General features: G+C 40.6%; 3 protein-coding genes across 3 annotated transcripts; all 3 read right to left on the bottom strand.

Moving 5' to 3' along the window:
• Nucleotides 1-1,394: 1,394 nt before the first annotated feature.
• srm (spermidine synthase) lies at nt 1,395-4,511 on the bottom strand. Its single transcript, XM_083974949.1, has 8 exons — nt 4,287-4,511; nt 3,539-3,659; nt 3,330-3,422; nt 3,056-3,209; nt 2,880-2,963; nt 2,619-2,764; nt 2,391-2,513; nt 1,395-2,267 (listed from the first exon to the last, which is right to left on the bottom strand). Exons 1-8 carry the CDS (start codon nt 4,415-4,417, stop codon nt 2,250-2,252), a joined length of 870 nt encoding a protein of 289 aa, XP_083831075.1. The 5' UTR covers nt 4,418-4,511; the 3' UTR covers nt 1,395-2,249.
• Nucleotides 4,512-14,446: 9,935 nt separating this feature from the next.
• On the bottom strand, nt 14,447-24,640 carry exosc10 (exosome component 10). The gene is made up of 25 exons (XM_083974948.1): nt 24,463-24,640; nt 23,582-23,718; nt 22,771-22,894; nt 22,576-22,680; nt 21,933-22,092; nt 21,722-21,830; nt 21,570-21,645; nt 21,376-21,486; nt 21,101-21,244; nt 19,911-20,101; nt 19,588-19,744; nt 19,266-19,414; nt 19,033-19,083; nt 18,814-18,925; nt 18,658-18,705; nt 18,471-18,546; nt 18,274-18,386; nt 18,094-18,186; nt 17,935-18,003; nt 17,747-17,852; nt 17,593-17,666; nt 15,082-15,262; nt 14,907-14,971; nt 14,745-14,821; nt 14,447-14,660 (listed from the first exon to the last, which is right to left on the bottom strand). Exons 1-25 carry the CDS (start codon nt 24,607-24,609, stop codon nt 14,630-14,632), a joined length of 2,706 nt encoding a protein of 901 aa, XP_083831074.1. The 5' UTR covers nt 24,610-24,640; the 3' UTR covers nt 14,447-14,629.
• Nucleotides 24,641-30,631: 5,991 nt separating this feature from the next.
• On the bottom strand, nt 30,632-57,985 carry cntn3a.2 (contactin 3a, tandem duplicate 2; the record flags this gene model as incomplete). The annotated part of the gene is made up of 22 exons (XM_083975238.1): nt 30,632-30,729; nt 31,984-32,152; nt 32,322-32,434; nt 32,764-32,950; nt 34,321-34,430; nt 34,942-35,176; nt 35,840-35,910; nt 36,089-36,238; nt 38,790-38,948; nt 43,099-43,216; nt 44,614-44,783; nt 46,084-46,211; nt 46,555-46,705; nt 47,207-47,336; nt 48,496-48,632; nt 49,487-49,671; nt 50,019-50,121; nt 50,971-51,174; nt 51,347-51,442; nt 53,072-53,247; nt 57,021-57,156; nt 57,931-57,985. The coding sequence occupies 22 exons, from the start codon at nt 57,983-57,985 to the stop codon at nt 30,632-30,634; spliced, it is 3,081 nt and encodes a 1,026-aa protein (XP_083831364.1).
• Nucleotides 57,986-60,948: the final 2,963 nt, after the last annotated feature.

Raw genomic sequence — 60,948 nt, 5'->3', positions numbered from 1 at the left:
TGGAATGAAGGTGCTCCCATATGTTATTAACGTGCGTGGAAGTTTCACTACACGTCCTTCAAGTACGGCCTCTGGCACTCGGAAAGAGATCACAAAGGAAAACTAACTCAAAAATTGTCTGAGGACTTTGTGCTGAGTGTTACATATCAAACCAGTGAATCTGGACAAGTGGGTAAATCTGTCTTTGTGACTGCAAGGGATATTTTTTAATTTGACTCGCATGGTAATGTAAAAGACAAATGACACACTGTCTTTAAAGTTGCAGCATCTTTTTTAGTGTGAATCCTCAAAGCAGATGAAAGTCAAAGATTCACTTTCAGAGCTCTGCATGTAAGACAGTGGATGTTTTATTCCCCGTATTGAAGAATATGAACACTGTGACACCTGCCTAGCTGCTGTAACGCACTACAAGGCAGTATGACAATAATGTACTGCATAGTTGCAGGCTAGTTGCATTCATTAGAAAACCCAGTGAGGACTCTGGTCTTGCAGAACAAGAACTAGAATTGATGCAACTGAAGGCAACAGTGACACTTCACATTGCAAAAACACCAATCTAATTAAGCCGAAGGGTATTAAGCGCAATTCAAAGGAAATCAAAATTAAAAAGTTTTGCCCTCTCAATATGCGTTAGGTGAATTTGGAAGAGGGCCAATTTGAATACCTTCCTTTGTACCTTGTCGGTTTGAAACTGGCTCATACATTAACAGATCAAAGGACGCCATCTTGTGCCTTGATGCTGAAACTGCACTTTAAACCTGACAAGAGCCTCAGGACAGTTCACAGTACCGTTACCTATAAGACTAGGTCCAGGGTTACGCAATTGAAATGAGGAGCAGCTGAAACAATATGCTGTGTATTTGCCTGCATGTGGTTGAAAGGTGAGGCTGCAATTTGTAAAGTTTAACTACTTCCTGTAAGATACAGTGAGAATTTAAACTATTGGGTAGAAGCCTTTGGCAAATCATGGCTTTCAGTGTTTCCACTGTCCTGCAGCCAAAGTGACAGGGACAGGAAATTCCTATGGTCCAAAGTACAACACCTTTAAAAGGTATCATACTTTCAGGCCAACACAAAGAGACCTAATATGCAGTCCTGTACCTTGTTGTCATTTTGGCAAGTAAAGGCACATATCGCTTAATACCAGATGAATGAATGAATGAACATAGACATCATATTACCATTTTAACAATTTATTACAGTTCATAATCCTTATAAAAACACAAATTCATTGCTTGGGCATGACATTATTTCTCAACAAGTATTCAATGTGGGTTTAAAAGTAATTGTTAGTAACTTGACGATTGACATTAGCTACACAAAACAAATAAACCACACTGAGACATGAGATTTCCATTGAGAGAGAAATTAACAGCATCCTGGTTGTAAGACTCAGCGTTCAGGCTTACTACAGTACAAGTTTACTACCAGTGGTCAATACCCAATACTGCAAGTTACAATTGCGTTATGAATTCACATCTTAAAAAGACATTTCATGGATTGCAAAGCTTTAACACCATACTTTCATCTTCCAGTCTTGGCAACAATCTGATGGTAAAAGCTGAGCATTGATTACATTTACCGGATTAGTCATGATATTTTAAAAAAGGGACAATTTTCTGAATTCTTAACATGAGAGTTTTCATCTAGGACACTATATGCCTGGCACACTACAATAATAACAGAAAAAAAATCTTTTTCAACAACCAATTTCAGGCACTATAGGGATCATGTGTATACGACACATTAGTAATCTGAATATACAGTAATGACAGATGGCAACTGTGCATTTTCCTATGAGAACAAACTGATATCAAACATTACATGTACATACCCGCAGCAGTATGTAACATATTGCATAAATGTATAGGTGCAGTGAATCCAATAAACAATACTATGTTTCAGAGTGAGGTCAGGTTTGACGGCTTCCCTTTTCCAGCCCATCAAATTATTCTTCACAAAATGCTGATAATTACAGAGTAAAAATGAAAAACCGAATACAACAGAAAAATAAATAAACACCAAGAGAATGTAAGACTGGTAGGAAGGGGACAAACTAACACTTTCTCTGTGTAAATCAGCTTGTTTCCACCCGTTGATTATTAGTTACCACCACACATAAAATCTTTATGCGGCTATTACAGTGGTGTTGAAATATGTTGAGGGGGTGGAGAAGCAGTAGAAGAAGGTTGCTTATCTGTGGTCTGAGGGCCAGATAGAGGATGCACATGGTGATCTGCTGTTGCTGGTCATGCGTCACTCAGCACCTGTTAGTGGTCAAAAACACACAGATGTCAGACACAGCAAATACCTGAAGAGTTCTGAGTTGTACCTGTGTAATTATTGCATACTTGTCAAATACAAAAAAAAAAGATATTTCAACAACATACCTTTCTTGCAAACTCGGGCAGGACGAATGATGCTTTGTGAATTTCAGGGTTGTAATATTTAAGGTTCATTTTTTCAATATCTTCTTTTGCCAGAGCTTTCACTGGTTCCTTGAAGTTTGTTTCCTGGTTAAAAAGGGAAGGGGAAACGTCAGTCATTTTATGCGGTTGAGTTATTGAGCAACAGATTTTGGTTTTACATGTCAAATTGAGAATGACAAGCACACTTACAGGATTTTTTCCACAGAGCATGAATCCAATTTGGCCACTGGGATAGGTTGGGATGGTGCTGTAGGCATAGTCCACCACAGGGAATAGGGTCCTGCAGAAGGTCCACATCTCCTTTATCAGCTCCAAATGGAGCCACTGACACTCTCCTGTGAAATTGACAGAACATGTTTATTTAAACGTCTGAAGTTTTTTTCCCATATGGCTCTCGGTGTAGCTGAAAGGCAGACTATATAAATGTGAAGAATAATATAATATAATTACCCTGGGAGCAGAGAATTCCTCCGTTTCGCAACGCTGCCTTCATCAGTTGGTAGTAAGACTCCTTGAACAAACTCTCAGCAGGTCCTGCAACAAAAACAGAAGTCATGATAAGGCTGTCTTCTATAACAGTTGATACTGAATGAGACTACAACATGTGTGAAGCGGACAGTACTCACCGACAGGGTCTGAGGAGTCAGTTATAATGACATCGAAAGCATCCTGGTTCTGCTTCATGAATTCAAAGCCATCTCCAACATGGAGGGTGAGCTTGGGACTGAAAAACCCTTTGGCCATCCCTGGGAGGAACTTCTTTGACACATTGATGACATCCTGCAGAGGACAACAACATTAACACAAATATAAGCAGGTGTTACATAAGAAAAAAACTTAGCAAACAGTGCAAGTCTGTATAGGAGAGCTAAAATCCTCGTCAAAGTTGTTGCTACCCACCTCATCAATCTCACACAGGACCACCGATTCCACCAGGGGATTCTTCACCACTTCTCTCAGCACACCGCCGTCTCCACCGCCAATAATCAGCACCTACAGGAAGAGGAAATGTGCTGCTTAACTGACATGACAGGAGGAAACCCATCCAGAATGCTCCTGGATTAAAAGCTTGGCTTTATGAATGTCCAAGCAATACATCCGAGTCATACCTTCTTGGGGCAGGGATGGCTGCAGAGGGGGAGGTTGGCGATCATCTCTTGATAGGCAAACTCGTCTCTCTCTGTGCACTGGATCACTCCATCCAGCACCAGGACATTTCCGTAGGTTTTACTGAGAAGACGCATCAGAGGAAAACATGATCATCACATTCAAAAGCTCACCTCACACATCCTGAAGCTATAATGACTAACCCTGAATGTTTACATAACTTGTGCAAAAGGCAGGGGAGCAGTTTTCTGGCACATGATCAGATTAGGGGCTAACTTTTGAGTCATTTACAAGAATGTGGTGTGAGGAGGCTTGAGACAACATGTGCAGAGGTGATGACAGAATGAATGAGACACACTTGTCTAATTTGAATAGCAGGTTCACCAGATGGGATAAAAAATATTAGGAATTATGTTGAGCGTGACAACTATTGAGTTATCTGTGGTAGCTATAAGAACAGGGAACAGCACTGATTACTACAATTCTCAAATCAGAAATCAATCATTTCATTCAAGTGTTTAACTGCTACTGTAAGTTGTTGTTGACCTGCACGTGACAGCTCATTTGCTAAAACGCTGGACTGTCCGTTCACTAAAACTTGAGGGAGAGTGTGGAAAGAAAACTCCCAGGCATCTATCTACCACCTGAAGAAACTACAGCACAACACCATGAGCCTCAGCCTGCTGCTCATCCCAGTAGAAGCTAACAGCTAGCGACGTTAGCCAAGTTATGAAGCTGCAAGTAACTCACCTCTTGAAGACCATAACATCTTGAAATTTGGACTTCTTGTTGTAGAGGACCTCTTCCACCTGGAGGCTCATTGCCTGCCCGGGCCACAGAGTGCCGACTTCAGTGAACCAACCATCCTTAATGAGCTCCATGACAGCTGCCGACAGCCACAAGTAGAAACTAACGTGTTGGTTGGAGTTGCAATGTGAGTACGCTGCTGCTGCTGCTGCTGAGGCGAGGATGACGCTTTGCACTTGCTCTGACTGCTAAACGTGCTGCCTCGTCCATTTAACGAATGGGACGCCGCCTACGTAAGCAGCATGCCGCCACGTCAGCCAATGGCGTGGCGGCAAGAACCGGTTTCGCGTATAGTTTGTTTGACTTCTCACCAGCAGCGGCTCCGCCCGTGGCCCCGCCCTGCAGCGAGGCGCCCGGGGCGCCTCATGAGATCCACACAGAGAGAGAGAGAGAGCCCACGTGAAGACGAACAGCGTCGGCATGCCACTGCGCATGCGCGGACCTGAAAGGGTTGAGGTGGTGGGGGGTTCAGGGTGGGGTTGGTAACCATTATGTTGGTTTGTTACCAAATAGTGCAATACAAAGACAGTATTCAAATCTTTATTTTTATTTATTTTAAAGCAAGGTCTAATCTCGAAACTGGGGGGAAGGCAATTGTATTTTCTTTATCAAATATATTCATTTTAAAGCAAGACTTTTTCATAGTAAGGCAAGGCAGACAAGGCATCTTTATTTATACATCTTTACATTTAACAGTAAGAACTGGAAACAAAAAAAAAGCATAAAAACATAACATTTTTAAAAATTAAAATAAAACCCAGAATAGTCAAAATTGTAAACATAAGCAAGAAAATAAATAAAGAAAGTATATTAAAAACTAAACAGAGCATAAAATGAGTTTGCAGCATTAAATATTGATTTGAATTAAAACAATTAAGAGGACTTAGAGTGCAAATCCAAGATTATGATTTAAAGTTCTTTAAAAGAGCTCAGCCATAAGCACATGAAACGAGAAATATTTTTAATCTGGATTTAATTTAGTGCTTACAGTCAGGGCTGATTTCAGTTCTGCTGGTGATTGTTCCACTGTGCAGCGTAGCAGCTAAATGCTGCTTCACTATGTCTGGTTTGAACTCTGTGCTCAACTATCTGACCTGAGTCAGTAGATTAGCCTGGGTTTATACTCTACTAAAATGTCATTCATTTATTCTGGACCTAAAGCATTCAGTGATTTGTAAACCAGTAGCAGAACTTTAAAATCTATTCTGTAGCTGACTGGGAGTAAAGACTTGTTCTGGTTAAAACTCAAGCTGCAGCTGTTTGATTCGGGGAGTCCAGTCAGAAGACCGTCACAGTAGACTTGACTGTGATACTGTCCATGGTGTCAAATGCAGTCAGTGTTCAGCCTTATGTCATTGAACACTCTATAAGAGCTGTTTCTGTATTGTGAAGTCGAAAGGCTGACATTACGTTATAATAATAACATTATCCAGCGCTCTCTTTTTAAAGAGTGGCTTGATGGCAGCTAGGGGTTTAGGAAATGTGGCTGTTTGAAGTGAGCAATTTATTATTTTCTGCATATCTGTTTGGACAGTTTACCATAGTTTTAAAAGATGGCATTGTGTCAAGACAGTATGGTTTAAGTTGCTGAACTGTTTCTTCTACATATTTTTGGTAAACTATATTCAATTCTGACGTCACAGTTGATTTATTCCTAGCGGTTTAAGGGATTGCATCATTTTATTATTTTGTTGATTTGTGTTTAGATTAGATGTTTTCATTGAAAAAGCAAGCAAATGTATTGCATTGCATGGAAGATAGTTCTGAAACTATCTTGTTTGAGAGGTTGTAAGCTTATCAAGCATAGCAAACAGAATGCGAGTGCGGTTGAAGTTCTTATTAATTAGTAATAGCCTACCAGTAGGCTTGTATATTCTCCGAAAATACGTTTTTTTTGTTTGTTTGTTTTTTTACTGTACTCTACTCATGCACCCACGGCTCCTTATTTTCAGTTGGAGATGAGACAAAAATCTTCTGAAACCTTTAAATTCAAGGCTGGTAGTTAGACTTATAGCTCACATTTTTGGACTGTGAAATAAACATAAACCACACCATCACAAGGCATTGCATATCTTTTTTTCTGCAGAAGTAGTGCACTTTATATTAAGTTTGAGGGAGTTTATAGTTGGTATTGCAAAATGTGTTTTGTAAAGGTCTATTGTTGGCCACTCTTCCCAAACTCCAAGCACTTGCCTGGTTTGCCAGAACCATAAGTAACGTCCCTATACTGGCTGCAGGTAAAGTCAAGTGATATTTATCAGGGTGAAAATGTAAAGATGATCAAATCAAAGAGTAAAAAAACATCAGAAATGATTTCTGACACCTAATGTCAGGCTATTTTCTAGTGGTTCTCAAATTTTATCACATCAAGGACCCTTAGGTAAAAACAAACTATACAAAAGACTCCACATTTAACAAGATTAGACACACACAAACCCATAAACAAAATCATAGTGAAAATTAATCTATATGCTTTTTCTTATTATTTTTTGATAGGAACTGGAAACCATGTGATGTTTGTTCTGGACACAGGCAATGCCTTGAGTTGTAAAACAATTAAACTAATATAGAAAAATGTTTGCTGTAGGCAAATGTATCTGTCTCTGCTATCATCACTTATTATGTCAAATCTTTTGTTCCCACTGGGATTCTGTAAGAATTATGATTAAGTTTCCCCAGCTTTTGTTCAGTTGTGTAGCTGTTTACAGGTTTTAATCTTTTAATCTCTAACCCTTGCTGAGTTAAACCTGAATTTACTTTAAGAATCTCACATGGTATTGCAGACTGCAGGCTTTCTCTTCAAAAACAACACCTTCATACACATTTTAAACCCAAGACTAAGGGAGCTGGGCTTGGCTCGCTATTCTAACAGTAAAATAATCATGTACTGCACTGGTGTTACATATCAGTAACTTTTTTTTGCCTGGTTTGCCTCTCCTGATATGCTGCTTCTAAGTTCAGCTTTTTTCTGGTTAATAAACTCTAATGTGAAATATAATTGATGAAACTTTGTGGAAGCAATTAAAAGTGAGTTTTTAATCTTTTCAGTTGGGGGTGGGGGGTTGGAGGGAGGGATAAACACACATCCAATAAACAAATACAACAATAAAAAGAAATTCATTAAAACCAAGTCTTTTATTTTTGAGTCACATTTCAAAGTCTGCCCAGATTTGTTTTTATTCAATACTTGTGATACTTGATATCACAAAAAATCGAGTAGAGGCACAAAAGATACATCAGTGTACTCCATTATCAACATTATTGCAACAACAGTCTGAAAGCAACAGTTTATATCCACATTTTCACAGTATTTCACTGGCTGCTTGTACTCCAGCACCAATCTTGAACATCAGTGTTTCATCATTTAATAGTATGTTCAGACGATGTTTATTCTGCAACTGTGCTCGACTTACACCTGTAGTGACCTGACTAAATTGTGCAAATATCACCACGCCTCTACAAAATAACCACATAGGCCTATTTACACACTGAACTACTAATGTTTGGCATCTTGAGGATCTACAAAGGACTCAGGGGAAACTGTCTCATCATGTTGCCCCTGTGTTTGTCACTGACACTTTTCTAATTATCCCATGTGGATTTTCAGTAGTAGGCTAGTTATGTTTATATTTATTTATTGATTTGTCCAAAGCGACATATAAATAAAGTGCAATCCTTCTAGAATAAATGCCTTGCTCAGTTTTTTGTTCCCCCCTAACCCACCACCCTTCATTAACATCAAGCAAATAGCTAGTATGCAAAGGACCTGGTGCTTGTCATTGCAAATGAGCCGTTATTCAGACTGTTTAGTTAGACTGTGAAAAGTTTGCTTTTGTTTGTCTATTTACACAAGCCTGGCCCCGGTACTAACTGCAATCGTTATGTCCTGGGGATAAAATAAACCAAACATTAAGCAAATAGGTGGAAAGCTAAGCAACAAAAGAGAAAAACAGAAAGTCTGGAGGCTGACAGGACAGCTCTGCCAGATTCATGGTACTGTAGTCATGGCGAGGGATGACCAGTGCCTGTAGTCAACTGAGTTAAGCGACATACTCAGTCACATAATGCTACATTTTATGATGATTTAAGTGACAAAACATTATATAAGGACAGAAACAACATACCCTATGGACAGGGCCGGTTTTAGCTATGGGCAATATGGGCGACCGCCCAGGGCGCAATCTTTGTGAGGGCGCACGAGCGCTCTTCAAAAAAAAAAAAAGAAAGAGAAAAAGACAAAACAAAACTCGCGGTCAAGTTAGTGGAGTGGTCGCTGGGGCGCCCCTATGTCACGTCAACTTGCTGCTGAGAGTCATAGGCCTACTACATATACTGGGTCTACTACAGGTTCTGTGTGTGTCAGGAGAGGCGAGGGGGGCAGGGGGATCAACTTGCGACTGCTGAGGTCTCACGTCGGATGCTCCGCCGGCCCAGAGGGCTCTCATGCGGGGAAAGAAAGGAGGGCTAAGCGCTAAACTCCTCGCCCTGAAGTTGGCTTCATTTTGGTAATGTTGCTATGGGATGCCCAGCAATATTCCTCTTCTTCCTCTTCAATGTTCGGTCTCTGGTAAACAACATGAATGAACTGCGACAGGATCACGTTTTTAAAAGGATCCTAGACTGTCATGATGTTTCTAATGAGCTGGTTTAACAGCAACGTCACGCTGTTTCCAAAACCACACCGACTTCAGCAGAGAAGTGAGTTTAAGCACATTTTTAGTTTAGCCTACAGATGGAACAGTGGTTCCTTCCTGTCATTACTTTATATTCAAAATATCATCATGTTGCTGGCCCTACACTCACAAACAAAAATTATTTTAAATTGTGTATTTTTTAGAGGTTCAGAGGCTGTAGTCAAGCTGCTCAGTTTTAATATAGCCTAAGCCTATAATTTTATGTGATTGGCTATTTAAAAAAATCATTTAAATATGGCTGGATGATCAATAACAAATTAAACTGTGGTTTGACAACACATTTATTGATGATTTAATTTAAAGGAACCACGGTAGCCTATAAGATCATGTGTAAGATCAAATTCAGTGTTAAAGGCGCTCAGGCAGGTGATTTTGAAATACGCTAAAAGTAATCCAGAAAGTGCTATTAGTATTACTTTACTTGAATAATAATAATAATTGAAATGCATTACAGATTACAGATTTTGGGACATGTAATCAGTAATCTGTAGGGGAATACATTTTAAAAGAACCCCCCCCCCAACACTGATTATAATATATTCGTGTGTTTGTTCGTTGGTGGGGGGGGGGGGGGGGGGGGGGGGCACCAAGGGATGGTTTCGCCCAGGGCGTAAAACTAGCCAGGACCGCCTCTGCCTATGGAATTTGGTTGGTTATTGACCACTACTGTATGATTATACTTTGTTTTAAGTGGTTCAACTTTTTATTTTTCAACAGAGTTTCAGATGTAGGCTAATGAGTATTTTGTTAAGTATAAATGAAAAATGTGACTGGACCATCCTGATCTCTATAACAGTAAATCTGACTTTGGAAATTAATCAGGATTTGACAACAAATTTGTGGTGGTGCCTTCCCGCATAGAAACTCACTTTTGATATCATCAGTGGTTTTTGACAGTTTTGATTTTAAAATGATAATGATGACTCACCATTAATTAGGTATTTGATTTAATCCATATGTTAGGATAACTACAAAAACAGCAGTACTGCTTGGAAACCCTGTTGTTGGTACAAATCTAGCAATGGTTCTTGCAACTGAGCAGTAGCAGTTATTTTGATTTTTTGATTAAACTGTGAAAAGTAACTTTTTTTGTTTACCTTTTTACGCAAGTCAGTAGCTACTGATATTACAGGGAATGATCCTGAGGATAAAATAAAGTTAAGGAAACTGGTCAAACTTATCAGGGCAAGCGGAGGAGTAACAGGCAAAGATCACAACCTTGCTGAGGATATTTAGCAGCTTGTAATGAATGAGAAGGTGCAATAAGTGCCTTAATGGAAAGTTGGGTGTGCTGGTGCTGTCCTATATTGTGGCAGCTGAGCCTCAGCAATTTGACTGTAACGCATGCAGTGAAAAATGGAGTGATGAGCTGTTTTTGGTTGGCTGAAAACCAGACTTTATGACACCCTTCAATTTATATTTGGTTATAAAACATATAATGTGCTTCTATATGCTGCACATAAAACCACTGGCCTGTACTTGGGCTGACTGAACCAAACATTTAGTCATTCTGGATAACCTGTGCTATGAAGCCGTTCATCAATTAGTTTAAGTTAACACTGGGTTTAACATCACAAGAACCATGAACAAAGTTCTTAATTTGATATGAGAATAAATGCTGATACCTGCAGGTAAATTCAATTATAGTGCCAGCCAAAGTAACACTAATCAAATTGAAATGTAAAGATGAACAGAGCACTAGAGTAGAAAGAAACAGATATCATTTTTGAAACATACAGTTAGGCTTGTGAAAATCCTGTAAATGAATCGTTCTCTTTTTTTCACATCAAGTACCCATAGGGCAAACAAACCATACAACAAACCCCACATTTGATATAATTAGATCATAACTGAAAATGTATCATTACAACTGGGAACCATGTTTGTTCTGCAGACACTCAATGCCTAGAACTGAAAACTATTCAACTAATGTTGGTTATAATATATCGACCCTGGCATCATCATTTATTGTTCTCTTAAGGATTCTGGGGGAATTATCATTCAGTTGGGAGCTTTAGGGCTGTTTGCAGGTTATAATGAATTATCTAGTCCTTACTGAAGTTAAACCTGCTACGTTGATTAGCTCACATTGCATAGCAGGCTACAGACCTCTGTCATTTTGTCATTGTAATTAACCTAAAGGCTGCCTCATTAAACTGTGAAAGTTGGGTCTTGTTTACGTTTACAGAAGGCTGGCCCTGATACTAGGACCGTTTTATCCCGAGGATAAAGAAAAACAAATTCATGCAAATTGGACAAACCTCTCAGAGAAAGGCAGTTTTATCTTAAGCCTAAAAAAAACATCTGAAACTCACTTCTGTGTCAGTTTTAGTTAAAGAAAAAACTCATGGGTCATGATTTAGTCAAACCTGAATTTAGACATTTCTCTTCTTATTGGAAAGTCACAGTTATCAATATCATCTAGGTTTATTGTAAATGCTGACACTTCATCATCTGTCAGGAATGGGCACAACAGGTTACTGCACATTCAGTAAATTTTCTGTCAAATTATATACATATAGAAAATGAGAGCTGTCAACATTTTTCACAGCTGTATGTTATTTCATCAAGAAACTGTTGGAATTAGAAAAACTGAAAGTACACCATTTAATTTATGCAATTATGTTTTACTAGAAGGCCTGTGTGCAACACTAGTGTGAATACACACATGCAGTGTCCTTGTCAGGGAGGAGCACAACAGTTTGCTACAAACTGAGTAACAATGTATAACAACGTCTTTATTTACAGTGTGATTTTGTCAATAAAGGCAGAGATGGTCTATACGCCTTCACAGCAGGACTTGTTAGAAAAGCAGCCCAGTGCATGGCCCGTTAGCATCCACTTTGCATATGCCTCAGGGCCTGCGATGGTCTGGCAACTGATGGTCTGGTAGTGGCTGTCCACAGTCAAACAGCTACTACGCATGGCCATGGGAAAGAACACAAGCTTACACCATATATTCACCATAAATCAGCCCACTGTCAGCAGCATTACACTGCATGTAGAATTAAATAGATAAAAATAGATATACGTAGAATAGATAGACTCATGGATTTTGGATTTTGATCTATTTTTTTCTGATTTTGATTTTGAGGGGTGGGGCATGGAACAGGGAAAAGTTGACATTTTGGTGAACACAGACAGTTTTCTTTTTTTCAAGTCTTGTGTGTGTATCCTAAAAATTCTTCTAGCCTGAACTTTTTTTTCTACATTTGTCACTGATGTCAGATGGTTCATTAAAATATGAATAGTGATATAGTGTCATAGTGCTTTTTTTTTTTTTTACTTATAGTGCCCCAACTGTCAGGGGCCTACATTGTGGTCTCAGTTAGTTAGTCTGTTGGTCTGGTGTTATACCAACACTGGACAGGAGAGGGGCCCACATGCTGGAGAGTCAGGACACCAATCACTGGTATTTAGATAATGTTCAGCAATGAGACATTTCTGGACAGAAATTCACAAAATATTGGCATGGATATTTAATACAAAAACACTTTCGCAGATTAACACCTTTATTTTAGGACATGTTTACAACTTGCTGTGGCTTGAAACTCACAGGACTGACCAACACAGTGACGCACGCTTCTGATAATTGTAGCTTTACCAAAAAAACAAATTTAAAAAAATTCACCTTTTCACTTGTTCACTGTGAATCAGTCCTAGCACCACAGCAGAGTGTGGAGGAGTGAAAATGGAAATTAAAGAAACTATTTCTGTGAACAAGCCTGAGATAACACCTTCAGAATAATACTTGAAGTGTTGTGCACTTTCACCTAATAGCAGATTTAACATACGTACAGTTTGAAAAACTGAAAGAAAAAAAAAAAGAAAAAAATTCTCCCTGTCCTCACTTTCTGAATATAATTGATGTAACCCTCCAGAAATAAGGTTTCTTTTATTTTCTCTCCCGGAGTCAGTAATATGTATACATTATACATTTTAGTTGTGCTCAGTTGTGTTGCGTTGTTGTTTAGAATCCGTTTTTTATTTTAATTAAGTAAGTTTTTGTTTATTTTATTATTCTGTGCAACATTTAAATTCATGTCCACTCATCAGTAAAACATAAATAAATATAATGTAATAAAGTTAAATTGAATGAGGTTCATTTTATTTGACTATAGAGCTAAAGAGCAGGAGGCCAGCTGTTTGATGGGGACAGCTGCTGTCCTCATCAAACATCCCTGCAGTGACAGACCACAATTGGTCAAACTATATTATTTTATTGTCCTGTAACTCAGAACTAGCTGCAGCAGGAGCCCTGCTCTAAGCTTTATTACCTTCTTGTTTTCAGATGAACTCATGGGACACACAACCTGTCTTAATCTTTATTTTCATTTGGTGCAACTTAATGAAATCCCATTAATCCCAAGCATTTGATGGTCTGCACTTTGCATTTTACTCTGATCATTTATAGAATTAAAGGGGGTTGATTTATTTTTCTTTTACAGATGAGAAAAAGATTTGACTTTAAAATGGGAAGCCACATCATTTTAATCAGTCTTTATTTATACTGTATGAAAGATTAAAGAAACAAAACCACAGCTTGCATGGGTAACGTTTAATGCCAGTCATTAAGGTATGTGTGGTGGTGAATTAGTATCCTTGTATTTGTAATTGGATATGGAGGACTGGAGTAAATGCTCAGAGCAGACACTGTGCTGATTATGTGCAGACTGGAGTCAGCAGAAGACATATGGTAAGTTGTTGGACAGTCATCATTGCACTTAGCCATCTAATCACCGCATGCAGCAGGGTGATAATTCAATTCTCTGCAAAGTCACAGCAAGTTTTACAAGACTCACTAATCCCTGATTTTATGCTGCATTTTTGTTTTAATGTGCTACAGTTTACATTTTAGTTATTTATAAGTTGTTTGCAATTTAATTAGCAAACTGTCACTTGACTCTCTTTTATTCCTCCCTATACATGAGGTGCTTTTGACCTGGGTTTCATTAAATGTGACACAAATAAAGTTACTGGTGTGAAACTGACTAAAGGTACTTATGGTAGCACCTCTAAATCGCATGTTTAACTGTGGTTGTTAGGTGAGTTGGGCTGCATCTCCCTTTCATGCAAATCCTAATGCTAATTCCTCATGGGAACGGTTTTGGGGGTGGCCCTCTGTGTACAATGATCCCTGGCACAAAATGATGTTCAGATGGTTCTCAGAGTGTGGAGCTAAAAACTTGGCTGGGTCTGCACACAGCTCTTTCTCTCTGAGACAAACTGGAGCACGGACTGAGTGGCATCAAATCCTTCTCCAGATGAGGTTGTTATAGCAGCAGGGACAGACAATTCATCACACATCACATGTGTGTGCAATGGTCACTCTTCAAACAGGGGTTAACCCTTCATATGCAGTCCCCTGTATGACTTGAAATTAAGACAAATGATTTTTCCTCTAAAATCGTCTTTAATGAAGAGGTCTGTGCTTGCACATATTTACAAACTGATGCACAGGGGAAAAAATACACTTTGAAATTCACAAAACACTGAAATACTGAATTTCATTTGTGGGAAGGCAAACGGGTAGTCGTTATTTCTGCAGGGAGAACGTTTTAAAACGAGACAGAAAGGAATATCAAAGAGAATTTATCTTTTGGGCCAGTTATGTCTGAATCCCCTGTAGAGAAAAAAGAGAGGGAGTAGTTAACACACTGAAAGGTGCAGAGGAAAAATACTCTTTGACTGTATTTTGTAAGTTTACCTTTCAGATTTTCCAGCCAGATAGGACATACTTCGTCCTCCAGCTCCAAAGTTTGATTTTTGTCCCTTGGGATTTTTCTAGGCAAAAGATTTAAAGTCGTCAGTCACTAACAAAATATATACTCATCAGTAAACAAATGAATGATAAAACCTTCACCAATACCTTTTTCCTAAAATCATGGCCTTGTCGGTTTGGGTCAAACTGTGTGTTGTCCTTAGTTTTGGTATCTGAAAATACAAAGAAGGTGAAAATGACTTGAATTCATTTAAACTCATTGTAAATGAACAAAAAACTGTTTGTCAAATGAGATGAATGAAAAAAGATCACATATGCCTACCAGCAAAGACTTTGAGGTCTGACTGACTGTAGTCGAAGGGAGTGAAGCTGTCTGGGGAGGGTGGTTCTGTCTTCTGGGGCTTCTCTTCTGATTTCATCAGCTTCTTACTCGGTTTGGGAGTCGACTCTCCAACCTCACTAGCGACCCTCTCCCTTTTCTTTCCACCACCTTTCGCGGCGTCCTAATGAAATCGATCAACAACATTACATTCTGTGCTGAGAATAACATTTTAATGAAGATATTCTTCAGTGTTTAATGAACAGTGTTAGATGACTGTTCCAGTATTCAGGTCGGGCTCTCTCTTTTAGGATATTCTTTAATAATCTGGGGTTTAATTTTTCAAGCCGATTAAGCATTTATAGAGCTTGAAGGAGGTCTTCAAGGAAATTAAGGGAATTATAACAGTTTGACAATAACTAGCATCTATGCTCAATATAATTTGTTTTCTTGTGCTGCTACTTAGTCAGTATTTCTTCAGAGCTCCAGAATACACTTGGGTTTATATCTTATTTCTTATGAGTTGAAATAAAAGATGCGTTTTCTTTTTTTTAATTTTGTTAATAAAAAAATGTGTTCCTATGAATGTTAGTGAGCACTAACATTCAATGCTGATTGTACAGTGTGATGCTGCTTGGGTTGATCACAATAACAGGCTGGTCTCAAGCCCACATGATATTGAATCATAAATGTTTTAACAGTATGAGGTTCAATATAATACATGTGCCAACACCTACAGGTTGAATTTGTTTTACTTTGCTCCACACTGACGTGTCATCAGATGTGCACAGACGTCATTCGATCAGTCTTCCAGATGAGACTGAGGTGAAAATCACCACAATGTATGATCCAAGTATGTGTAAGTATGTAAGCTATGTGTAGATAAAAACCAGCAAAATTAAATTACATCCAATGAGAGTGAAGTTGAAACAGCTGAAAATATAACTACTTATCTTGTTTTTTAGTACCGGTAATACTCTCACATTTCACTATTCTGTCTTGCCATTGTCATTATGTTTTATTGTACCATTTGATATTTTTTTTCTTATAAAGTGCTTTCAGCCACATCTCTTGTACTGTTGACCTCAGTGATTGTAGCTCAGAAACCTGCAGATGAGCAGTTTGAAGTCTGATGCCAATGTCCCAGAATTTTTTATTGATTTTTTTTTTTTTTTTACATTTATTTTAATAATGGCCTTATTTGTAGGGTCTCATCTGACCATCTTGTTGTGACTGTTTGCTTAAGAGCGTCAGTTATTTAGTGTGTGAGGAACAGCTTTCTGCATGGCTTCACATTATATAACTACTGGACCATCACAGCAGGTGTAATTGACAACACCAGTGCAACCTCAGATGTTACACCTTTGTGACATTTTCTTCAACAGGAGTAGGAATTTTTCATCCTTATTTTTGAGTTTGAGAATGTCAGTGGTTTTCATTGACATGAAGAAGACCAATTAATATATCAAACAGATGATGGCGGCGGGTTGCAGCACACGCCCTTCTTGTTATCAATCATAACATCAGTGCAGAATATACTTTGGAAAACCACAAAGCTTGTTCACAAACTCAACTCAGACAGGAGAACTTCAGTGCCAGCGTGCTGGCTGAAACTGACAGTAAGCCTGCGCAGCCAACATTTGCCTGCGGTTGGCAGGTTGACGAGTGTGACTTTCTAGTGCTTGTGCCAACGCTTGTGACTATGATACACGCCAACATGTTTATTTGAAGGAGCCGTTTCAGCAGGGAGCGCCCGAAAAAACCAATGCTCACTTAAGCCATCATCACACAATGGATTACTGTGGTGCATATCATGACTGTGTGCTCTGGCGATTGACGGCTCAAGGCTTACACAGTGAAAGGCTGAGGGAAAGTGGTGCCACCAGCAGGAGTAGAAACACGAATCAAATGGTGGTGACCAGTTCTCCAAAAAATAAAGTACTGGATTTTTGTGTAACTGAGCTTTTAAAACAGAGAGAGGACACACCACATGGCAACAAGAGTGTGTATGAGTGACCCAGCAGGAGGGAGCCAAGCAAATCCTCCAGAGAGATGGGGCTAACAAGAAGTGGGCTTTTGAGCAAAAAGCAGCTACTGTTGTTCCCCGGGAGGAAAGAAGAGCGTTTGATAAGTGGAGGACATTTCTCTAATGCTCCGGTCCCAAACTGCCTGCTCCTCTTCCCCAGACACATCATGGGACAGATATAAATACTAAAAAGCCACTAACATCCTAGGTGCTGCAGAGTGGCAGCAGTGGTTCACCGGCTAGTGAGTCACCATGTGTATACCATCTACGTCTTAAAGAAAATAGGGGGCATTGCAGAGGGTTAGATTGGCTATTAAAGCTCCATCTTTAATGTGCTGCGCCGGGCTCTTGTGTAAATGTAACTCGGGCTTCTCAAGGATTTGTACTTTCCCCAACAGGGACATCATCAACAGTGAAGTTGACAGAGTGCAAGGCCCATCTGAGGTGGAAAAAAGGAAATGCAAAGATGAGAGAGTAAAATGACTCACCGCTGCTTGCTGGCGAACAGTAGCAACGTTCTGGAGAGACTCCTGGTAGCTCTGTTTAGCCTTGTTTCTTTCCTCTGTGGAAATCAGCATTCATATTTGGTGAGGAGCATGACTTTTTAAAAGTGAAAATTCAGATAAGGGTCGACTTCATTACCTGCCACTTTCTTTGCCTGTTCCTTTGCTTGCTCCTTGGCTTTCCTCTTTGCCTCCAACTCCTGCTGCTGCTGTTCAATACTCTGCAGTTTCCATCTTTTACTAATCTATAAATATAAGATGGCACATTGATCAACAACCAAACTAATAAATGTGGACCTGTATGAAAATATAATGCTGTTTGATTACCTCAAATATTTTTGAAGATGGGTCAAATTTGGCATTCTTGTTGATGTGCACATCAATGGGGGGTAGATACTAAAAATCCCAAAAGAAGATATTGAAATACTGTGTCTGGTTAAATAAAATACAAATAACACTGAAGATGAGTCACAGGTCTTCTCTTACCATTCTGAAAGGGTTTTCAAAGGACTCAATGATACGTCTGGCTTTCATGTGAGCAACAGAAAGGGACTCTTGGTTGTTCTTTGTTTCCAGCTCCTTTTCAAAGAAGCAGAATCCATGTTAGTCAGACACTAATGCACATATCAACAGGCTGAATTAAATAAACTAAATGTTGATCTCTACCTCGAACAGTGTGATTTTGGGGAGTGCTGTGAGACCACTCAATTTCTGTGCATCAACATCCATTTTGTGCTCATCTTCAGCAGAGAACAGCACTCCTTGTTTGACAGGCAGTTCTGAAATTACATAATGGGTTATAAAATGTTTTAAATCAATCAGGATAATGCTCGACGTGTTGGCCTACATGTGTCCAACCTTACCATCAGGAGAAAAGTGGGGGAGATCGCTTACAGAGACCTTGGAGGTGTCATGAGGACCAAACAATGTGACCTCTGGCTGGAAAATGATATGAGATCACATTTATTTTAACACAGTGCACAACAAAAACTGAACGCAAAAAAATAGAAGAAAAAAAAAATCAATCTTTTTAATCAGTTTGTAACCAACCTTCTTTATGGGTGTGAGCCCCTTGTTCTTCTGAGTTGCAATCTCAGCCTGTGTAAAGTGCCGGCAAACAAGACGAATGAACAGATGCCTTCAGTGACAAGTAACTTAAAGACAATACACATCATATACCCTTGGCTGACAGCCATCTTTACTCACCTTGAGGAGAGGCATTTCTCTTGCTTGCTGCACTAACAAATGGAGCTCATTGACCTGCTGCCTCACCAGTGGCGGTACGGGGTTACAGCAAGCAGTGATGCCCTGAGGCTCTCTGAGTAAATAAAGACAAACTGTGCTGGGGGTTATGAATAAAAACACTGAAAGAACATTAGCATTAAAAATGAATGAAAAGTTAAGTGGAGAGTCTAATCATCTTACTTGGGCAGCTCTTCGGATATCTTGATCATCATATGAGTGGGCAGGGCATATCTAAACACAGAAATAAAACTACATCAGAACATGTTAAGGAAGATGTGGGAAGCCTATGAATTCTTCCAAAAGCTGGGAGGTGACATAAATTTATTTTCTGGCTGGTTGAATACTATAAATACAGGAAACCAGCTCGAGCAGGTGTCCAGAACAGCAAGTCCATCCATTTCCAAACAGCCTACCCGGTGCTTTCATCTTCCTGCCTGGCCAGCTTGTCCCTCCAGGCAAACAGCAGTCTGAAGGCAGTGAGCTGCTGGGTGTTAAAAGACCTTTTCTGCTTCCTCTGCAGCTCCAGATACGACTCCTCTGTGAATATAGGCTTCGAATATTTCTGTATGGAAGGGGCAAGGGGCACACGATGAATCATGACAAATGTCAGAAAATGTAGGATATTACAGTGTGGAAATTCAAAAATATGAAAGCAATAAAGAAACTGCGTGAGAATAGTGGCATAGGAGTTGTCAGTTTAATCTTGGTTGTGTAAGAAGTGAGATTAGTGGATACCTTTAGGGAAATATCCTTGCTCTTGTTCCAGACACACTGCAACAGGCCGATCTGCCCGTGGTTCGTGTCAAAGAGCTGCGCCCTCACACAGTCGTAGATGTAAAGGAGGTAGTGTGTGTCGGACCGGGCGTACTGCACCATCTCTTCTGGCAAGGGGCTACGAAGCCAACATACGGGACAATTTTTATTTCAACAAATAATATCGCCACTTATTTTAAGACAAATATCACACACACAGCGGTGAATTTTCCTGTTAAAAAGGAACTCTCAGCCACAGATATGCAAATATGATTAAGCATCAAATAGTCTAGTCATATCTGTACCGAATCCTCCAGTCAGCCAGCTGGTAGCGTTTGTCCGAGTCCACGTTGCAGAAGTGTTTGAGCAGGTGGTCGAGGGAATGTCTGGCCAGGTTCAAAGCTCGGCTGGCCTGATGCGTGTCAAAAAGGTTGACGATGTACAAGCCGAAGTCTCTCTGGAGCCACTCGATGTCAGAGTCAGCGCCATGAAACACCTGAGCACGAAAAAAGAGAGCACATTCTGCTGAAAGCTAAATCTAATGAGGCACTAGCTTATTAAAACATTTACTGCTCAGATGAAGAAAACGTTTTAAATAAAAAATATCAAAAACTGGGGACACCCCATGTGGCATTTTTTCATTTGGCTTATTTTCACAGCATCTTTCTGTAGTTCAATCCCACGCATAAACACTTTGTCACAGGTGCCCTACAGTGTGAGTCATGGTGGCTCCCACGCACCACAGGACACACGCCAACTTCATTAAACATGTTTGAAGACAATGAGACTCTGAGATGCCTCGAAGAAATTTAGACTCATAGTTGCCAAAATAAATCTTCACAAACTTGGGAGATTTTCTTCTCCAGGGTCTTGTCTAATGTTAAATGAAGACGCTGAGACTGCTCTACAAACTCGTAGCATCTGAGCAGTCTGGGCCATCTTCAATTACAGCTGCTTAAAAAATAAATACGTTCCCTTGAGGGCATTTTAAAGCAGTTTTCATTGCTAAAATTTGAGGATATGATGATAACACAACTAGACGGGGCTTTATAAAGAGCCAGCGAACAGGTTTTCTTTAAACCGAACAGAAAAACACCAGAAATATATCTCCTAACTGTTCACTGCACTGTGAAACAACAATAACTGTATGTTCTGTTGGTCCAGTGGTTGCCCCTGTAGGTAACTCTGCAAGATCTATGGAGATTTTTTCATTTATTTCACATTTATTTTAGAGGTCAAGTGTGAATAGTCTTTGCATTCAGCTGTGAAGCTGTGTAGAGCAGAGACGCTACCTCATCCGATTTCACATCCACAGATGATGAAGCTGGTGAATAACTTTGCTCGCACAAGAAAAGAAATGCAGTGCAGCCACGCAGCCTTTCAGTTGTCCATTTTGCAAACAACTCTAATGAGCCATGTAACCCCATTTTTATTCTAGGTTGTTATAGTCATAAAAAATCATACAGGGACAAACAACTTATGCAGTGCTTCCTACCTTGATAATAGCTGGATCAGTGAACGCCTCGTTCAGGACGTACATCTCACCGCGGAGCTCCAAGGTGTCGATGATGAAGTCCTCCTCTCTGGTGGAGATCTGCATCAGGCAGGTGATGCCCAGAAAGCTCCTGTAGGAATGGTGCTGAGACAGAGAACAGACTGTCCACAAAATGTATGCATATACCAAAACTGACCAAAATGCATGATACTTCCTGAAATAAAATTTTAACTTATATCATGTTTGGCACCTAATCACATATATGATCTTTGTACCTCGAGGTCCACAGCAAATTCAGACAATCTGCACAGCTTCTCATTCAGAGCCACCAGATCTTCCAGAGTATCAATGAAGGAGCAGGTGGTCTCAGCCAGTGGTTTGTACATCTAAAAATAATCCACACAAAACAATTTAGATAGAGGCCTTCTGAACCTTAAGGGGGTCAAAGTATGGCATCACTCTAACTTGCCTGTGGTTCTGGCTTTGACAGAAGGCTTTCTGGTGTTGTCAGATGGTCCAGTTCATATTGGTATGGATGTGCAAACCTACATGGATCACAATTTTTTATTTTAGATGAAGAACGAAAGATATGAAGACACAAGATGTAATCATTAGTCTTACATGTCTTCAACATGTTCCTGAGTTCTCTGCTGGTGAATGAAGTCAGCCAGGGCAGCTGGGACATCAAGGTCCTCAGGTCTTTCTTTACGGATTTGTTTGTTTGTGAAATCTATGGTTGGAAGGAAGAGAGGAAAATGTTACGGATGTTTAAGAGTTCAAATTTAAATAAATGTTAGAAGAAAAGCAGAGAGGAAAAAACATTATGTCTTACAAGAAGGAAGAGACTTCATTGCATTGGGCTTGATGAAGATCTTGGGGACAAATGGGGTGTTGCTGTTGTCAACTTTTTCCTTGAATTTCAGCTGAGGCCTCACAATGTTCTTGGCATGGAGCAGCCGGAACGTCTCAGCGCGACTGCCAGAGCCTGAACCCTGAACAACAAATGTTTTGTTTACCAGAAGGTCTGAAGCACCCAGAAATGTCCAGAAGTTTGGGAGTTGGTCCCATCACATTGATATATACACAATATGCTGTCGATATTATCCTGAGAGGCCCGTCTCTGAGCTGCTCATATTTTGTCTGCGATGCCTCCCCCTTTCATTGATGGTCTGTAACTTGTCCCCAATGTTCTGCCTCAAACACAAAATATCTCCTTACATCAATATGGTGTTGTTGCAGTGCCAAACAGAACATTATTAGGGATATTATGGTGACTTTGTCAGTGTCAAGGGAACAAAAAAGAAAAAAAAATCACAACCAAAGTACAAGTTATTGTGACATTCCACTATGAATATCCAAGTGCTTCCAAAACATCATTAAAAATAAAAAAAATGCATGTCTCCGCTCCAACGCAGCTGAAAACACATACTGGGATCTGCAGTAGAGGAGCTACAGTACGAGGTTAATTTGCCAACCTTGCGATTCCAGCTGGAAACGACAATCTTGGGGGGCTGAAACCCTGCAGGCATGACAGGCTGTTGGCTCCTGTTCACCCCGTCGGCTTCATCAAGAAGAATCCCCTGGAAAGACAGACACAAGAGCTTGATTCCTTTGCAAAGACTTTCGCACGAAGAGACGCCACCAGAAACCACCAGAGCCAGAGGTCTTACCGCTCTCTCAAGGATGACATCGTTGGAGTCAACGACCAGGTCAAATCTCTCCTCCAGCCCTGTCAGCTTGTTCCGGTCTCGCAATTGTGATCTGCAGCCGTGGTGCTGCATGATCTGACTCATGCTAACACAAGAAAACAGGGAAAAGAAAAGAATGGATTTATTTAACTGAAAAACAGCATGTGGCAGCTTACTTAATAATAATAATAATAATAATAATAATAATAATAATAATGGATTACATTTATATAGCGCTTTTCTATTGTTACCCAATACCCAAAGCGCGTACAGCAACCATTATTCATTCATACCACATTCACACCGGTGGTGGTAAACTACGTGTGTAGCCACAGCTGCCCTGGGGCATGCTGACGGAAGCGTGGCTGCCAATGTGCGCCAAACGGCCCCTCCGACCACCACCATGATCATTCATACACATTCACACGAGGCAACAAACCCACTCTTGTGTTTGCAAGTCCAAGGCTCAGTCAAGCCTCCTTCAGCTCAGTAAAACTACCTTCACACACGGCAATGAAACAGGATGTGATGCTTTTAGTGAAACAAGCAATCAGCCTCTGTAAATGCATCTAGAGAGAGTACAACTCAGAATTTCCTCAATGTTCAGACTCGGGATATTATACTACAGTATATTACATGCATGGCAAAGGCTCACAGCTATAACAAAAAATGAGGGTGGAGAATAAGTGAATTCATGGGTTGCAGCAGTAGGTGGAGTAAATATTGGCTGAGAGATGAAAGTCTGGCCTGAGCCTCAATTTAGAAGGAACGCTGCAGCACAACATGTACTCACCAGTGCAGGAGCTTATCTCCTTGACTTTCACAGAACTCCTGGAAGCCCGGGAAGCTCCGATAGAAATCATAGTCATCTCCGGCTTGGGGCAAGCTGGCGGATGCTTTGGTGGCTGATAACACAGCACCGAGTCCATACTGCAGAGAAGGGACAGGCAGGGCAGTCAGTACCATTTGTAAATGTGTTTATGTGATCACAAGTAGTGTGGTGGCAACAGTGCATTCATAGGCAACATTATATAGGATATAGTAGGTATGTGTTCTTATAATATTCTCAGGTATGAATATCAGTATCCATGTCTCTGACAGCCACCTCTGACAACTGTTACACAACCAAAAATACAAGAAACATAAAAAAAAGTCATGTTGTAGTTTCAAAAACAAGATGTTTCTTCAAATGCAGTGCCACATGGACATGAATCCTGTACAAGCACCACATACCTGCTGTTGCCCACCTCTCATATTTGTATATTGCTCCATTTTTATGGCCATCACTTTAGCTAGCTAAGTTAACTTGTTTTGAGTTTTGTGACTGTTCTTTTAAAAAAAAAAAAGTAAACATTTTTAATTCAACACTAATTAAATGATAAACTTGACACTTCCGTCAAATATGCTAATGTGCTTGAAGTCCCACGTTAAATAAACATTGGCCCAAACAGGTGTGATTTCAAGCTAATTAGCCAACACACCGAGGTGAATTGGTTTTGGTGTAAAACACATGAATGTCGACAGCCTACAAATCTTTTCCATCGACACTGAACTTATAACGTGAGTCCAGCTCGTAAGTTAGCCAACAAGCTCCTCCACGTTGCAGGGATGAGACTGACTTCAGGTCCGGACTCAACTAACACTTTTACGTCCAGCTGGGTTTAGTTGACTCACTTTGACGAAGGCGTCCACGTCTTTAAAACCTGGACACAGTTCGGGTTGCTCCTCTTCGTCGCTGCCTGCATTTTTGTCTTTAGAGCCGCTCTTTGAAGAGCCTTTACTCACTGAAGCAGCCATGGTTTCGGCTGGTGCTGTGTACATGTGAGCCACAGGAAGCAGCCGCTTTCCTCGACGTTTTCTCCCGACGCTGGGGCGGAGACAGCGCCGCCTAACGGCCTGGAGGAGGCTACAGGCGCCTCCGCAGCAGCACTGTTCATTCTTTAATTTATTGAGGCTGTATCGAAAACATCGCTACATGCCCCTGTGTAAAATGTTATAATTTTTTGTATTTGTATTTTTTTCTTTGGGGTATCTGAGATATTCTAGACTTGTGCTGTCTCCCTGTTGTGTTGACTATAACCAAGATCCAAGACTGGCTATCTTGTCATTTTCCAGTACACCTATTCATTGCAGTGGCACTGCAGGCATACGAGAGACATACACAGAGTAGACTACCCCCACCACCACCAGCACCCCACCATCCCACGCATGGCCTCACCCACCCTGCACGACCTGCATGCTGCAATATAATGCTGGTACCAACAGGGGGCAGTATTGACATTTGCAATCTTGCAGCAACAAAGATACAGTATTTGCACTGCCTTAGGGTGGGTATAAGGAGAAGCCACGTCTTAACCATATCTTTCTGTAAAAGCTATCTAAACCATCACGGAAACCCAAACCCTCTCGTTGTTTTCAACATATTAAGTCATACTGTGGGCATATCTAAAACGTGAACATCCCTATCCCTTGGTGTCTAGTGGAAAAGAAGTAAGCTGTGATCCAGTGGTCAATAACATGTGAAGAGGCATTGGCGAAGTATTGACACAGCAGCTCATTATGGATGATCTGTGGTGTGTAGGGAGAAACCTCTCTTTTCTTCACTTCCCTTTCCTATTGATCTCTTCACAGGGTCCTCTCCCTCTTATTATCTTAAAAGCATCTCTGCAACACTGGCTCAATCAATATTTCACAGTAGCTTTCCATGTCATTCTCTTGTTTTAGTGGGAAGTATCTGAAGTTCAGCAAATACATGCTCTAATAATCCGAGGAAATGAAATCTGTCGCTACTCTTTGCAAAGGCTGCAGCTCAAAGCCAACTGTTTGATGTGGTAGTATCAGACTATACATTCTTTAAGGTTCATGTGATGTTGGTGTTCAAATCATTTGAATCTCTGCAATAAGTCCTTATTATAAAGCAATTAGAATATGCAGCAAAAGCCTTTGCCAACATGTACTTGATCCACTGAATAGGACATTACCATTGCTGTTAACGCTCATTTATATGCTTTTTCAAAAATATCATGCATTTTATAGCTTTGATGGTGCCCCAAGGCACCACTCAAATTCCTCCTGCAATAGAAGGCACTAAAACTGCTGATGCTGAAAATGACACACATAATTAAAAAAAACGGATCCAAGACAAAATCCTCAGTGAATTGTTTTTATTAACTCCCTCATTTTAGAAAACACAAATGCACCAAACGATATCATACATGCACAGCTTCAGCATATCAAGATCAGCTGATGTCTTTTCAATGTGAAAACATTTACATCACGATCTCACAGAGATCACCTGGACATTAAAATAGTGAGGAGTCACAACAGAAAGGCCAAGCAGAGCTGTAATTGTATCTTATTAATAACATTTATGGAATTATAAATTTTGGGAAACTTTTTTTTTTTTTTTTAATAATCAATTTTGTCTTTTCTGATCCTGAAAGTAGCAAGTAAATTGTAAAGTTGTACTGGTACAAAAAGATAAACTGTGCACAGGCTGACTACCTTGTAACAGGCAGCATTTGTGTCACTGCACCAAAAGGCTGTATGTGATAGCAGCTCCTGTTTTTTTCAGATTCTGGGTTTGACTGAGAATTGGAATTGGATGGAGGACACCACAGTTTGCTCTCCCAGTGCGGAGGCTCTTCACTGTTTTTTAAAGCAACACTTGACCTTTGTGCAGAATTTTTGGAAGGAAAAAAAACGAATTAAACAATCAGGAACCATAGCAAACATTAAAAAAGAGAGAAAATCAAAGTCAAAACATCTCCACAGTACTGATACGTTACAAAACAAAGAGGTTGGCAATGCTTCCCAAGACACAAGTTCATAAACTGTGTAATGTCTTTTTTCAGTTTATATAATCAATAAATCAGCCGGAAGGATGCATTTCCTGTGTAAACACCTGTTAGCTCAACAATGACATTCTGTGATGAAAGAATGGATACAGATTAACCACACATAAAGCCACAAAAACAACATAACAGGATTCAAAGACTGCTTTCAGAAAGGTATTAACACTATCAGGGAAGAAAACCTTTTGTCTTCACATTTATTACAAATTTTTTATCTTGCACGGTACACCTGACCTTGGTTTCTGGAGCTTTTTTCCCCACTTGTTCTTTTGCACTGGCAATCCTTTGCAATATGATAGAAAAACAGACATTTCAACCTCCCCTACTGACCTCGTATTACTCAATTTGAATGTCTCCAAAGCTTCAGTTGCTCAAAGCCCTGAACCATGGCCAAGTATGTAAAAAAAAAGAGTTTTAAATTTTTTTTGAAGTTGAATGGTCTTCTTGAAAATGCTTTCCCATGACACCGTGGGGTAAGGTAATAGCCACACACACATGCATGCTCAGAAACACAAATGCACACACAGGCACACGCATTTGAATCTTCCTCGTTTGTTTCATCTTGATGGGATTGTCCTGATTTAGTCCTTCCTAAATCCTGATATATTAGTCTTGTGTGGGTGTCATTAGTACCATTACTCCTATGCTTTCCCCCATTGAAGCCCCTCAGGCCTGCTCTAATTTATTAAGATGGTTTAATGTCTGCTGAATCATGGCACACATCAGGCTTTCCATTTGTCAAGCCAGACTGTTAAATAGAGCTTTGTGCTCTGTGCTGACAGTTTTCTGATCTGTCCGCTCCAGCCATTTCAGAGCGATTGAAAGATAGAGTGAAGCAGGTCTGAATACCTGAGCAGTGGGGTTACACTGAAATACATAAATGAACAATGACGGCACATACCACATAAAAAAGCCCAATACAACTGACAACAAAGAACAGAATCACAAAGTATTAAAACACAGCTGACCATACATTTTGCCAAGTAACGCCTAAGCTGGTGGCTTGATTTCAATTGTCAGACTGGCACAATCGGCAGCACTATTAAAACTCTCGTCTCGACTGTAATGGCTGATGATGCACGTTGACTGGCACTAGCTGCGTGCTGCCCAGATGGATGCAGTGTAAGGCTGAAACTAATGATTATTTTCATCATTGATGGATCAGACGGTTGTATATCCTATTAATAGTTCAGTCTTTAAAATGTGACAAGAGTGAAAAATGTGTCACTATTTCCCAGTGCCCAAGGTGACGTTTTCAAGCTGCGTGTTTGGTTTGACCCAATGATGGTATATAGAGATGGACGACATGACAGCACCCCGACACCGAAGCCAAAAAGCCTTGATTTCCCACTGGTGGCTGATATTAGCACATGTCTTTAAACCCTGCCCCCACTATATTAGCGAATGGGACATGGGTCAAAAGAAAAAAAAAGAAAAGAAAAAAAGTACATGCTAAATAAGTTTTCCCAAGGTTTTTGTCATTTAAGGTCTTTCTAATCATGCTGTTGTATGTTCAGGCGGTCGTTTCTCTTAGGTTTTGTTTTAATTAGTTATTTCATGCTATAAAAGAGGTATGACGTCATAATTGACAGCTGTGATTGAGATTGGGTGGGTGTATGCGCTGAACCTCAATGCCACAGCCCCACCCTCTAATCACTGCTGCATAGACTGTGGCTATAAATGCCATTACCAGTGCAAGATGTACACAGTATGTGGGATATCCAAGCTCCATTTTCGTACAGTGGGAGAAAGTGGAGATGTGTTGTCCATCTTTATACACTGTCATTGTTTTGACCAAGGGCAAAACCCAAACACAGAATCCCCCATTTGACTATTATACCATGATCACTGACGATTATGCCTGAAAACCATTACCAGTCACATCATTTTTAACCAGCATCAATTTATGTACTAGTGTTGAATTGGTTTGACAAAATAATCATAATAAGTCCATTCAGTGCTTTGTTTTTAACCATATCTCACAATTTTCATCAGCAAAATTGCGTTTAATGATGTCCAGCTGACATAACCACAGTCAGGTTACAACTGAGCAAACTTTGCTTTTGTAGTGTTTGGTTGAAAGCTCTGGAGAAAACTAGTAAGTGAATTTAGAGTAGAGATCAATTGTTAAAAAAAGATGTTAAAAATGAACTCACACAAAAACTGAACTGCTTTTCCTGATTGTTGTGTTTTAGAGAAATCTCCCCTTAAAGGAACAGTTCAACATTTTGGGAAATGTGGTTATTTGCTTTTTTTTTTTTACAAAGAATGAGAAGAGAAAATCAATACCACTCTTATGTCTCATGCATTAACAGTGGCACTGACCATCCCATGAGCAGTACGCTAACGCTGGCCTCTTATTGATTCAACAAACAAAGATACAGCGTATTAATTCGTGAGCTTCGTAGCTGCTGGTAGGCGTATTTGTGACCACTGGACCAAGCCAAGCTAGCTGCCTCCAGTTTTTATGCTATGCTATGCTAAATTAATTGACTCCTTTCACCTCCATAGTTATCGGGCAGATGTGAAAGTGCTATTGATCTTCTCATCTAACTCTAAATGTGATTTAAGAGTTACTAAAGATATGAACTCTACTACAGGCTTAAATTGTATGATGATATATGAATGAGGATTCTGTTTCATTTCCTGCTACAGACAATCTGGAGCTAAAACACTTTGTGAAATGTCATCTTTACCTATATCATCAGCTGTGTGCTGCTTAGCTGCAGCAGCAATTCTAACATACAGGTCTTACTCTGTATTTCAGGGTATGACTATGGCACCAGAGAAGTGAGATCAAATGTTATATAAGTAATTGAATGACTGATGTTTTTATTTTGATGACATATAGCAGTTTTTTTCAGAGAGTGGCCATGGTATAAAGTGGGATAATACCCTCCAAGTCGGATTCTGTGGGGGCAATGGATTGTAATGGAACGTGCACCTTGCTGGGTTTTATAACCAATAGTTTAAAATGGAGAAAAGCAGCAAATGCTCAGATTTGAGAAGCCGGAGCCAGTGGATGTTTGGCATCTTTCCTTGATAAATGACTTCAATGATTGCCGCTGATTGTTTTCTGTTGATCGTTTCAGCACTTGAGTTGAAGGAAATACACTGACTGCTGTATACTTCCCCCACTACTGCTGTATACAGGCAAATGTAATCTTTGTAAATGCAGAGTAAAGTCCAATCCATCAATCAGAGGGCCATCACAATAACTGGTCTCAGGCTTTAAAACCTTCAGGAGCCCTCGTGGTACATTCAGCTTTCCACAATCAAATGATAGAGGGTAAATAGCTAACACTGGCACTGTGGGCTCTTTTATGAGTTTCATCTGGGGTACAACCAACTTTTAATGGATCACGTAAAGATGAGGAGGATGGCTGCAGTATGTCCTGAAACACTAAGTATCATTGGCTAGAGTCAATAAGTGGCGCCATTACAAGAATCTCCAAAGGCACGGGCACGGGCGAATGAACATGTTCCTGCTTGCCAATTCAGATGTAGAAAGGAAAAACAAAAAATATTCAAAAATACAAAATGCAACTTCTCATCACAGCCCTCTGCGTGGAACACCGAGAGCTTTAGTAATAAGAAACTGCGAGGAGTAAAATGTTAAGGAAAGCATGTAGCTATCTTTGCAATAACAACAAGAAGGCTGAAACTACTTTGGCACATGAATGGAAGTAAGGCATCTGTATCATTCTAGTCAAAAAAAACATTTGAAATGGAGCATTGTTCCCAACCAGCAAAAATGTCAAAACAGACCCAAAAAAGAGAGAGAAAAAAAAAAAAAAGCATTTACTGTTAAGCAAGTATCTGACAGCACGCTCCATTCTTGTGCTGTGTCGTACCTGCAAACTAACACCGCTGAATTGTATGATGTCACCTCCAAAAAAGAGAGAGAAAAAAGTTGTCAACTTTCACAAATTAAGGAGAAATAAAATTTCAATACCGAACGCTGACAAAGAGCAGAGTCTGTCACTGTGTCACGATGTCGACCTGAATGTTGATATTGCAATGACAAGCAGCAGGGAGACGGGGGAGATGTCCACACTCCAGGCTCTCGAGCCACGGGCACTCATACCTGCAACACACATACACACACAAACACACACACACACACACAAGGAAAAACATGATGAACTGATGTTAAAGCCTGTTGGAGGCAGCAGCACAAACACTTTGGTACATCAATCTGAAATACTCTTATCTTCAAGTTTCAGATCCCTGTTACCTGTGGACACAACTGGAAACACATTTGCTGAATATTAGATACTTAGCTTTCCAAAACATAAAACATGCACACTTATGTTTCACAGGGGTGCTTAAAAACTAATTTGAGCCCCGGCTTGTCTCAGTGATTTTAGGTAAAAAATGTATGAAGCTGCACTGGATGTAAAGGGACCAGCAGCCTGGTGCAGTTTGCTCTGATCATTAGTTTCTCATGTATGATTTAAGCGAGTCAATTAGCGCTTCAGAGATCACTGACTGCTTTCCTTTAATTACATAATATCCATATTAAACCAATTTCTGCATAAAATATATATATTTCTGATACAAGGGATACCTCCTAAACCACTTCTGATGTTTCCAAGCAACTAGTGTCTGTAAACAGAGCACACACTTTTGCCTGCTAATGTGTTTTGCCCACATATTCTTGTTTGCAATATCCAAAGAATCTCAAGGAAAAAAAAGGAGCCTATTTCGCAAATGAAATTTAAAAGAAGCCAGTGTTGGAATTCTATCGCTCTCAACTGCTGTTTTTAGGGATTCAACACAGAATATCAACAATGCAAATTAGCATTTAGAGCAGAAGAATACCCCCTTGCCCCACCCCGGCTGGTGTCCCACAGGACAGTAATAGCGTCTAGTAAAAGAGGAAGTCAACCTCTGCGACAGAGATGGATTGTGCTGCATATTTCAGCAAAATATAAGGCTGGAAGAGACCAACAGGAGGGAGGGGGGCTGAGGACAAGAGTAATGGGGAGTCAACAGAGGACAAAATGTCCCTGTCAGGTTTAAAAAGTGTTAAGTGACTTCATTCACAAGACTGGCCAAATAATAAAAATAACAGATGCTATGAAAGTTTGAGGTCTCTGAATCTTTATGTTAAATGTTGCCATTCTTCTCTGTCTCAGGAACATGGTGGCACCCACATATTTTACTGCCACAGCTGGAGACAGGAAACCTTGAAATAACTTCTATTGTATTCCATCTGAGCGGGGATTGAAACATGCAGTCATTGCAACTTTTTTTCACTCTCAGATGAGGCAGCCAAACTGGAAATACAACTTAACTTTCTAGTTGTAACTTGATAAAAACTCAACAAGGAGCTTACTTAATTGGTGGATTCGTATGGGATCCGAGGCCGGGCCCAGCCCTCCTTCGCTCAGCGTCCGTATGTGGATGATGTAGTCGTCATCGTCCTCGGGTAGGGTCAGCTCTGCTGTGGAATTGGCTGTAGTGAGTGTGTTTACCTCCTTGTGTCTCTGTCTCCTGTATGACAGCTGAGAAAGGGAGTAGGGGGGAAACAAGATGGTTGAAACACTGTAAATATGTATCTCTAGAGCCTGACAGCTTGGAGTGAGCCACCACACGAATACGGTCCATGCTTTCACTCAAGCATTACAGGGATAGCCATGCTACTCTGAAGCACACCGAGAGAGAACTACTCACTTGGTATCCTGTAACTTCAGACTCTGATTCCATTGCCACCACAGGTTCCCAGTAAAGAGACAGTTGAGAGCCAATTAGGGTCCATTCAATGTTGAGTGGAGGTTGGGCTGGAGCTGTGTGACATAAAAACAATCACAGAAAAAGAAAATCAGCACAGAAACTTATTACTGTCACATTATTATACTAGAATTACCATATTCTCTTATGGGATAGCACAACTTCCAATCCTTTCTTATCCCTTCTTTCTTATCCTTTCTTGGGATTAGAAATAAATGCTGTCTCTACCATCCATCTGACCTCTGTGATATGAGGATGCAAACTAACTTCAACACATCTTTACTTTCACTGGCAAAAGAAAAGACTTGATTCATATTTACCACCTTTGAATTATAATCAATGTGGATATAAAATCAGACCCATGAGCAACACCTCTGCAACTTACGTGGCTTTCTTGTGGTAACATTGATTGCAGGGAGGAAGGGGCTGGTGCCTGCTGTGTTGAAGGCGCTCACTGTTAGGAAATACTGCGTGTTCCCCGCCAGGCCGCTCATCGTGACAGAGGTTTGGTTCCAAGGTACCCTCACCTTCCCCATGGTTTCCGGTTTAGTGTCATCTTCCCAGTAAACCACCTATTTGAGAGAGAGTGAGAGAGAGACTGTGTCACAGAGACTTTGGTTTGGAGCAAAGTGTGCACGCTGGTAACATGCATTTTCTATCACATGCAGTTTTTGTAGGTGTTTTTGATGCTTTGAGAGAAATGTGGTGTTGTCAAATCATCGCCTCTGGGTGGATCATCTGAGGAGATATCATAGTTTTCTTTCAACTTTCCAGCAGGATATTGAATCTGACATTACAAAGACTGAATGTACTTTTACAACTCCTGTGAATATTTCACTAATATTCACATACAACTGCAAGAGAGGCACAACTGTGCAGGAGTCAAGGTAAAATCTTCCTTGAATCTTTTATTTATTCAATTATTTATCACAATAATAACAACATTTTCATAATTTCCCAGTGGAATCCATGTCCAATCAACACTCAGGAACCTACATGCTTTAAAGTTACAGTGATATAAAACACAAAAGCAGTAAATGCTCAAATGAGAGGAGCTTGGGAGCAGTTCAGTCTTTTTGCTTGATGACTGAAGCAATTTATCAATTATCAAAATTAACAACCAAGATTTTTATGTCGCTCAACTAATGGACTTATTGTGTAATCGCCTCAGCACTATAATACATCAATCTAAGACGTGCAACATGGCATGTCATATTTATTTTCCTTTGATGAAAAATCCGACTAATTAAAATATGCATTCAAATAGTTGTTCCAGCATCTACTGTTTTGATGGCATCATTCAGTGTTTGCTGATGTTGACATTACTGAGGTAGTTCAGATATGAAATGGCACAAAGGCTTACTTTCCCAGACAGAAATATTGAAAGAACTTTGACTTTACTGAGCAAAAGAATAACAACGTCTTACATTAAAGCCCTTTGATCACCCTGATTATTCAGTGGGAGGCATGCAGACAAAGCAATCAGGCTGTCCCAGTTTTTGAAGGCAGGAGAGGATGCAATCAGCATCTGCGTTTAAAATGTAATAGTTTAATTCCTGTTTCATATTTTGAGAATGACAGAACTATAGATGGGTTCTCCATGGTGTTGCAAGGCTATCGAAGACAGTTTGCGGTGAGGCATTCAAGCACAGGTACTGCAGAATAGGCTATCATGAAACTCGGTACCATGATATCCCATGAAGTGACAGCATGTGAACGGCAATTTTCTTTTGTTCTCTTGAGAAACACTCTGACACGTTTTCTGACGTCGCCACAAAGAACTGTATAATTTTGGCTACCACATTCGCCCGTCTGAAATGTCCATTTCCATAGCAACACAATGTTTGGAAGTGATGGCTTCGTGGTACAACAAGAGGTGATGACAAGCAAGTGAACTGTGTTGTGTGTGATTTCTATTTCCATTTAAAAGAGTAAAATGTACCTCATAGCCCAGAACCCTTTCAGGGGTGAAGGAGAGAGCCTGCCAATTCACCTCAATCTCAGAGGCTGAGACACTTCTGGCCCAAACTCCTGCTGGCATCCCACTTGGCTCTGAAAACAGACAACAGGAGACTGAGCTCTGCCGCCTTCCACCAACAGCACAGAGACAAGCAGAACAAATCTCTTCAAATTTTATATTTATAACTGTGCGGCATTCTTGTTGATCTCTGCTTGGGTGAATCATCACACACAGGTGGTGCTGGTAAATAGACCAACGCTACACTACAGGCTGACCTCCTCTCAGCATGTTGAGAGGCACCATAGATCTAAATGCCAACTGGGTTTCACTTAGGGAAAGCCATTCAAAAGTGTGGTGATATTTGGAGGTAATCAGCATATCCTTATACAGTATAAAAGTGCTGCATCCTCCCCCCATCACACTAACAGTTTTCTACCCTATTTTAAAGATTTATTTATCTTTTATTTTTCAGCACGAGTCTGTATTTACCACATGCTTTCAGCCCAGTGGAAGCACTGAAATCGCTTTCATGATCTTTGTCCTTTAAAGCGAAAGGAACACTTTGAAGCTGTGCACAAATCCAACTTATGTTCATTGCCTTACCGATCTCTGCAGAGTAGATGGTGACCACAGGGCTGAATGGACCCTGTCCTTTGCTGTTGTAAGTGCCAACCTTGACATGGAACGGAGAGAAGGGTGCAATGCTGTCGTTGCGGTACACGTAGCGTGACGCACCGGGAGCAGAGGTGGCCACGTGGGTCCAGCTAACTTCTCCGAAGGCACGGAAAGCAATGATGTAACCAAAGCTCTCACCATTCTGTAGTTCTTCGGGGACAGGCTGAGAGTGAAACACAAAACTATAGTGATATTAAAACATATACAAACCACTCACGTTCAACCCACCACTGGGCTGACACAATCACCACCCATTCTCACGGCGCCAAAGGAAGTGCGTGAACCACAAATTGCTTTTGTGACCCACCTGACGAAATGAAATGAGCAATAAAAAGATGTTTTTAAAAAATCTAAGCTCATTACAGAGCGTCCGTGCAGCTTTTAAAGTGAAAAGTTATTTCTGCATTTAATGAAATGAGAAAACTCAAATAATGAGATAGCTCTCTGGCCACCTAATGACTTCTTCAATATCTACATTATTTTTCAGCTATCTCACTGGCTCATTTCATTGCTAGATTTGAGCACTAAAGATTTGCATGGACAACAGTAATTCACCACAAATCTAAGCCTTACAAGTGACAATAACTGTCAGCTTCAATGTTCTGCTTGTGTATACACCGCTGCTGCCTTACATGCAGACTCTTTAACTAAGAAATTACAACAACGGCAGCGCCAGACTTCATTTGACCCAAAATTTATGACACCCACAGGCCAAACAGAGCAGGAGCTTTGATTTAGTGAGAAATATTAAGCACCTCTCTCACTCACAGTTGGCTAAGTGCGGCTACTTTCAATAACAGGCTGGAACATAAGACTGATCACTTACCTCCCATGTGATGACCAGTTCAGATCTGCTCCCGCCTCCTCCACCCACGTCACCTGGAGCCACATCAGGAACTACACAATACAGATGTTGTTCACACCTCCATAACACAAACAAGCTTCATAAAATCATACAAAGAAAACCAGTGGAATAATCTTAGATCTGTAATTTTGCAGATGATAGATCGAGTCTTTATTATTATATCTTATCATGATGAATGACTTTGATGACAGTGAATAGCATTTTCTGTACCTGCATCCTCTGTCCTGGTCTTGACAGACACCGGGCTGGGTTCCCCGACCCCAACACTGTTCTTGGCCAAAATTCGAAACTCATACTCCACCCAGGCATTGAGGTCGACAACAGTGGCCGTCAGTGTGTTCCCATCGATCATCTCAGGTACTACAAGATTAAAAAAAAAAAAATTTAAATGGAATAAGCCAAAAAGAATCTGCAGAAAGAGAACCAAATTACACAATTACACAAATTATTACACAAGGGTCATTGTGACTTGTAAACTTGGAGGGTTTTGAATCTAAAAACTGATATCTCTATGCTCACGGTTATGAGTCCTAAAAGAACCTGCTTTCCTCAGCTTGTGTTGTGCATCAAATCTTAAAATAAACTCTTAAACTGACAAGTAAATGTGGAGATACTACTTCAGTGCAGGGCACTGCAATGTGGCTACTCCCTGAGGGGTAAGGTCGGCTAGGGTAAGGACAGGGTAAGGTAATGTAAGCTAAAGTGAGGCAAGCAAAGAGCAGGCAAGGTAATGTAAGGTTAGGTTAGGTAGAGTAAGGTAAGGTTAGCATAGATGAGTAAGATAAGGTAAGCATTGGCTAGGTAAAGCAAGGTAAGGCAAGCTAAGCTAAGGTGTGCAAAGCTAAAAGGGTTAACAGCAACCACTGAGTGTAAGCTATGCACCTTTTGAAAACAGCTGCTTGTGTGTGTGTGTGTGTGTGTGTGTGTGTGTGTGTGTGTGTGTGTGTGTGTTGCTAATGATGAGATGGTGAGACTGAACTTTAACGGTTTAACTGTGGTTGCAAAACCAAAACAATGAGTTCAAAGACGAGACACAACTGCAGACTTTACGAGAGCTGCATGAACTGAACTGAATTGGGTGATCATTATCTGCGGGTTCATCATTGCAACTGACTTTCTTCTCATCACACACAGTTATATAATCATTTTTAACATTTATTGGTTAAGCCGGCTTTAATTAGGCTTTTCCTCGTGTTTTTCTTTTCTGTGAAATATGGATTTAAGCTACCGACTGTGCATTAGAGTATGTTATAACAGTATTTCTTTATTGGTTACGTTCTGCATAATTGTGTGCAGTATATACATTTTTTATGATGTGTCATTTGTTCTACTTCTTTCTGAGGCCTTTCAACATTTAAGGAGAGACAGCAGATAAATACGTTTGCCTCTAAGGCTGATGAACAGTTTTGTTTTTCTTTAATCAAAAGCAGCACCGTGTCAAATAAGCTAATTTGATAAAATAAAAATACACTTCACGACTTGACATTCATTAGACAGATGCAGTTGCCTGAAGAAATTTGCAACACATGGATTCAACCTCCGTAGGAACAAGATGTCATCCCACTTGACTTGAGCAGATGGAAAGGGTTTTGGTTATGACTGAGCCCGGTTTAAAGGTTGTTTAAGTGGTTTGAATGAGATCATGTAGAAGCAGGAACATCGACCCCTAGTTCTCTTGGGTAAGACCCTAAATCCCCTCAATCTCCACAGACTTTCATCTGTTGCTGTCCCTACACTCTGACCTCCCTGCTTAAGGGGAAGAGAATTATTATTCATGAATTATCTGAATAACATCACTTGTTAACCTTTCCAAGCAGCTGGATTTCTCACAAGAAGGAATCCAGGCTTTGAGCTATTCGCTTGCGGCCAAACCACAGTGGTTGGGACCAATCAGCATCCTGTAATGAAGGACCTGATAGGGAAGTGACTGTTGGTATTCAAAGCCTTTTATGCACAAATTGTCCCTTACAAATACATTAAGAATCATCTACTGTCAGGCTATCAAAGCTCCTTAGACTGCAGCTAGTGGTACTGAGGGGTATCCCCGACTAAGAATTTCCATAGTCACATCTGATTCTTCAGATTTTGCCTTTAGTCTACGAATTGCTGAATCATGTTGTTTCTTCCCCTCAATGATTCATAATCTCATTTGCGTCTTTTTCCGCTCCGGAGAAAAGAGCTAAAACACCCAAATAAACCAGTTTAAGCTTGCTCCCCGTCTCTCTTTTGGCGACAGAGTACCAATGAGTCTATGAGTCTGTGCTGTGGTTTAATGAGTGTGTATGGAAAATGAACACTTGTAAGTCCCATCGCTGTGTGATGACACGAGTTACACATCAGTGCTTGTACAGATCGAGTGTCACAGCACCATGGACAGCGCTGTTTTTTGTGTCGTGGGTACGTGCATACAGGTGCTGCACGACCAATAGACAGAGAATGAGTAACTTTAATTGTGTAAATAAAACGTTCTGCCTGAGTTCAATTTTCTCTCCATTGAAGGGAAATGACATGAAGTGAGGACAGAGGGAGAGCTGGGTGCGACCACTGAAAGGTTGAGCGTCCACTGTGAAATCAAATGTTCAGCAGCAGTGAGCACCCCCCTATAGTCAGAATGGTACAGACTTTTTTTCATAACCACATTTTGCGACGATTCGACAGCGAGATTCCTCCAAATCGAATCAACGAATCGTCTACTATTCGTGGTCACCCCTAGCTGTACTTCCTCGTCTGGACTCTCCTCCTTCATCATATGATAGACAGATGGATGATCCAATCACCTGCCAAGTGTTTGCCCTTTTCCAAACAGTTTCCAATGAAGTCTTCCCAGATGGTTCTATGTAACAAACCATCTGTCGCATCAGGTTACTCACAAGTGCTATAAGATTAAATTTAATTTCCCGGCGCTGCCTACCCGTGTTAACCCTCTGCCAGCCCACAGTGAAGGGAGTTCTGGTCTGGATGAGGTAATTGGTGATGGGGCTGCCGTTGTCTCTGCCGGGGCTCCAGGTCAGCTGGGCTGTGCTGTCTGTCACCTCCTCCACCGTCACGGAGTCTGGCGGGCTGGGCGGACCTGGTTCAATCACAGGAACAGACAGTGTGAGGTACATGCGGAGGCACACTACAGACAGCTGACATTAATGTGTGTGTACATACAGTACTGGAACAAAAATGCCTAAAACCAAACAGCCCCATATAGCGGCATAAAAAACACATCCAGCTAAACTGTATTGCCACTTCAGACCGCTGTGCTTCGTTCAAAGCCTTTATATTTTGACATCAACAAGAGTGAAAAAGAGACACATCTCTAAAAAGCTTTGAGTTTGAGGTGAAATAACGCCCTTCACACGGAATAAAAAGTAAATTCAAGATTTATCCTCCGACGTTCGCTCAACTTGTAATCCTTCCTTTTCATGGTCCTCCTGGTGCGTGATCGATGAAACAGCACACACACAGTAGATGCAGGGTGTCGAATTAAAAGGTAAAAGATGAAAAAGGACCTCATAGCCCTGAAGAAAAGCTGCGTTTTATCATTTATTTTCATTAGCCCACCAATTAAGCTGTGTGATGTTTTACTTTAGTCTCATCTACTGTTTCCTGTTCTAATGAACGTGTCAGCTCATCAGAAATAATAGACCACTAGAGAGCTGTGAGACAGGCTGCAGAATAATAACGCCCCCAGCTCTGCTGACACTCCTCCCTGGCTCTGAAGAGGTTTCTAATCTGAAGGAAAATGTTCAAATGATTAATAAACAACAAACAATCAATGCTCTGGAAACATATAAAAAATGATGTTGTATTTATGGTTAATTCAGTATGTACCTGTGTTAAGTGCATGTATAGATATTAGGCGCATCTACGCTGAACAAGCAGCTGCTGAGCTAGAGTTTTTGTTTACAGGAGCCTTGAATGTGTTGCCCACATACATTTGCCCTTAAAGCCCTGGCTTTGGAGATATTGATCTTTGGAAAACTCATTAGTGGCTCTTGATAAGAAAAAAAAAACCCTTTAATACACTGGCCTCATTAATACATATTAATGGAGCACACAATCAAGGATCAATTCCTTATCCTCTTAATTATATTTCATTGGCTGAGGCAAGAGGGTGCTGTGAGTGTCTTGAGGGTGCTCAAATAATCTGCTATTAATATGGACAGACTGTCTGGTCTTTTATTGTGAACCTGGCACTGAGAAAATTAATATCTGGGTTGCATTATGTCTGTATACTTACAGACACAGTCATATTGTTTTGATCTGAACTCAATATTACCCAAATTGGTCAAATGTGCAGTCACAAATGTGCCAGAAGTGAGTCTATATCATAGTGTGTTATAAAAATGATGCAGTAATAACGATAAAACATGTAGTTGTAGAGTGTTGTGTTAGCAGCGTGAGGTTTATTTCCCTACCTACTGTCTCCCAGGTTGATGATGATGATGATGATGATGATTATAATGCAACTGTCAAACAAGCATGAGTGCTCATCTAGTGGTTTGAATGCTAATGACCATGATGTTATCTGTATAACATGACCTTCTCCATAACCACCAGCACCCGGCAGAGTGTTTGTGAGACATCACGGAGTGGCATCCAAAACATTTTCCACTGCTGTTGTAAAAAAACAAGAACGCAGATTGATCACTCAAGAGTCTTTGTGTCAGGAGCGATTATCATTGACCTTCAGTGCCGCAGGAGAGTGGAGCTTAACTGGATCGGAAATAGCACCCTGCAGAATTACTCAACTACTATCAGTGGTTAATATTACATGATTGCAATAATGTGTGTATTGCCAATAACACCAATAATTGCTATTGCTGCGAGTGCGATCTTAAATTTGCTGTGATCACACCAGCTCCAGCTGAAAGCATCACGCCGACGTCATCACTTTCACAGTTAAATGAGTCTTGAATTATTCACACTGTTGCCTTTGCATTAAAATTGCATTTCCGAGCACACGTGGATGCCGCCACTGAAGAAAGTTGGATTTTGTTTAAATGTTTTCCCGCAGCATACAGCCACACAGAACACCTTTGTTTTATTTGTCCAGGTTTTAAGCTATCAATCTCTGTGATTCCACCACCTCAAAAGAAATGTGGGTGGATGGGAAATTTTGTTTGTGGTGCTACCAGCTTTGAAAAATGACATTTTAAAATAATTCAACAGTAACATCTCTTTCCAGATACACTGTCACCATTTCTTTGGATAATCCACACAGGACGGGACAGCTGGCAGGGAGTAGTTCAGATGAAAACACCATGTTCTGTCAGTTATCCAGCCAGGGGACAGGGACACTCTTTCTGAAAAAACATGACACTGTCGGTGGCGCAGAGTACAATTTGTGCTTTACGTATAGTATTTCAGTTGTACACTACTATGTTAACTCTATATTACTTATTAAAAGAAACACACTTTTACTCCACTGTATTTATCTGACAGTTGTGTCACAAGTTAGGTCTTGATGTTTTTACATTACTTTTACATTTATTCATCTAGCAGGTGCTATTATCCAAAGTGGCTTTAAAGTAAAAGATGTCAGTAAGCCTCAGTGCAGTACAAATAGTAGAAACATGGAGACATATCTAATAAAAGTTGCTTATATTGTAAACTATAAAAAGGAAAATCATGTGATGTAATCTAATTTACTGCTATTCTATTTGTTATCCTTGAATCATTTCATTACCTTATTGAGCGCATACATACTTTATTTGCATTGACTGTTTTATTGTGAGTTCTTCTTGAGTAAAGGAATAGAGCACTTCCATGGGGAATGAAACTGTGAGGTTACACACCGACTGGAGGTAAGTGAGAAAAGAGATGGTATATTGGGTGATCAGTATGGTGCTGTACATTGTTTAAGACAGTTAACCTTGGTTCTTCATGGGTCACAGGTAAAAGAGCAGTGAAGGTAGAAACAGGATAATGACTGCCCGGCTGCTAGATTGGAAAATAATAAACTAATCGACATGTGGCCACTGTCTGGTGTTTAGAGGTCTGCAGCAGTGATCAAGCAAAGCCATTCTTTCCCCTCCATGACTGGGTTTCTGTTCGGCTTCATGCTTTGCCGGCCAACATTTGAAGCCATTCGATCCAAGTAATGAGACATCCACGACAGCTGCCGTGAGCAGGCAGTGTAAATAATGCACAATCTGAGTCGCAGACAAGTTTCTCTACAGTCAATACTAGGGCAATCCATTTCCAGGGCCTTGATATTGCTGTATCTCGAGAAACAGTCTTACTTCCACTTAGTCCTCAGCCATTTGGAAAGGAGCACTTATTATTAATGCCATTTGCCTAGGAGATCTTCAACATGCCAAGCTGAATAACTGGTGGGGATCCTTACAAGACAAAGATATGGATCCAACCTTTTCAGATCTTGACACTGAAATCATCCCTCACCTTGTCTGACATTTAACATATTTGCGTAGTGTCAATTTGCTGGGTTATTTGGCGCATTGATCAAAGCCAGAAACATCACTCTGCACACAATGTGAACCTTCCAAACCTTCAAATATAAAGCAAAAGTTGTTCTCTTTTGTTCTGCCCGATGTAGCTCTTAACAACCGTGTCTCTTCGGAGCTATACTGTATATACACCGCATGGATGAGCACTGACAGGCATCTAAACATCCAACTGTCAAGTTCATTGCGGCAACAATGAAAATTGGACATCAAGAGAGAGAAAAAAAACCCTAGCAGCTGATATTCTTATAATTTCCCACAGTCTTATCAAGTTCTTCACTCTTTCAAAGCAATATAAAAGACGGGCAAGCCTCCTCTACTGGATGTAATCAAGCGACTTCTACTAGAAATAAAAACGAGACATAAAAACTGCGGATTCGGATGATATCCAGAATGATTTTCATGAGGATATGGGCATTTTGGTTGCTGTGCAATCACCGGCTGAAACAAAAGCCATTTGAGCTGAAAAGCCTAAGTGAACATTATATGTGCCTGAAAGTCCGCATTCCTTTCATTGTCAGCAAAGCATATCAATATGATGTCTCTGAGTACGCCTCTAACACAGCTTTGTTAGGTAACACTTCCAGGCTGCAGACAAAATTGATTTCACTGTGTCTTGTTTTGTGGTGAAATGTATCACCCACTTTATAGTTAATACTGTATTTTTTAATTTCTCCTATTTTAATAAGGCAAGCCTTGACAACAATCCTGGCTGTAAACCCTGTTTTAATTAGTGACTGCAGAGCAGAAAGGGGGTTTTCTTACCTTTCACAATCAATACAGCCACAGCTGACAGGCTCTCCACATCCGTGTCCACCACACAGATATATTTGCCGGCATGGTAAAGCTGAATGTTCCTGATCATCAGATCTCCTGCTGTTCTCTACCAAGGAGAAAAGAAAGCTTTATGTAGCATGGAAGATAACAGACCTTGTGACAGCTTATTAAAGAATGTAGTGAAGCATACATAAGGTGCAGTAAATAGCGGTGCCAGAACTATTCGTTAGCCAGGACTTTGCAGAAGGAAAATCAGCCCTGTTTTTTTTTTTTTTTTTTTTTTTTTTTTTTAAAGATACTCAAAACACATCTCTTGACCCGCCCTGCAAACGCCTCTGTTGGAGTCAAAGCCATAAAAGCAAACTGTGAAAAAAATACGTATGACTGTGGGTGAACGTCTTTGTCACATACAGCTGTTCAAAATGAGTGGAGATGAAAGGGAGCAAGGCCAGAATTCACCTATACTGTATCCAGCAAATGGAGTCTGTGTTTAAAAAGGCATAGGTGATTTCACTTTCATTTCACAGAGGTCATCACCATGACCTTCAACGTCCGTCGCAGGGAACTACACACACACATGCTTTTACTACCGAGTTGAGAACGTAGTTTTTGCTTGATAGGAGAAGTTTAAAAAGATTCTCATCTGAGAGGACACCCATAAGCAGCAAATGGAAAATTAGTGGTGAAATTGTTCTCCTGGCATTGGCAGGGAAACGTGGCAGTAGAGCCAACATGGTTTAATTATGGAAATTAAATTCCTTGAAGCAGCAAAGTTAAGTTGATAATCTCTTTGGACTGGGGACATTCTAGCATTTCTGGGGAAGGAGTTTCTTTTCAGATAAGAACATTGTCAGTCAAACACACACAGGAAGAATGGTTAATCTCAAAGGGTGTGAGGGTGTTCTGAAAGTGTTTTGTCATTTGGGGCTCTGCCATGCTTTCATTCCTTTAAAAAGACACCTCTAATGATGTGTATCCCCTTTCTGTTACGAGGAGCAGTGCAGCAGGCTGTGTCAAAGCAGGATTTAAAGAGAATTCAAGACCAGCCCAACTATTAGAAAAAAGATTACTTCAGAAGGCTGAGCTTGAGCAAGAGAAGTGTACTCAGACGGATGACAACCTGTCACAATGGCAGAGCAAATAACACATTACCTACATCATGATTTTCATGTAGGAGGTATATTTTGACACAGCAGCCGCCATGTTTCCATTCAGAAAAGCACATCGGAGGATTAGATGGACTGAATGACCCAATAGCACCTCCTTCCACAGATTCCCACAGCTTATTATGCCTCTAAGGAGATGTTTTTGTATCATGAAAAAGGATGGTATCACACAAACTCTGGCAACACTATCCACTGTAGATCTTTCCACAAAATGCCATGATGTCAAACCACAAGCTGTCCTTTTGAACTATTGGCGGGGATGAAATGAAACAAGATGGGAAGAGGTGCCAACTGCCCATTTGCACGTTCTGAAGAAGAATGACGGCGGGTCACTCACCCCGCCCACTAGCTCAAAGTGACCGTCTCCCTTAGCGATGAGCTGTCCGTTGAAGGCCCAGGAGAAAGAAACGTCAAGGACAGGGTCACTGGTGACCTGACATGGCAACACGATGCTCTCGCCCACAATGATCTCCATGTCCACCGGCCCCTGGATGATTCTAGTTGGATCTGCCCCAGAAAAGAATAAAATAAAAAAACACACACACACACACAGTGAGATGGAGTCATTTCTGACAGGGCGGGTGCCAGACTAAGAAATCGGCAGCAGTCATTTTCCGATTTTCTGAAATAGCAGCACAGAAGTGATGCGACACTTGCTGAAACACAAGAACATGTTCTGTAATACACCAAGTCAAAGCTGTGTTATCTATATAAAGGAAAAGGTCTCAAGAAAGTCTTAGTGGAATAATGTGATAACATGAAGCCTGCCACCGCTAATATGGCCTAATACTCCAGGCTGACACAGCTAGAATAATCTTATGAAATCCTGATAGCAATTACAATACACTGTGGATCAGATAAAACTTCATGTAATGGGCTCCTCTGTGCATCCAGAAAAAAAATGAGGGGCACTGCTTCAAAGCCTACTATAGCAATCATTTGACCAAGTCTGCTGTGCTTCAAAACGCAAGATAATGAATCCGCTGGAATCAAATAAAGAAGGTACAGCGCTAAGGAAGAGGATTTGTGCTCACACTTCTTACGTTTTATAGACTGTCAAGGAGTAAAAAAAAAAAAAAACATGTGAGAAGTGTCATCTCAGGTCCTTAGCAAGTGATAATCAATGCCTGGGTCAGGGCTTTGTGTCTCTGAATGCGCCACGACCTTGAAAAATACTCAAGTAATTAAATAAAATTACTGGCTTTAGCAGATATAGTAGGAAACAATGGCACTAAACGCATTAATAAAACCTACAGCAGAAGAATCCTGGAGAACACTCAGCCATCACTCCACTAGAAAACACACAGCTCAATACAATAACAGCATCTGTAACACCTCCTCACTAATGCTTTCATTGCTTCCACTCAGAAGACTTTCATTTGTTGCAGTAAATTGGTTGTTTCAACTGCTTTGAGGAAAACAATGATCGAGTATTTTCTCAAACACTTTCCAAGTGCATTATTGTGGCTGCTGCAAAATGCAGCTGGACGAAACAACTCAATATAAAAATAAACTGAAAGACGTGAGTTTTTATTGTTGTTTTTTTTCCACATTACATGAGCCTTGGTAACCCATACATACCCTCAAGAAAGTGAAAAAAAAGTAGTTACTTAATTATGCAAAGACTCTACGTCTGACACACTTATCGGAGAGAAACTTAGAGTTTATTTATGTTTTCTACCCACCAGCTATTGACTTCAGTCCTCACGGCATAGCAGCTCTCTCTGCTGTTATTCCATACTGAGCAATAAATTCAGCTTACTAAGTGGGACAAACAAACATTCTGCTATTTAATAGTGCAGCTTACCAGTAACAAGGAGCCTTCCTGTTGTACTCGACATGCCAAATCTATTCCTAGCGAAGCACGTGTAGCTGCCTGCGTCGGACTTGCTCACGTTGGCAAGCCTCAGCGTTCCATCTGGGGAAAGTGTGATCCTATAGGAGTGTACAAACAATGACAGCAGTTTACAATCCAACGTCGGAAAACAAAGAAGCATTTTATCATTAGTGAGACTCTGACTCAAGATTTGATCATGGTAATCGAGCAGTTAAGCAACATGTATGTGCGGTGAATATTCATCAATTAGACCAAATGAGGCCTGAAAAGAGCACAGTTAGGATGAATAACACACCTGCTCTGATACGAACTACAAAGAAAGAATTAAAAAAAAAAAAATGGTTTGTTTACGTGCGCACATTAACATCAGTATTTTGAGCAGCGATCAGTCTTTTTGTAACTCCCAGGATACTTTCTGCTAGTTTTGAGTTCAGTCATTACCTGTCATTGGTGTGGACAGGCAGGTTTCCTTTCTTCCATAAAATGCTGGCGATGGGATAGGCCTGGGGTTTACACTCCAGAGTCACTGTGGTTCCTGCTTTGGCTTTGAGCAAAGCTCTGAGGACGTTCCCTGTGAAGTCTGGAGGAGAGGCTGATAGGAAACAGTAAACTCACTTTAATACAAGACTGCAGAGAATCTCACAGGGCATGCCTCAGTTTGATCAGGGACAATCAAATCGTAAAGTAATGGAGACAGACATTTTAAAACATCTGAACGGGGAACTAAATAGATATAAAATCAAGTCACTGCTGTGAGGATTTTCACTTCATTCTCTATGTATAAAAAAGATTTATGTGTAGGATGGAAACTATATAACTTTTAATTGGTTTTACTGTAAAAGACATTGTTTATTGTTCAGCTGGGAATTCTATCTCGATCTATCAGCCCATCCTCACCATCACACCAAGTTAAATCACGATATCATGAAGGGAAAAATATTTTTTTTAAATGTGTTTGACCCCACAAAACCATTCTTGCTGACCCCATTATCCGTTAATCCAGACAACCTTTAAGAATGACAGTAAGATGACCTTTAAGAGTCTTTGGCAACAATGATTTGAGGACTTAAGGGAGAGATAAATGCCATCCTACCTAAAACCATTAGTTCAGCAGCAAAATATATGACGCCGTGTTTATTCTCCGCCACACATTGGTACATGCCGGCATCAGATAGTGTCAGCGCTGACACCGACAGGACTCCATCCTCCACATGGACCCTGTCCTGTGAAGAATAGGATGAAAGAAAGCAATTATTGCTTAAAGGTAGCTTTTGCTTTACTCAGCGTGCTTTGGCAAAGCTCAATAAGTATTGGATTGGGTTAGAGGCATCGTCAATAAGCGTAGATCAAATCAGGATTATGTTGCAGAGAATGAAACAGAGCACAAAATGCGTTTTTGTTTTCCAGATGCAGCCCACCTTGTCCTCCCCATCATGTAAACTAGTCTTTGTAGTTTTCTTTTTATGTGGCTCAGCTAAGGGTTGTGAAAAAAAAAACTTTATATAACCCCATATATCCATCCACGTTAGATACAAATATATAGCCTACTATATATATATATATATAAAAAAAAGATAATTCAATTCTCACATTAATTCTAATATGTCATTACTTTAAAATTGTATTTAGGTGTATTATTTACACAGCTATTTCTCATCATAGCCTGTATTGTATATCTGAAAATGACTTTATAATACTGTCTTTTGAATGGCAAAATTGTTAATCACATTCTGAACCTTGCAACAGTGAACATATTCTTAAAATCAAATTAAGGACTGACATTTAAAAATGCCTTTTATAACAATAATAAATTCATTCAGGTTATATTTGCATTCTAATTTAAAAGCAGTATGCCTCTCTCTTGAGCATTATTAAAATGCTGCTGGGAAAATAAATCCCCACAGCATGTTCCAGTGAGCCAGGTTTAAAGCTACGGATGTGAAAACACACCTGACTACATGTGTTTGTGGTGGTCCTGAGTAAGGTGCGCTGTGATATACAGTGTACTCCCCAGTAGATTAAACCCATTGTCCCTAAATCTGGAGGAGCTTAAACATGCACCATGAATAATGAAAAGCAACCACTGACTTCATTCAGATGAAATGGAGCAATCTCCTGGGGACTACACTGATCCACTCTCTAAAACTGTGTAATCTGCCAAGGTGGAGCAGGAATAAGACACAGTTACATCCATGTCTCATCACTGGCACACCTCAGCAAGATGTTTACACTCTCTCCTCATCTCATTCTGAAATGCACTTGGAAAAATAACAGCAATGTGTTTGACGGCAGGCACTCTAAAATGAAGGGATGAACCAAAGCTGAAGATTAAGTCTTTAAAATGAAACATTGGTAGGTGGCAGAAGACAGGCAGCAATTTACGTCTGAGAGGAGCTGCTGGCCGTTTTTCAGCCACGTGTAGGAGGGCTTGGGCTTGCCATTGGCTCGACACTCCCAGTACAGTCTCTCCTCTATGGCCAGGGCTGTGTCCTTCATGGTCTGGATCCACTGAGGCTTGGCTGAGGACACAGAAATATCCTCTGGTGAAATATCTGACAAGAACCAGGAGGGCAGATTCCAAGGGAGCGTAATTATCTCATTAAATTTTTGACAGCAAGAATCAGTGAAAATCATGATGCGTTGGAAGGATGGTTTTTGTCTTTAAAGAAGACAGAGAGAGAAGAGTGAATGTAGGGTATCACTCAGTGTTAAATGTGTCAGCAGCCTCTGGTAACTCAAGATTAGCATGAAACGCACAGCAGGAAGCTCTCGTGGCGAGGTGAGGCGCACCCGACGTCACCGCTGACTGCGAGCTGTCACCTTTACTCTCCCGTGTATTAACAAACATCACTCCTGTCAATCCGGCAACACATCTCTTTGCATCTTCACCTCTTGCCTATTGACAGCTTTTCAGGAATGTTCACGGGTGAAGAGCTGTGCTCATAATAAGCGCTGCTCAGTTCGCACTTCGAACTTTACATACCATCAGTTCCAATTTCACAAGTGTCATTTTCCCTCTCACATAGATTCATGGGAAAACGCAGCAGCTGAAACAAGCCAAGAGCCGAAAATGTGATAACTGCAGGAAAATTAAAACCCACACAGCTCATTATGCGAGGAGAAGGTAATGACATTTTCCGGCTGTGTATATACTGTAACACATAGCTGTTAAAATGATATGAATTATCAAATTACCTAATTACAATTCTTAACCTTGCATCAATTTCACTAATTCTTGATGTCACAGCAGGAGCATGAAATCCAGAGGAGGAAGGATGGAAGTTTTGTCTAATGCAAATATAATGTCTAATACACAATTTGGAATCATTTCACAATTTGTAATCCGTCGTCTTGGAGGAAAAAATAAAAGTACCATAGAAGGCCAGTCGACCCGTGACTGTGTTCTTCCCCATCTTGTTCTCAGCCAGACACTCGTATCCTCCTGTGTCGTCCTGCTGGAAGCTGGGGATCTCCAGCACGGCTTTCGAGTACTTCATTTTGACTTTGCTGGGGAAGGGGACGCCGTTCGCCCGCTTCCACGTGATCTCTGGGACGGGGCTGAAAGGAGACAAGAGCGAGTAAACCTTAAAAAGCCGAGATTGTGATCCAAGTTGCTTTTGAACTTCTAACACTGCAGTGCAGGTTGCAGGTGTCTGTAATAATCCTCCAATAAAGTGTCTTGAAGCCAATTCACTGTATTTTTTGCAGATGAATGGTTCGGAGTTAACCCAATCCAGCAACAAAAAGAGCCATCTCACATGGCTTTCAGACCAATCATCGCTCGGTGCCACACTCTAAGAAATATAATTGCCCTAGCAACTTTACTATATAGAAATCTGGGGGTTCCTTGTCTGGAATGAAAGACAGCAGAAGATTAAAAACATGCTTCAAGGAATCCAGCTTACTTCCCAAGGGCGAAACACTCCAGCGTAACTGTTGATCCTTTTGCGGCGGGTACATTGTCTGGGAAATTAACTTCTATTTTCGGCTCGTATTCACCCATCACTCCTATGTAGAGTAAAGCACAAGTACTTGCTCAGTCTTCCATTATGCATGACTTACAAGCAATATGGCTTGCATTATGGACCAAACAGTAGCACTGTAAAACTAACAGAGGAGAAATAAAAGACACATGAGCAAACATTCTCTCATGGGTAAACTCAAAGTAGTACATCACTTGAGTGTGCAGTCACCAGAATGTAGTGAAATACCAGCAAGGAGTCATTTAAATCTCTTCTTGGTGGAATAGACAGAGTATATGCATTTTTTTTCATGTAGTCTGGCTGTTTATCTATTATTTCAAAGCTTAAGCGGGCAGTTTCCAACCTCTACTGTTTCATTGTTTATATCAGTATTCAGAGAAGACAGGATTAGAAAGTGATGCGATGGGATCTAAATTTATGCAGCTACATGTACAGTACACTGAGTGGAAACTAACTGGTTGAGCCACCGGAACACTCAATGTAATGGTCCAGTGACGTATGGCTTATGTTTAATTCATTCCACAGGCAATCTTTATTCACTCTTTCTATGAAAGGATAACAGAGAATAGAACAACGGGCTGCTGAGAACCGGTCTGAGAATTCATGTAAAAGCACAGGGAAAGCTTTTAAAGGGAATGCGAATTATGAGAAAGCAAAGTCAGCAAAGAAGAGATTTGGGTGCTTTGTTTGCTGGCCTACATTGAGGGGCAACTATTTACTTACAGGCATTAGCACTCGATGACTCAACTACACAAGCACGACAGGACAAAGAGTACTCATGCTAGCCTGATGATTAAAGCCGCCTTTAAAGGAGGTCTTTAAATCACAGCTGAAAGGCGCACTTGTCACATCACAGCCAGACGCGGCGTCTTACCATCTGTCCTGAGGATCAAAGACGTAGGTGAGCTGTGAACTTTGCCCTTCGTGATGCTGTTCATCACCACACAGGTGTAGTTACCCACATCAGAGGGCTCCACCTTGGCAATGTAGAGATTTCCTGTCTGCTGGGAGACGAAACGCCGATTGTCTTGTTGAACAAAGTATGGGTACTCGTTGAAGACCCATGCATAAGTAAGGTCTGGAAGACAGAGAAGGACGAATAGAAGCACATCACTGATGAAAGATCATATGCAATTAAGGGAATGAAATGTGATTATAAAGAGATTATACTATAATCCTGTGAAAACACCTCACTAGAACATAAAAATAAAAGCAGCATTGAAGGTTAAGATGAAGGCCAGAGAGTTTACCTCCCGAGGAAGTAGGCGTTCCACAAAGTAACACCACTCCTTGTCCTTCTCGGACTGACACAGCGCTTCTGGTGTGGACTTTGAAATGATCTAAGTCTGCAAGAAATGAAAAGAGTGATCACCGCAGGATCTCACATATCAGAGTGAAGTGGAGCTGAGTAAAAGCTTTCAGCGAGACACTGACACGAGCCTATAAGGATACTGTCATGAGAATTGCACATCTGCAGTCTCTGGGAGAGAGAGAGAGAGAGACAGGGTGAGACTGGGTGAGAGAAACGAGAGCTTGTTTCAAGGGCTTTTGTAGAGTATTGGACCACAAGACGGCGTTCCATGACATTGGAAGTAGGCTGATAAGAACAGATGTGTCTGTGAAAGCTGAGGAAGCACACGAGCATGGCACGGTGTGTTTAGCTGCAAACCCAAACCTGTACCCTCACACACAAAGAGTAAAAACACTAGAAAAGTACTTAGAATAGCGTTTATCTATAAGATGACAGTGCACACATATGGTCGCACTTTGGTGAAACTCGTGTGTCTGACATCCATGTGTCATATGGGCAAACTGTCTGTTTGATCTGCGACTTGCAAATAAAACAGTGTGGCACAGAGAGAGCAGCTGTCTTTATTATGTGTAATGTTCAACATTATTTAGAAAAAAAACACAAAATGATGGGTCCTTAAGATGTGTGTTTAAAAAAAGAGGTCATTTATTGTTATGATCCAACAAAGTGAAAACTAAATAAACATTGCTTGCCCACACTGACACACTTAGGAGGAAACGTGTCCTTTCCGGTGCATGTTAATTGCAACAGGGTATTATCCACTTACCTACAATGCTATCTAGTCTCGCAGGTTATCTCCCTGTTCCTTGCTGTAATTTACAGAAGTCGCTGCACTCATTGTCCACTGGGGACTATTTTCATTTGAAGATGAAAATGGTCCAAAACTCTTATCAGCCAGGTCTGTAGATTGCTCCGTGTAACCAGGACATTATTTCAGCAGAGACTCATTGTTGTTGAGTTTTCTTTGTTTTATTCTTTTTCAGTACAATTTGTCAGTAGTTTTGGGCCTGGCACATCCTCAGCAGTGCATATCTTAAAAGGTGTGAAAAGATGTTTTGTTGCATCTGCATGAAAAGAGCCCTTAATGAATAGGACATAAATAGAAAGCATTCAGTTCTTTATTCATATGAGATATTCATTGGTTTCAACACCAAAGATGTGTGATCAGTCTGACCTACCTTTTTTTCAGCAATGTACTTTTTATATAAAGAAATGCGCTGTAGCTTTTATTCATTTGCATTACTCTTATTTTCTGTTTCATTGCAGCGTCGGCATATTACGCTCCAGTCAAAGTAAATGTTTGCTCAGGCTTCACCCCTTATTAAGTTATTCTTCAAACACCGCTTACACAATTTGGCTGAGTACTTTACCCCAGAGTACACCCACTGAAACACCATTGACTTTTGATGGCGCTAAGCAACAGAAAGCGAAGCAGTCATTCTCAGGTTGCATGTATGAACATATGCAGTGAACAGTCATCACACTCCAAGTGCTCCCATGTTACTTTAACATTTAATGTAGCTTCACACCAGTGTTGCAGCACCATGATAAATATTGCAAATATCGCCCAGTTGGTTTGTTGTGCGTCTGCATTATTTGCTAAGTGCACTTACACTTTGGAAAAAAAAAAAAAAAAAAGTGACAAACTCTGACTGTAACTTACAGGCAAACTGCAGACTTGCTCTCCTGCTGAGGATAGCTCCTACAGTGTTGTAGGCCATACACTGGTACAGCCCAACATCCTGCTGGCGGTCCAGACTGCTTATAATGAGGTTGCCCCCAGACAGACGCCGCCGGCGATCCAGGCCCAGATTTATGTGAGTCCCATTCAATGACCATCTGTGAGGGCAAAGACACCATCAGTCCCTGGCAAAACGCACCATCCCGTTCTCCACCGACCAAGGTGGTCTGACAGGAGGTGAGTGGAGAACACAACTCAGTGTAGTAACTCACTGGAAGAAAGTGAAAAAAAAAACATGTATCTGTGCTGGTGTTGGGGAATCTCACAGCTGTGCAGGATGAAGCATGAAGCTGTAACTTTACAGTTTTTCTGAAAGGACCTATATTCAATAAAGAGATTTCAATGTCTTCTTTTGATTATAAAGAAGGTTTGGTTTCTATATTGCTGTGGAATTATTTCAGTGCTCATTCCACAGAGAACTTCACACGGTCGGTATGTGGAAACTGTGCATTAAAACATTTTGTTAGGACTTCTGTAAATTTACGATATCAGAACCAAGTGGCAGCCTCTTAGGTTAGAAAAATGAAGCCAACACCGTAGTATCAAGAACTGCACTTCTTTGTGCCACTTGAGTGGCCATGTTAAAATATGTTTACACCCTGGTACAAAAAACGTTGTGATCTCTTTCCTACATCATGCCAATTTTATCCAAGCTCAAAGACCTGCATAATTAAAGCTACAGCTGGTAAGTTGACGAAAGTGAAAGTAAAGTCCGCGACTTGGTCGGAAATTTCAAGACAATATGCCGTCAGGTCCCTCTATTAACCCCTTCACACCCCCTCCTTTTTGTATGTTCTTGAAGCAGCCATTAGTTGAGCAGAGTCAGGTTCTGGTAAGATTCTGGTAGTGGAGTGGTCCACTCTGAGTTTCTAAACCACTTTTGAGGAGTTCATCTCTATTTAAAGTCTACATTCTCACCACAACCCAACCTCCACCCACCTGGACCCACCATCTATCCTTACTGAGGTTGGTTTCTCTGTTAACCTGAAATCTGCAATAATCTATTCAGTCAGTCAGAAAACCTCCCTGAGCCAGAGAGAAGCCCGAGAGGGGAGCTATTTTTAGATTCTTAAAACCACAAATTTATCTTTTTATCGATATCAGCACATAAAATAAACCAGAGAATGTTATGGGACCTTTGAATCATACCCGGTAATTTGGCTGAGTAATAAGTGATAAATGTGAGTATGCTCTAAATTCTTGTCAACTGACATATTCATAAAGGCTATTGGTAATTTTATACTTCCACTCTTCATGCTTTTGCATGTTTATCATCCCTATATTCTAATAATCCTGTAATCCATAATGCTGCAGTGTTCACGTCATTTGTTTAACTCGCACGTTCTTATTGGTATTTCTATAACCCTTAAAATGCAAATGACTTCTTGATATTGTATTTTTCTGTTTTTATTATACTTTTCTTTATTTTACTCTATCACTATTTGCTGCAGCAGCTATCCCATTTTCCCCACAGGGATCATTAAAGTTTAATCTTAGAGTATCATACACAAAGCTGTCCTCTGCTATTTAAGGGAAGCAGAAGATAAAGGTTTTAGGAGCCATCCCGGATATTATCATCAGTCTAACCATAATCACCTCTTCTCTGTCACATTATATTTTCATAATGTGACATTATTCCACCTTTGACTTCTCATTAGGACAAAACATTAGCACTTGGCAAGAGGTAACATTGGGCTGATGTAACAAAGGATGCCTTTTACACTTCTTTTCACCTTCCATTACATCCTTCCCACACTTAGCAGGCGTGGGAATTTAAAAGAAGAAATAATACTTCGCACAGCAGGTCTAGAGTAGATTCTGCTATCAAATAAATGAAGCACCTAAAAGAACTCTTGAAAACATGAGGTTAATTCATTGATTAAAACAAGTCCCATTATTCAGCGAGAAAAGACTTTCATTCTCTGTCACCACAACACTCCATCTCTTTTTAAATGCTATTCACAAATGGAGCACTGATGGGTTCAAGGACAGAGCACTTTTCAAGAATGTTTCATCATTTTTTCTCAAAGCATAAAAAATAACATTTTCTTTCCTTCAGCCACATTCTTCCTCTATTCTGCTTTCCTTAAGTGGAAATGAAAGACGTAGAGCCAATAATGGCCAACCTTCTAAAGGCTTTCAAGTCTAACCTTCAAAATAATTTCTTAAAGAACATATCCAAATCATTGAATGTTAGTGAGTGCTATGTGACTGCATGTGTTCAGATAAATCACACTACTTCTTAAGGTAATAAAGTTTGAAAGACTGCGTTTATGATAAATATCTAAAAGGCTGGATCTGCTAGTGATACATGTTATGGTGTCTGCGTACGCTCGCATACATTCACCTTTTTATCCACCATGTTCACCTCTTTCTGACCTGCTCTGAAGTACCTCTGCTGTTCAGCGGTTCCCTGAACGTTAGATAGATGATTGAATAGCAACTACGAAATTCAATTACTTTGCATCAGACTCATTTTGGGAACACATGTTGTCTGAACGAGAAATTCTAGTATTCCAGATGATCCTGCCATCCAGAGCCACAGGCTTCACATCTCAGTTCAAGTGAAGGTTAGAAAAGTCACCTTAGCTTTAAAAAAAAAACCTGACTGCATTGCTTTTCTGGCCTGCTGTGAAGAAGATGCTTTTCCATATGAGATGCGGTTTTCTCCCATGAGTTATTATGCTGCTACAGTGTGTGTACTATGAAAGTCTCATATCTCTGTGAGTGACAGGACTGGCAGAGGAATGGGGAAAAAAGAGGAAGGGGGTGGAAGCAGTGTGAGCCCATTTACACTTCAAGAGAGGAGCCAGAGAGGTGCTGAGGGCATGCGGAGCCTAGCACAGCCAGTTTGACAAGACACCACGTTAAACATGCTCATCTCACCTTTAATCAGTACATGGAAATACCTGGTCTTAGGCGGGGAATGTGAAAAGCCTGAAATAATGAGTGTAAGTGCTCCCCACCTCTATCATTCAGCTTCATCTGTGGTGTCTCTGCTGCAGTAATTCCACTGTTGAGCGCCAAAGACACTTGTAATCAATGCTTGTTGGTGCCAACTGGTGTCTAGCAACCTGCATTGGTCTCATGGCATTTTATAAAGAGGAGACGATCATTAAGATGCTACACGTGTGTCACTAAGATACTATCTGACAAGACAAGAGGCAGATTGGCAGCGTGTTAGTCGATATGAATTAGTGAAGCCATAATGGCACCACTGCTTCAACCATGTGCATGCAGACTTCAGTCTAATTTGGAGGAAATGAACAAGAGAGAAAGCGATTCTATGTGAAAAACATAATCTTGGAATCGTTTTATTTTTTATTTTTTGCAGTGCTGTAAATGTCTAATAGGCTTTGCATGAGTGGGAAGATGTATGGCTGACAGCAATGTAAAGAATACATTCATATTTCTCAATATATATTTTGGTTATACAAGATTTCCACCTAAAAATGTCCAAAAAAAAAGCAAAAGAACAAAACAAAACAAAAAACAGATTCTTTTAAATTGGTTTTGATACATATTTTATGTCTCAGTGAATCCAAAAGTTACATTTCCAGCACTGATCACAGTACATTAAACTGGGTACTCGTGTGACATTAACAGCTCCACAAATGCTCTCAGTGATGAAAGCAAGCCGAAAAATAGGGAGAGGGTGCCATTGAGTTGCTGATTATGTGGCTCTAAGTTCATTCAACAGCCCTGAGATGGTGTTGCAGGTGGTGTTTCTATTATCTAGTTTTTACACCGATTTTTGAGATTTTGGTTTTGTAAATGAGATCTCTACTTGTTTCATTTAAATGAATCATTTTTACCTAAAACATGAAGTCACATTGTTATCTTAAAATGCCTTCATTGTCAGTGCTCTTACCTGTACTGTGGAGGTGGTGTCCCCTTGGCATCACAAGTCAGAGTCGCTTCTTCTTCAATGGCGTCAACAGGAATGAACAAGTCAGCTGGCTCCATCCTCCATCTTGGACCATGATATGATCCACTGTCCACACAGTCTGTGATAGAAACAGTAACATCCTGAGTATAATATAAAGACATAGGAAAGGTGCCACTTTGGCTCCAGATATGTTCCCCTGGAGAGAAAACCAGGATATTTGGGCCCCACAAGTCATTACTGAACACGGGAAGTTATTACAGTAAATATATTTCATCTTAAGTGAGGCTGTTGTAAAGTACAAGTTCATCCAAAAGAATAAACTTAATATCAACAGATAAACCAGGATGCCATTTCTCTGAATATAAAGTATGAATTTGTTTTTGCAGTAATTTAAAAAATAATTAAAATGTTACCTGACAGAGGAGACAAAAAGTATGATTTGTTAATTATTCACTGTTCAACTGCTGCACATTGTATGCAAACATTTTTTTAATGTGTTGTGTATTCAGGGGAGCAGTCTTTCATTATGATGAAACTTCATAACAAATGCATATTTTAAATTAACAGAAGTAATAGTCTGTGTTTTTGTGATGCTTTAATTTTCCAAGTGCTCAGAACAAAAAGAGTTTAGAAGATACGGAAACAAAAGCAAATGTTTCTCAGTCAGGTTATAATCAGAGGGAAGTGAAGAAGACTGAGAGTAGTGTGTGTGTGTGTGTGTGTGTGTGTGTGTGTGTTGTGAATGGAAGTCAATACTGAGGAGTTTTCCTTTAAACCCGGGCCATCCTATCATCTCTGGCACTGACATAATTTTCTGCTCTTCAGCCACCATCCCGCAAGTGTAAATGTCCAAACGTGAAAGAATCATTACTCATATGAAAAGGTGGTTTACCTGCCAGACGGTCGATGATTGATAACAGTAGAAGCTGTTTCCATAGCAACGTCATCTTTGGCAGCCAAGGGCAAATGAGACTTTCATCCAATAAGCTTTGAAATGGCACTCGTGTTCTCCAGGAGAGGGGGGCTTGACCTGTTGCAGCGAGAATTTGGTTGTAAAATACCAAACTCTGTGAACCCCAACGCTTTTATCCCACCTTCAATATTCTGTTTATCAAATGCAGGAGGTGCTGACAGAGGAAGTGTGATTTAAAGTTAAAGGGAATAATAAAAACAATGAAAACAAAAGGTGGAGTTGGGTGTGGGATGTGTCATCCCTTCTATTCGCTCTCGTATTTCTAATCGGTGAAGATCCAGGCAGTGTCACGTTGTGCCCTGTGCTCTGGCCAGCTTACACCCAGAGATGTCTGAGGGTGATACCAGAAGCATATGGGAGGAAGCCCATGCCAATCTATTAGGGGAGCGACCAACGCCTAAGCTCATCCTTCACTTGGACGGATTCACTCTCTGGCTGCCTGAGGAGACTTGGACCTGGGAATTGGGTGCCATCCAATCAATTAGATTCATCCACAGCAGCATGTGTCTCCCCACATGCTGGGGTGAATCAAGACAGCCTGATGAGGAAGCCATTCCACCCAGGTCCATAATCAAGGGCAAGTGTGTGTCTGCTTGTAGCATGTGTTGCAAATTGCGATGCACCCGCTTCGTGCGGGAGGAGACTGAGCGCGTAATGATGCAATTATGAAATGTCAAACATACACACAATGGTGAACCAGCAATAACATGGCAGTTCAGTGAGCAATCACACACACACGCATCTACACATGTGGCGTATAATGTGTACAAGTGGTTTCACATGCATGTTAGGTGATCCACAGACAAAATTTCCTCGAGAGGTGTTCAAGATATATTAAGAGCAGAGGCAGATAATACCAACCATCTGCAAAATGTCACACAACCCACACACACCTCCACACCGGACTCACTTTCTCACAGTGTACAACACCTACAGCACCCTGCCGCCATACACACATACATTTACTTTCCATTTAGCAGACATAAGCCATGATGTGGGGCTCATTTGTGGTCTAATCCCGGGGCAAGCCAGCTTCAGAGCGCTACTTATAGAGGGTCTAATTGTTTGTCAGCTGCCTGGATGTCAAATCAGACACGTGGGGTCTCAGCCAGGATTTTCTTCCCTACCTTTCATGTTTGCTCAGGCCTTTTTCTTCCCCCAAAGTCTGCAAAATTGGATTGGTACGCTGCCTCTCAAAAAGAGTCCTGCACGCCATACCTCAGTGATAGGACCACAGTGTGCAAACTGCTGGCACCTCAGGACAGAGGATTGTTGTGTGGAAGGTATAGTGGGTATTACACTGCTGTCGACTTTGCATGTTATGGTTTACATATGTAATTGGGTTTTGTCGGGGATGGCACTGTGTAACAGCTGATGCCATGTGCTCTTTTCTCTCTTCTTTTATGCAGATCTAATAAATCATTTACAATTGCAAATTCAGTGTTACAGGATCCTGTCAGTGATATTACACAGAGCAGATCAGTCAGTGATTCACACGTACATACTGTGGAAGACAGTCAAGCACACGCGCATGCACATAGGCACCCACTGGCTTTCTCACACACAAACGCACACACACACACACACATTCACAGCTTGCATGCATAATGGTGCTAACGATGATGGTGATAGAAGGTGGTGAGAAAGCCTTACTGGGTGAATCACTCTAAATCAAGGAGGCTACCTTTCTATACCAAAACCACTGGGTTAAATGACACACACACATACACACACAAAAAAAAAAGATGTATTATCACTATATCTACCACCTCCATCACACTCTGCCTGCATCCAAGTAACACGCTGTTTGAACAAATAGCCCTGCTAGGAGAGTGGGAGTGTACTTACTTTTAAGGCCCCAGCTGCATTCATCACAGATATTTCAGCTGACATACCAGTATGCAATTATCAAGTGAATGTTGAAGGGAAGGTTAGATATGTGGGGTGTGTGTGTGTGTGTGTGTGTGTGTGTGTGTCTGAGTGAGTATACTGTATGTCTGCACCCTCTAAGGATATATAGATTTTTGATGTTTGTGGTGTGCTGGATACGTTCGTGGTTTCTTGTTTATCAAGCACCATACATGCCAGTGATGATTTTAGCCATAAAACATGCTGTGTGTATGATTTGTGTTTGCCTGTGGCTCTCAGAAGGGTGAGGTGAAGTGAAGCTCCGCATCACACCAGGTAGGAACCTAAAGGAGCAGTTACAGGCTAAAACACCACATGTGACTGCATCTCTGCATCACTTAAACAAAGAAGGGCATGGCTGAGCAACACCTTGTGTCAAAAGATTTTTAAAATATATTTTTAAAGTGTTTCTGAATGCATGCCCCTACAAAATAAAAAAAAATAAAAAAAAATGTGTGGAGGAATTGGCTGCAGTTGGGAGAGCACGTCACGTTGCTCCCAGCCTAAAACATCAAATATATAATATTAGAAAATGGGCCAATTCGGGATAGTAGGCAAAGACGGGTCGAAATGTGAACATGTGAGAGTGAATAAATAATGTTGCAATGTTAAATATCACTGTGTAAATAATTGATAGCTATCTCTGTATCCATGCACGTTCACAAAATGCAAAGCGCGCGCATGGGCTATATATTTATATAATTTTTTATCTTACCTCTTATCTTGAGATATCTTCTGACCAACAGGAACCAAATTCAGCCCTCACGGAAAAAGCGCCACAATGATCCTCCATGGAAACCTCGTTAGGAAAATTTCGGTCACAATCGCAAGGTCGTTCATACAGGTGAAATTGAGCCGGTGGTCAGTCAGCGATAACGGGGAACGCAGGAGGTATAAACACACGCGTTTCATATCGCTGCTCTAGTCCTTTGCCTCCACTCCCCACCAAAAAAAAAAAAAAAAAAAAAAACATGCATACACACACGCAGTCTCACACATACATACACACACACAGACGCACACACACAA

The sequence above is a fragment of the Trachurus trachurus genome (assembly GCF_905171665.1).
Source record: "Trachurus trachurus genome assembly, chromosome: 7".
NCBI lineage: Eukaryota > Metazoa > Chordata > Actinopteri > Carangiformes > Carangidae > Trachurus > Trachurus trachurus.
Note: the sequence above shows the minus strand (reverse complement) of the source record. Positions and strands in the feature narration are given on the sequence as shown.

Coding starts and splice junctions, on each gene's coding strand:
- exosc10 (XM_083974948.1), bottom strand. CDS start 24,609: ATGTACACAGCACCAGCCGAAACCATGGCTGCTTCAGTGAGTAAAGGC. Junction 18,387..18,470: donor CCCCCACTTTTCTCCTGATG/GTAAGGTTGGAC, acceptor ATGTAATTTCAG/AACTGCCTGTCAAACAAGGA. Junction 18,187..18,273: donor CCAAAATCACACTGTTCGAG/GTAGAGATCAAC, acceptor TTCTTTGAAAAG/GAGCTGGAAACAAAGAACAA.
- srm (XM_083974949.1), bottom strand. CDS start 4,417: ATGGAGCTCATTAAGGATGGTTGGTTCACTGAAGTCGGCACTCTGTGG. Junction 3,210..3,329: donor TCCTGTGTGAGATTGATGAG/GTGGGTAGCAAC, acceptor TGTCCTCTGCAG/GATGTCATCAATGTGTCAAA. Junction 2,765..2,879: donor AGGAATTCTCTGCTCCCAGG/GTAATTATATTA, acceptor TCAATTTCACAG/GAGAGTGTCAGTGGCTCCAT.